The 72089-nt window shown below is 44.1% G+C and overlaps 3 protein-coding genes and 1 long non-coding RNA gene across 5 annotated transcripts; 3 read left to right on the plus strand and 1 right to left on the minus strand.

Moving 5' to 3' along the window:
- The first annotated feature begins 17654 nt into the window (after positions 1-17654).
- Positions 17655-21805, plus strand: LOC109733360 (uncharacterized protein At1g03900). 2 transcript variants are annotated; one of them, XM_020292561.4, is made up of 4 exons: positions 17655-17902; positions 17987-18510; positions 20943-21224; positions 21381-21805. In XM_020292561.4, the coding sequence occupies exons 2-4, from the start codon at positions 18019-18021 to the stop codon at positions 21447-21449; spliced, it is 843 nt and encodes a 280-aa protein (XP_020148150.1). In that variant the 5' UTR covers positions 17655-17902; positions 17987-18018; the 3' UTR covers positions 21450-21805. The 2 variants fall into 2 exon arrangements, with proteins under 2 accessions (XP_020148150.1, XP_020148151.1); XM_020292562.4 differs by having other exon boundaries at positions 17674-17902; positions 17984-18510.
- A 26-nt stretch (positions 21806-21831) lies between these two features.
- Positions 21832-27138, plus strand: LOC109733359 (uncharacterized). Its single transcript, XM_020292560.4, has 13 exons — positions 21832-22842; positions 23214-23388; positions 23476-23559; positions 23648-23889; positions 23994-24219; positions 24663-24742; positions 24826-24910; positions 25016-25147; positions 25279-25392; positions 25479-25526; positions 25637-25721; positions 26490-26543; positions 26617-27138. Exons 1-13 carry the CDS (start codon positions 22640-22642, stop codon positions 26781-26783), a joined length of 1695 nt encoding a protein of 564 aa, XP_020148149.1. The 5' UTR covers positions 21832-22639; the 3' UTR covers positions 26784-27138.
- Positions 27139-28656: 1518 nt separating this feature from the next.
- LOC109733358 (vacuolar protein sorting-associated protein 2 homolog 3) lies at positions 28657-32298 on the minus strand. Its single transcript, XM_020292558.3, has 11 exons — positions 32105-32298; positions 31835-31879; positions 31194-31228; positions 30893-30943; positions 30702-30806; positions 30548-30619; positions 30275-30346; positions 30036-30116; positions 29896-29931; positions 29751-29806; positions 28657-29018 (listed from the first exon to the last, which is right to left on the minus strand). The coding sequence occupies exons 1-11, from the start codon at positions 32136-32138 to the stop codon at positions 28967-28969; spliced, it is 639 nt and encodes a 212-aa protein (XP_020148147.1). The 5' UTR covers positions 32139-32298; the 3' UTR covers positions 28657-28966.
- LOC141042528 (uncharacterized) lies at positions 32295-35904 on the plus strand. Its single transcript, XR_012205679.1, has 2 exons — positions 32295-33443; positions 35655-35904. It is a non-coding gene; the product is annotated as an uncharacterized lncRNA (long non-coding RNA).
- Positions 35905-72089: the final 36185 nt, after the last annotated feature.

Consider the following 72089-nt stretch of genomic DNA (forward strand, 5'->3'; position numbering starts at 1 on the left):
GGTCAAGTCAATCACATCATTCTCCTAATGATGTGATCCCGTTAATCAAATGACAACTCATGTCTATAGCTAGGAAACATAACCATCTTTGATCAACGAGCTAGTCTAGTAGAGGCATACTAGTGACACTCTGTTTGTCTATGTATTCACACATGTATCATGTTTCCGGTTAATACAATTCTAGCATGAATAATAAACATTTATCATGATATAAGGAAATAAATAATAACTTTATTATTGCATCTAGGGCATATTTCCTTCAGTCTCCCACTTGCACTAGAGTCAATAATCTAGTTCACATCGCCTTGTGATTTAACATCAATAGTTCACATCTTTATGTGGTTAACACCCATAGTTCACATCGACATGTGACCAACACCCAAAGGGTTTACTAGATTCAGTAATCTAGTTCACATCGCTATGTGATTAACACCCAAAGAGTAGTAAGGTGTGATCATGTTTTGCTTGTGAGATAATTTTAGTCAACGGGTCTGTCACATTTAGATCCGTAAGTATTTTGCAAATTTCTATGTCTACAATGCTCTGTACGGAGCTACTCTAGCTAATAGCTCCCACTTTCAATATGTATCTAGATTTAGACTTAGAGTCATCCAGATCGGTGTCAAAGCTTGCATCGACGTAACTCTTTACGACGAACTCTTTATCACCTCCATAACCGAGAAATATTTCCTTATTCCACTAAGGATAATTTTGCCCGCTGTCCAGTGATCTACTCCTAGATCACTATTGTATCCTCTTGCCAAACTCCTGGTGAGGTACACAATAGGTCTGGTACACAGCATGGCATACTTTATAGAACCTATGGCCAAGGCATAGGGAATGACTTTCATTCTCTTTCTATCTTCTGCCGTGGTCGGGCTTTGAGTCTGACTCAATTTCAGACCTTGTAACACAGGCAAGAACTCTTTCTTTGACTGTTCCATTTTGAACTACTTCAAAATCTTGTCAAGGTATGTACTCATTGAAAAAACTTATCAAGCGTCTTGATCTATCTCTATAGATCTTGATGCTCAATATGTAAGCAGCTTCACCGAGGTCCTTCTTTGAAAAACTCCTTTCAAATACTCCTTTATGCTTTGCAGAATAATTCTACATTATTTCCGATCAACAATATGTCATTCACATATACTTATCAGAAATTTTGTAGTGCTCCCACTCACTTTCTTGTAAATAGAGGCTTCACCGCAAGTCTGTATAAAACTATATGCTTTGATCAACTTATCAAAGCATATATTCCAACTCCGAGATGCTTGCACCAGTCCATAGATGGATCGCTGGAGCTTGCATATTTTGTTAGCACCTTTAGGATTGACAAAACCTTTTGGTTGCATCATATACAACTCTTCTTTAAGAAATCCATTAAGGAATGTAGTTTCGACATCCGTTTGCCAGATTTCATAAAATGTGGCAATTTGCTAACATGATTCGGACAGACTTAAGCATCGCTACGAGTGAGAAAATCTCATCGTAGTCAACACCTTGAAATTTGTCAAAAACCTTTTTCCGACAAGTCTAGCTTTGTAGATAGTAACACTACTATCAGCGTCCGTCTTCCTCTTGAAGATCCATTTATTTTCTATGGCTTGCCGATCACCGGGCAAGTCAACCAAAGTCCATACTTTGTTCTCATACATGGATCCCATCTCGGATTTCATGGCCTCAAGCCATTTTGCGGAATCTGGGCTCACCATCGCTTCTTCATAGTTCGTAGATTCGTCATGGTCAAGTAACATGATCTCCAGAACAGGATCATCGTACCACTCTGGTGCGGATCTTACTCTGGTTGACCTACGAGGTTCGGTAATAACTTGATCTGAAGTTCCATGATCATCATCAGTAACTTCCTCACTAACTGGTATAGGCGTCACATAAACTGGTTTCTGCGATGAACTACTTTCCAATAAGGGAGCAGGTACAATTACGTCATCAAGTTCTACTTTCCTCCCACTCACTTCTTTCGAGAGAAACTCCTTCTCTAGAAAGGATCCATTCTTAGCAACGAATATCTTGCCTTCAGATCTGTGATAGAAGGTGTACCCAATTGTCTCCTTTGGGTATCCCATGAAGACACATTTCTCCGATTTTGGTTTGAGCTTATCAGGATGAAACTTTTTCTTATAAGCATCGCAACCCCAAACTTTAAGAAACGACAACTTTGGTTTCTTGCCAAACCACAGTTCATACGGTGTCGTCTCAAACGGATTTAGATGGTGCCCTTTTTTACGTGAATGCAGCTGTCTCTAATGCATAACCCCAAAACTATAGTGGTAAATCGGTAAGAAACATCATAGATTGCACTATATCCAATAAAGTACGGTTATGACGTTCGGACACACCATTATGCTGTGGTGTTCCAGGTGGCACGAATTTGTGAAACTATTCCACATTGTTTTAATTGAAGACCAAACTCGTAACTCAAATATTTGTCTCCGCGATCAGATCGTAGAAACCTTATTTTCTTGTCACGATGATTTTCCACTTCACTCTGAAATTCTTTGAACTTTTCAAATGTTTCAGACTTATGTTTCATCAAGTATATACCCATATCTGCTCAAATCATCTATGAAGGTCAGAAAATAATGATACCCGCCGCGAGCCTCAACACTCATCGGATCACATACATCAGTATGTATTATTTCCAATAAGTCAGTTGCTCGCTCCATTGTTCCGGAGAACTGAGTCTTAGTCATCTTGCCCATAAGGCATGGTTCGCAAGCATCAAGTGATTCATAATCAAGTGATTCCGAAAGCCCATCAGCATGGAGTTTCTTCATGCGCTTTACACCAATATGACCTAAACGGCAGTGCCACAAATAAGTTGCACTATCATTATTAACTTTGCATCTTTTGGCTTCAATATTATGAATATGTGTATCACTACGATCGAGATCCAATGAACCATTTTCATTGGGTGTGTAACCATATAAGGTTTTATTCATGTAAACAGAACAACAATTATTCTCTAACTTAAATGAATAACCGTATTGCAATAAACATGATCAAATCATATTCATGCTCAACGCAAACACCAAATAACACTTATTTAGGTTCAACACTAATCCCGAAAGTATAGGGAGTGTGCGATGATGATCATATCAATCTTGGAACCACTTCCAATACACATCGTCACTTCATCCTTAACTAGTTTCTATTCATTATGCAACTCCCGTTTCGAGTTACTTCTCTTAGCAACTAAACCAGTATCAAATACTGAGGGGTTGCTATAAACACTAGTAAAGTACACATCAATAACATGTATATCAAATATACTTTTGTTCACTTTGCCATCCTTCTTATCCGCCAATTATTTGGGGCGGTTCCGCTTCCAGTGACCAGTCCCTTTGCAGTAGAAGCACTTAGTCTCAGGCTTAGGTCCAGACTCGGGCTTCTTCACTTGAGCAGCAACTTGCTTGCCGTTCTACATGAAGTTCCCTTGCTTTCCCTTTGCCCTTTTCTTGAAACTAGTGGTCTTGTTAACCATCAACACTTGATGCTCTTTCTTTATTTCTACCTTCGTCGATTTCAGCATCGCGAAGAGCTCGGGAATTACTTTCGTCATCCCTTGCATACTATAGTTCATCACGAAGTTCTACTAACTTGGTGATGGTGACTAGAGAATTCTGTCAATCACTATTTTATCTGGAAGATTAACTCCCACTTGATTCAAGCGATTGTAGTACCCAGACAATCTGAGCACATGCTCACTGCTTGAGCTATTCTCCTCCATCTTTTAGCTATAGAACTTGTTGGGGACTTCATATCTCTCAACTCGGGTATTTGCCTGAAATATTAACTTCAACTCCTGGAACATCTCATATGGTCCATGACGTTCAAAACGTCTTTGAAGTCCCGATTCTAAGCCGTTAAGCATGGTGCACTAAATGTTGGAAATATGCCCTAGAGGCAATAATAAATGGTTATTATTATGTTTCTTTGTTCATGGTAATTGTCTATTGTTCATGCTATAATTGTGTTATCCGGAAATCGTAATACATGTGTGAATACATAGACCACAACGTGTCCCTAGTAAGCCTCTAGTTGACTAGCTCGTTGATCAACAGATAGTCATGGTTTCCTGACTATGGACATTGGATGTCATTGATAACGGGATCACATCATTAGGAGAATGATGTGATGGACAAGACCCAATCCTAAGCATAGCTCAAAGATCGTGAAGTTCGTTTGCTAGAGCTTTTCCAATGTCAAGTATCTTCTCCTTAGACAATGAGATCGTACAACTCCCGGATACCGTAGGAGTGCTTTGGGTGTGCCAAACGTCACAACGTAACTGGGTGACTATAAAGGTACACTACGGGTATCTCCGAAAGTGTCTGTTGAGTTGGCACGGATCGAGACTGGGATTTGTCACTCCGTATGACGGAGAGGTATCTCTGGGCCCACTCGGTAATGCATCATCATAATGAGCTCAATGTGACTAAGGAGTTAGTCACAGGATCATGCATTGCGGTACGAGTAAAGAGACTTGCCGGTAACGAGATTGAACAAGGTATTGGGATACCGACGATCGAATCTCGGGCAAGTAACATACCGATTGACAAAGGGAATTGTATACGGGATTGATTGAATCCTCGACATCGTGGTTCATCCGATGAGATCATCGTGGAACATGTGGGAGCCAACATGGGTATCTAGATCCAGCTATTGGTTATTGACCGGAGAGGCGTCTCGGTCATGTCTGCATGTCTCGCGAACCCGTAGGGTCTACACACTTAAGGTTCGGTGACGCTAGGGTTGTAGAGATATGAGTATGCGGAAACCCGAAAGTTGTTCGGAGTCCCGGATGAGATCCCGGACGTCACGAGGAGTTCCGGAATGGTCCGGAGGTGAAGAATTATATATAGGAAGTCCAGTTTTGGCCACCGGGAAAGTTTCGGGGGTTATCGGTATTGTACCGGGACCACCGGAAGGGTCCCGGGGGTCCACCGGGTGGGGCCACCTATCCCGGAGGGCCCCATGGGCTGAAGTGGGAAGGGAACCAGCCCTTAGTGGGCTGGGGCGCCCCCCATGGGCCTCCCCCCTGCGCCTAGGGTTGGAAACCCTAGGGTGGGCGGGGCCCACTTGACTTGGGGGGGAAGCCACCCCCCCTTCCCCTTGGCCGCCCCCCCCCATGTAGATGGGTCTTGGCTGGCGCCCCCCCTCCCAGGGGGCTATATAAAGGGGGGAGGGAGGGCAGAATGCTACAGCCTTGGGTGCCTCCCTCCTCCCCTGCTACACCTCTCCCTCTCGCAGAAGCTCGGCGAAGCCCTGCCGAGATCCCGCTACATCCACCACCACGCCGTCGTGCTGCTGGATCTCCATCAAGCTCTCCTTCCCCCTTGCTGGATCAAGAAGGAGGAGACATCGCTGCACCGTACGTGTGTTGAACGCGGAGGTGCCGTCCGTTCGGCACTCGGTCATCGGTGATTTGGATCACGGCGAGTACGACTCCATCAACCTCGTTCATTGGAACGCTTCCGCTCGCGATCTACAAGGGTATGTAGATGCACTCCTTTCCCCTCGTTGCTAGTATACTCCATAGATGGATCTTGGTGATGCATAGAAAATTTTAAAATTCTGCTACGATCCCCAACAGTGGCATCATGAGCCAGGCCTATGCGTAGTTACTATGCACGAGTAGAACACAAAGCAGTTGTGGGCGTAGATGTTGCCAATTCTTCTTGCCGCTACTAGTCTTATCTTGTTTCGGCGGTATTGTGGGATGAAGCGGCCTGGACCGACCTTACACGTACGCTTACGTGAGACAGGTTCCACCGACTGACATGCACTAGTTGCATAAGGTGGCTAGCGGGTGTCTGTCTCTCCTACTTTAGTCGGAACGGATTCGATGAAAAGGGTCCTTATGAAGGGTAAATAGAAATTGGCAAATCACGTTGTGGTTTTACGTAGGTCAGAAACGTTCTTGCTAGAAACCTATACAAGCCACGTAAAAACTTGCAACAACAATTAAAGGACGTCTAACTTGTTTTTGCAGCATGTGCTATGTGATGTGATATGGCTAGAAGATGTGATGAATGATATATGTGATGTATGAGATTGATCATATTCTTGTAATAGGAATCACGACTTGCATGTCGATGAGTATGGCAACCGGCAGGAGCCATGGGAGTTTTCTTTATTATTTTGTATGACCTGCGTGTCATTGAATAACGCCATGTAAATTACTTTACTTTATTGCTAAACGCGTTAGCCATAGAAGTAGAAGTAATCGTTGGCGTGACAACTTCATGAAGACACAATGATGGAGATCATGATGATGGAGATCATGGTGTCATGCCGGTGACGAAGATGATCATGGTGCCCCGAAGATGGAGATCAAAGGAGCAAAATGATATTGACCATATCATGTCACTATTTGATTGCATGTGATGTTTATCATGTTTTCCATCTTATTTGCTTAGAACGACGGTAGTAAGTAAGATGATCCCTTATGATAATTTCAAGAAAGTGTTCCCCCTAACTGTGCACCGTTGCGAAGGTTCGTTGTTTCGAAGCACCACGTGATGATCGGGTGTGTTAGATTCTAACGTTCGCATACAACGGGTGTTGGCGAGCCTAGCATGTACAGACATGGCCTTGGAACACACGCAATACACTTAGGTTGACTTGACGAGCCTAGCATGTACAGACATGGCCTCGGAACACAGAGGACCGAAAGGTCGAGCATGAGTCGTATAGAAGATACAATCAACATGAAGATGTTCACCGATCTTGACTAGTCCGTCTCACGTGATGATCGGACACGGCCTAGTTAACTCGGATCATGTTTCACTTAGATGACTAGAGGGATGTCTATCTGAGTGGGAGTTCATTGAATAATTTGATTATATGAACTTAATTATCATGAACTTAGTCTAAAATCTTTACACTATGTCTTGTAGATCAAATGGCCCACGTTGTCCTCAACTTCAACGCGTTCCTAGAGAAAACCAAGCTAAAAGATGATGGCAGTAACTATATGGATTGGGTCCGGAACCTGAGGATCATCCTCATAGCTGCCAAGAAAGATTATGTCTTAGAAGCACCGCTAGGTGAAGCACCAATCCCAGAGAACCAAGACGTTATGAACGCTTGGCAATCACGTGCTGATGATTACTCCCTCGTTCAGTGCGGCATGCTTTACAGCTTAGAACCGGGTCTTCAAAAGCGTTTTGAGAAACATGGAGCATATGAGATGTTCGAGGAGCTGAAAATGGTTTTCCAAGCTCATGCCCGGGTCGAGAGATGTGAAATCTCCGACAAGTTCTTCAGCTGTAAAATGGAGGAGAATAGTTCTGTTAGTGAGCAAATAATCAGAATGTCTGGGTTGCATAACCGCTTGTCTCAGCTGGGAGTCAATCTCCCGGATGACGCGGTCATTGACAGAATCATCCAGTCGCTTCCACCAAGCTACAAGAGCTTTGTGATAAACTTCAATATGCAGGGGATGGAAAAGACCATTCCTGAGGTATATTCAATGCTGAAATCAGCGGAGGTGGAGATCAGAAAAGAACATCAAGTGTTGATGGTGAATAAAACCACTAAGTTCAAGAAGGGCAAGGGTAAGAAGAACTTCAAGAAGGACGGCAAGGGAGTTGCCGCGCCCGGTAAGCCAGTTGCCGGGAAGAAGTCAAGGAATGGACCCAAGCCTGAGACTGAGTGCTTTTATTGCAAGGGAAGTGGTCACTGGAAGCGGAACTGCCCCAAATACTTAGCGGACAAGAAGGCCGGCAACACCAAAGTTATATGTGATATACATGTAATTGATGTGTACCTTACCAGTACTCGTAGTAGCTCTTGGGTATTTGATACCGGTGCGGTTGCTCATATTTGTAACTCAAAACAGGAACTGTGGAATAAACGGAGACTGGCAAAGGACGAGGTGACGATGCGCGTCGGGAATGGTTCCAAGGTCGATGTGATTGCCGTCGGCACGCTACCTCTGCATCTACCTACGGGATTAGTTTTAAACCTCAATAATTGTTATTTAGTGCCAGCTTTGAGCATGAACATTGTATCTGGATCTCATTTAATTCGAGATGGCTACTCATTTAAATCCGAGAATAATGGTTGTTCTATTTATTTGAGAGATATGTTTTATGGTCATGCCCCGCTGGTCAATGGTTTATTCTTGATGAATCTCGAACGTGATGTTACACATATTCATAGTGTGAATACCAAAAGATGTAAAGTTGATAACGATAGTCCCACATACTTGTGGCACTACCGCCTTGGTCACATTGGTGTCAAGCGCATGAAGAAGCTCCATGTAGATGGACTTTTGGAGTCTCTTGATTACGAATCATTTGACACGTGCGAACCATGCCTCATGGGTAAGATGACCAAGACTCCGTTCTCCGGAACAATGGAGCGAGCAACCAACTTATTGGAAATCATACATACCGATGTGTGCGGTCCAATGAGTGTTGAGGCTCGCGGAGGATATCGTTATGTTCTCACTCTCACTGATGACTTAAGTAGATATGGGTATGTCTACCTAATGAAACACAAGTCTGAAACCTTTGAAAAGTTCAAGGAATTTCAGAGTGAGGTTGAGAATCAACGTGACAGGAAAATAAAATTCTTACGATGAGATCGTGGTGGAGAATATTTAAGTCATGAATTTGGTGCGCACTTAAGGAAATGTGGAATCGTTTCACAACTCACGCCGCTTGGAACACCTCAGCGAAACAGTGTGTCTGAACGTCGTAATCGCACTCTATTGGATATGGTGCGATCTATGATGTCTCTTACCGATTTATCGCTCTCATTTTGGGGCTATGCTTTAGAGACTGCCGCATTCACTTTAAATAGGGCTCCGTCGAAATCCGTTGAGACGACACCGTATGAATTATGGTTTGGGAAGAAACATAAGCTGTCGTTTCTAAAAGTTTGGGGATGCGATGCTTATGTCAAGAAACTTCAACCTGAAAAGCTCGAACCCAAGTCGGAGAAATGCGTCTTCATAGGATACCCTAAGGAAACTATTGGGTATACCTTCTACCTCAGATCCGAAGGCAAGATCTTCGTTGCCAAGAACGGGTCCTTTCTGGAGAAAGAGTTTCTCTCAAAAGAATTAAGTGGGAGGAAAGTGGAACTTGATGAGGTGATAGTCACTCCTTCCGAACATCAAAGTAGTGCAGCGCGGGAAGATGTTCCTGTGGTGCCTACACCGACTGGGGAGGAAGTTAATGATGATGATCATGAAACTTCAGATCAAGTTACTACTGAACTTCGTAGGTCCACAAGGACACGTTCCGCACCAGAGTGGTACGGTAACCCTGTCCTGGAAATCATGTTGTTAGACAACGGTGAACCTGCGAACTATGAAGAAGCGATGGCGGGCCCAGATTCCGACAAATGGCTAGAAGCCATGAAATCCGAGATAGGATCCATGTATGAAAACGAAGTATGGACTTTGACTGACTTGCCCGATGATCGGCGAGCCATAGAAAACAAATGGATCTTTAAGAAGAAGACAGACGCAGATGGTAATGTGACCATCTATAAAGCTCGACTTGTCGCTAAGGGTTATCGACAAGTTCAAGGGGTTGACTACGATGAGACTTTCTCACCACTTTGCTTCCGCTGATGTCGCGTCAATTGCCAGAGGGAGCATAACACTGCAGGCCGCAATGAACATGCCCGCCGCATCTCGGATAATTGCTCCAGTTGCGCCAATTCCAAGTAGCGAAGCTGAAGTCCGTCCGAATCATGTTAGCAATTGCCGCATACTATGATTATGAGATATGGCAGATGGACGTCAAAACGGCATTCCTTAACGGCTTCCTTAAGGAAGAGTTGTATATGATGCAGCCGGAAGGTTTTGTCGATCCTAAGAATGCTAACAAAGTATGCAAGCTCCAGCGCTCAATCTATGGGCTGGTGCAAGCATCTCGGAGTTGGAACATTCGCTTTGATGAGATGATCAAAGCGTTTGGGTTTACACAGACTTATGGAGAAGCCTGTGTTTACAAGAAAGTGAGTGGGAGCTCTGTAGCATTTCTCATATTATATGTGGATGACATACTATTGATGGGAAATGATATAGAATTCTTGGAAAGTATTAAGGCCTATTTGAATAAGTGTTTTTCAATGAAGGACCTTGGAGAAGCTGCTTATATATTAGGCATCAAGATCTATAGAGATAGATCGAGACGCCTCATTGCTCTTTCACAGAGTACGTACCTTGACAAGATATTGAAGAAGTTCAATATGGATCAGTCCAAGAAGGGGTTCTTGCCTGTATTGCAAGGTGTGCAATTGAGCACGGCTCAATGCCCGACCACGGCAGAAGATAGAGAAAAGATGAGTGTCATCCCCTATGCCTCGGCCATAGGGTCTATTATGTATGCCATGTTGTGTACCAGACCTGATGTAAACCTTGCCGTAAGTTTGGTAGGAAGGTACCAAAGTAATCCCGGCATGGAACACTGGACAGCGGTCAAGAATATCCTGAAGTACCTGAAGAGGACTAAGGATATGTTTCTCGTTTATGGAGGTGACGAAGAGCTCGTCGTAAAGGGTTACGTCGACGCTAGCTTCGACACAGATCTGGATGACTCGAAGTCACAAACCGGATACGTGTATATTTTGAATGGAGGAGCAGTAAGCTGGTGCAGTTGCAAGCAAAGCGTCATGGCGGGATCTACATGTGAAGCGGAGTACATGGCAGCCTCGGAGGCAGCACATGAAGCAGTCTGGATGAAGGAGTTCATTACCGACCTAGGGGTGATTCCCAATGCGTCGGGCCCGATGACTCTCTTCTGTGACAACACTGGAGCTATTGCCCTTGCGAAGGAGCCCAGGTTTCACAGGAAGACTAGGCATATCAAGCGTCGCTTCAACTCCATTCGTGAAAGTGTTCAAAATGGAGACATAGATATTTGTAAAGTACATACGGACCTGAATGTAGCAGATCCGTTGACTAAACCTCTCCCTAGAGCAAAACATGATCAACACCAGGACGCAATGGGTGTTCGATTCATCACAATGTAACTAGATTATTGACTCTAGTGCAAGTGGGAGACTGTTGGAAATATGCCCTAGAGGCAATAATAAATGGTTATTATTATATTTCTTTGTTCATGGTAATTGTCTATTGTTCATGCTATAATTGTGTTATCCGGAAATCGTAATACATGTGTGAATACATAGACCACAACGTGTCCCTAGTAAGCCTCTAGTTGACTAGCTCGTTGATCAACAGATAGTCATGGTTTCCTGACTATGGACATTGGATGTCATTGATAACGGGATCACATCATTAGGAGAATGATGTGATGGACAAGACCCAATCCTAAGCATAGCTCAAAGATCGTGTAGTTCGTTTGCTAGAGCTTTTCCAATGTCAAGTATCTTCTCCTTAGACAATGAGATCGTACAACTCCCGGATACCGTAGGAGTGCTTTGGGTGTGCCAAACGTCACAACGTAACTGGGTGACTATAAAGGTACACTACGGGTATCTCCGAAAGTGTCTGTTGAGTTGGCATGGATCGAGACTGGGATTTGTCACTCCGTATGACGGAGAGGTATCTCTGGGCCCACTCGGTAATGCATCATCAGAATGAGCTCAATGTGACTAAGGAGTTAGTCACGGGATCATGCATTGCGGTACGAGTAAAGAGACTTGCCGGTAACGAGATTGAACAAGGTATTGGGATACCGACGATCGAATCTCGGGCAAGTAACATACCGATTGACAAAGGGAATTGTATACGGGATTGATTGAATCCTCGACATCGTGGTTCATCCGATGAGATCATCGTGGAACATGTGGGAGCCAACATGGGTATCCAGATCCCGCTGTTGGTTATTGACCGGAGAGGCGTCTCGGTCATGTCTGCATGTCTCGCGAACCCGTAGGGTCTACACACTTAAGGTTCGGTGACGCTAGGGTTGTAGAGATATGAGTATGCGGAAACCCGAAAGTTGTTCGGAGTCCCAGATGAGATCCCGGACATCACGAGGAGTTCCGGAATGGTCCGGAGGTGAAGAATTATATATAGGAAGTCCAGTTTTGGCCACCGGGAAAGTTTCGGGGGTTATCGGTATTGTACCGGGACCACCGGAAGGGTCCCGGGGGTCCACCGGGTGGGGCCACCTATCCCGGAGGGCCCCATGGGCTGAAGTGGGAAGGGAACCAGCCCTTAGTGGGCTGGGGCGCCCCCCATGGGCCTCCCCCCTGCGCCTAGGGTTGGAAACCCTAGGGTGGGGGGCGCCCCACTTGACTTGGGGGGAAGCCACCCCCCTTCCCCTTGGCCGCCCCCCCCCCCCCCATGTAGATGGGTCTTGGCCGGCGCCCCCCTCCCAGGGGGCCTATATAAAGGGGGGAGGGAGGGCAGAACGCTACAGCCTTGGGTGCCTCCCTCCTCCCCTGCTACACCTCTCCCTCTCGCAGAAAGCTCGGCGAAGCCCTGCCGAGATCCCGCTACATCCACCACCACGCCGTCGTGCTGCTGGATCTCCATCAACCTCTCCTTCCCCCTTGCTGGTCAAGAAGGAGGAGACGTCGCTGCACCGTACGTGTGTTGAACGCGGAGGTGCCGTCCGTTCGGCACTCGGTCATCGGTGATTTGGATCACGGCGAGTACGACTCCATCAACCTCGTTCATTGGAACGCTTCCGCTCGCGATCTACAAGGGTATGTAGATGCACTCCTTTCCCCTCGTTGCTAGTATACTCCATAGATGGATCTTGGTGATGCGTAGAAAATTTTCAAATTCTGCTACGATCCCCAACACTAAACTATCAAGTAGTCATCATATTGAGCTAGCCAAACGTTCATAACGTCTGCATCTGCTCCTGCAATAGGTCTGTCACCTAGCGGTGCATCAAGGACATAAATCTTCTGTGTAGCAATGAGGATAATCCTCAGATCACGGATCCAATCTGCATCATTGCTACTAACATCTTTCAACATAATTTTTCTCTAGGAACATATCAAAATAAACATAGAGAAGTAACAACGCGAGCTATTGATCTACAACATAATTTGCAAAATACTATCAAGACTAAGTTCATGATAAATTTAAGTTCAATTAATCATATTACTTAAGAACTCCCACTTAGATAGACATCCCTCTAGTCCTCTAAGTGATCACGTGATCCATATCAACTAAACCATGTCCGATCATCACGTGAGATGGAGTAGTTTCAACGGTGAACATCACTATGTTGATCATATCTACTATATGATTCACGCTCGACCTTTCGGTCTCCGTGTTCCGAGGCCATATCTGTTATATGCAAGGCTCGTCAAGCTTAACCTGAGTATTCCGCGTGTGCAACTGTTTTGCACCCGTTGTATTTGAACGTAGAGCCTATCACACCCGATCATCACGTGGTGTCTCAGCACGAAGAACTTTCGCAACGGTGCATACTCAGAGAGAACACTTATACTTTGATAATTTAGTGAGGGATCATCTTATAATGCTACCGTCAATCAAAGCAAGATAAGATGCATAAAAGATAAACATCACATGCAATCAATATAAGTGATATGATATGGCCATCATCATCTTGTGCTTGTGATCTCCATCTCCGAAGCACCGTCATGATCACCACCATCACCGGCGCGACACCTTGATCTCCATCATAGCATCGTTGTCGTCTCGCCAATCTTATGCTTCTACGACTATCGCTACCGCTTAGTGATAAAGTAAAGCATTACAGGGCGATTGCATTGCATACAATAAAGTGACAACCATATGGCTCCTGCCAGTTGCCGATAACTCGGTTACAAAACATGATCATCTCATACAATAAAATTTAGCATCATGTCTTGACCATATCACATCACAACATGCCCTACAAAAACAAGTTAGACGTCCTCTACTTTGTTGTTGCAAGTTTTACGTGGCTGCTACGGGCTTAGCAAGAACCGTTCTTACCTACGCATCAAAAACCACAACGATAGTTTGTCAAGTTGGTGTTGTTTTAACCTTCGCAAGGACCGGGCGTAGCCACACTCGGTTCAACTAAAGTTGGAGAAACTGACACCTGCCAGCCACCTCTGTGCAAAGCACGTTGGAAGAACCAGTCTCGCGTAAGCGTACGCGTAATGTCGGTCCGGGCCGCTTCATCCAACAATACCGCCGAACCAAAGTATGACATGCTGGTAAGCAGTATGACTTATATCGCCCACAACTCACTTGTGTTCTACTCGTGCATATGACATCTACGCATAAAACCAGGCTCGGATGCCACTGTTGGGGAACGTAGTAATTTCAAAAAATTTCCTACGCACACGCAAGATCATGGTGATGCATAGCAACGAGAGGAGAGAGTGTTGTCCACGTACCCTCGTAGACCGAAAGCGGAAGCGTTAACACAACGCGGTTGATGTAGTCGTACGTCTTCATGATCCGACCGATCAAGTACCGAACGTATGGCACCTCCGAGTTCAGCACACGTTCAGCTCGATGACGTCCCTCGAACTCCGATCCAGCCGAGTGTTGAGGGAGAGTTTCATCAGCACGACGGCGTGGTGATGATGATGATGTTCTACCGACGCAGGGCTTTGCCTAAGCACCGCTACGATATTATCGAGGTGTAATATGGTGGAGGGGGGCACCGCACACGGCTAAGAGATCAATGATCAATTGTGTTGTGTCCATGGGGTGCCCCCCTGCCCCTGTATATAAAGGATCAAAGGGGGGGAGGTGCGGCCAGCCTTGGGGCGCGCCAGGAGGAGTCCTACTCCCATCGGGAGTAGGACTCCCCCCCTTTTCCTAGTTGGATTAGGACTTGGGAGGGGGGAAAGAGGAGAGGGAGAAGAAGGAAGGGGGGCGCCGCCCCCTTCTCCTTGTCCTATTCGGACTAGGGGGGAGGGGCGCGCGGCCCAGCCCTAGCCGCCTCTCCTCTTTTCCACCTAGGCCCACTAAGGCCCATTATGTTGCCGGGGGGTTCCGGTAACCTCCCGGTACTCCGGTAAAATCCCGATTTCACCCGGAACACTTCCGATATCCAAACATAGGCTTCCAATATATCAATCTTTATGTCTCGATCATTTCGAGACTCCTCGTCATGTCCGTGATCACATCCGGGACTCCGAACTACCTTCGGTACATCAAAACACATAAACTCATAATATAACCGTCATCGAACTTTAAGCGTGCGGACCCTACGGGTTCGAGAACTATGTAGGCATGACCGAGACACGTCTCCGGTCAATAACCAATAGCGGAACCTGGATGCTCATATTGGCTCCCACATATTCTACGAAGATCTTTATCGGTCAGACCGCATAACAACATACGTTGTTCCCTTTGTCATCGGTATGTTACTTGCCCGAGATTCGATCGTCGGTATCTCAATACCTAGTTCAATCTCGTTACCGGCAAGTCTCTTTACTCGTTCTGTAATACATCATCTCGCAACAAACTCATTATTTGCAATGCTTGCAAGGCTTAAGTGATGTGTATTACCGAGAGGGCCCAAAGATACCTCTCCGACAATCGGAGTGACAAATCCTAATCTCGAAATACGCCAACCCAACAAGTACCTTCGGAGACACCTGTAGAGCACCTTTATAATCACCCAGTTATGTTGTGACGTTTGGTAGCACACAAAGTGTTCCTCCGATAAACGGGAGTTGCATAATCTCATAGTCATAGGAACATGTATAAGTCACGAAGAAAGCAATAGCAACATACTAAACGATCAAGTGCTAAGCTAACGGAATGGGTCAAGTCAATCACATCATTCTCCTAATGATGTGATCCCGTTAATCAAATGACAACTCATGTCTATGGCTAGGAAACATAACCATCTTTGATCAACGAGCTAGTCTAGTAGAGGCATACTAGTGACACTCTGTTTGTCTATGTATTCACACATGTATCATGTTTCCGGTTAATACAATTCTAGCATGAATAATAAACATTTATCATGATATAAGGAAATAAATAATAACTTTATTATTGCCTCTAGGGCATATTTCCTTCAGCAGGCCCACGCGCCTGGGGGGTGGGCGCGCCCCCCACCCTCGTGGGCGCCCCGGGACTCTCCTGGCCCAACTCTTTTACTCCGGGGTCTTCTTTTGGTCCATAAAAAATCATCAAAAATTGGCACGTCAATTGGACTCCGTTTGATATTCTTTTTTGTAAAACTCAAAAACAATGAAAAAACAGAAACTGGCACTGGGCTCTAGGTTAATAGGTTAGTCCCAAAAATCATATAGAATAGCATATAAATGCATATAAAACATCTAAGATGGATAATATAATAGCATGAATATTTCATAAATTATAGATACGTTGGAGACGTATCACTTCTCCACTGCCTCTCCGGGTACATCCCCTCGTCGGAGGAGAGCAGCACCACCACGAACGACGGCAACGACAATCCTCCCACTGCGGACGCCTACATGGAGGAGATGGACCGCCGCGTCGCCGACCGCAAGGGCAAGGGCCCGGCCATGAAGTGGTGAATTCCGGCCACCCCGAGCTGCTATGTTCATATTTTTAGTTGTTTTTATAGTGTATTTAGATTGAATTTGAACTCCGTCGACCCTTTTGGATGAATGTCCGATGACCGAAATGCTATGTTCTATGTTTGTATGTCGTCTACGTACTTGCATGTGTTTGTATGAAAAAGGTGTAGGACATTTGAGGTACGTGGTTCTGGGGAGGGCGGAATGGCAACTGCCCGGGCATCGGCAGCGGACGCGGCCAGACGCGCTCGTGGGTGTTTGGGAGGCACAATTTGCCAATCGTGGTTGTGGATGCTCTAAAGAACTACTCATGTAACACCAAACTTAAGATTGATATACGTTATTTGCTAATTGCAGACCTTACTTTTGACCTGCCACCTAAAATGTATTAAGAGATTCTTTGAAAAAAAATTGTGGGCACAAGGTTGAACAACAACTAGCAAGCAAGATCTCAAATAATAGCGATTTTTGGTTCATCTATTCATGGTATCATCACTTTTTTCTTTGATAAACACATAACAAGTGCATATGCTCACATACATGCACACACACTCAACCTGTGAACATATACACACATTCTATCCTATAGATGCGTTTGATAGGCGGATCTAACAACTTTTAAGATTGACGAATGCATCACAGACGTTAAACTCACTTTCTCTCATCCATGAAAATGAAAGCTCTTATTGAAAGGAAATGGAAACTCCGTTTGACCCGTGTCATCAGGGCGAAATTGTAAACGCTCAAAACGTGGGTGCCAGGCCTAGGAGGGATATGAAATTACGGTCGTTGATGTCAAATCTGACAGTCCAATCACACTCGACTGGACTTTTGCAAGATTTTACAAATAATTGGCGTAGAATAAAAAATTATTCATCGGGGATTGCAACAAGGCTCGTGTTACAAAACATCGAGAACAACATAATCTTGTTGCAAAGGCCCAACAACTCACCTAAGGGATCCAACTGCTGTCCGTGGCTCCATCGAACAACAGTTCAGGCGGTTGATCTTTTAGGATTATCATCCGACGGACGCGTAGCCGGATAGTATCATGAACCGATATGAGCCCAGGTATTCCATGGTGCCTAGGAGATATAATATAAAGTTAGGGTAGTTTTTAAAAAATAATTAAAATTAGGGTAGTTGATGTGAAGTCTGACGGCGCAGGCGCGCTCGACTGAACGTTTGCAAAGGAGACCCCGAAACAGAAAAGTATCCCGATCAGAGGGGCAAATCGTTAAGCGTAACATTCTGATTTCTGCTGCTGCTGCTGCTGCTGCTCCTCCTCCTCGCACCTTCCACCCTTCGATACCACGTCTTCTCCTTCTCTACCTTCTCCCCATCAAGAACCCAATCCAAACCTCAGCTTCGAACGAATCCCAAGCGATTCCCCAAGAGGTTTCATTTTGCGTCAGATCAAGCCCAGAATCCGCCACTACCCGCCGAGGTGAGATGATCCGGATCTTTGGTCGTATGTTAGCACCCTCTCCTAATCTGATCTCGGCGGCCATTGTCTATTCGATTGTAGCAGTGAAGTAGAGCGGCGAGCGGCGAGGAGGGACCATGGCGTCGTTGCCAGAGGAGGAGGAGGCCTTCGAGCACACGCTGCTGGTGGTGCGCGAGGTGTCGGTGTTCAAGATCCCGCCGCGCACCACCAGCGGCGGCTACAAGTGCGGCGAGTGGCTGCAGACGGACAAGATCTGGACGGGCCGCCTCCGCGTGGTGTCGTGCGGCGACCGCTGCGAGATCCGGCTCGAGGACCCGGGCTCCGGGGACCTCTTCGCCGCCTGCTTCGTGCTGCCCGGCCAGAGGGACAGCGCCGTCGAGACCGTGCTCGACTCGTCGCGCTACTTCGTGCTCCGCATCGAGGACGGCAGGGGGAAGCATGCCTTCGTCGGCCTGGGCTTCGGCGAGCGCAATGAGGCCTTCGACTTCAACGTGGCCCTGTCGGATCACGAGAAGTATGTCAAGAGGGAGCAAGATAAGGAGACCGGTGGCGAGGAGGCAGACGACAGCCAGATTGACATCCACCCGGCAGTGAATCGCCGGCTCAAGGTAACAGAAAAATGCCCAGCTTCTCTCTTTGCTATTGCTCAGCTATAGTGTAATCTGATTGATCAAAGGCTACATTTTTCACTGCCAAATTAGTTGCTCCTTATCTGAAATATGTTCACAATTTTTCATAAATGAATTGAAAATGTGTTCTGATACAAACTGTTTATCCAAGTAGGTGAAGTATCTACTATGCTGCTACAAAATGTCGACTTCTTCCTTCAAAATAATAAGGGCCAGTAGAAAGTTACATAATGACCAAATGAACAATCACAGATATGTTACTAATTGCTTTGTACTTCCTCTGTAAAGAAATATAAGAGCGCTTAGTGATCTAAACGCTCTTATATTTCTTTACGGAGGGAGTATGACATTTGGTGATATAGCTTACTTGCCCACTTCATTATTACTCTATCTCCCACTTAGAGCATCTCCAATGGATGATGTAGATGTAAAAATAACTGATTTTTACTTCACGAAGGCACAAAAACGGTGCCCAATAGATGATGTAGATGCAAATAAAAAAAACTTTTGCTCGAGTTTTCTCCATGATGTAAAATAGGGCACCAAGTGATGCAATTTGCATCACTTGGGCCGCTCGAGCAAAACGTGAGCAAAACGTGCGCAGCCTCAACTGCCACGCGAAACGTTCCCGCCGCGTGCCCGCTCCCCACCGACCACCGCCGCCGGCGATTTCGGTCGGCAAGGCTGCGGCTGCCGCTCGTCCGTCCTCCTCTGAGTTTGCCGCGACCCCGCTTCCCCACCCCCGTTACCCCGGATTGCTGCCGGAGGTGTAGCCGTGCCGATTTGGATCCGCCGCTGCGTAGTGTTTCGGCCGATTCGGCTGTTGGCCGGAGTGCCGACGCCTGTGATGGCTCGCGGAGCTCGTGGTCGTTGTCTGTCGTAGGTCTTCTAGCCGCCGGAGCTACCACGGGCAGGTGCGCAACCGCTGTGACCAAGCCGAGCAGCTGCTGCTTCGGTCGGCATCGCGGGTGCCGCCTCGCCGAAATTACGGGCAGCCCCCTACTGGCACGCGTCAACGAGGCAGAGGAGAGGCTCTATGACTGGCGCGACTACCATCTTCGAATATTGATGATGATTTGTTTGAGATGATTTGTGATTTTAAGATGATTTAGGATTTATTGGAGATGATTTTGATGTTATTTGGTTGAAATATGTATGAAATTGTGGAGCGGTTGTTGTGTGGCTGCCCTGTTTTACATCAGTTATTGGAGCACTAGTACCCTATTTTACATCATCTGTTGGAGTTGGAGGTTTTTGGTGATGTAAAAAACCACTTTTTGGTGATGTAAATTTTACTCGAAGCACAATTTGGTGATGTATTTTACATCATCTATTGAAGATGCTCTTGATTGTCGGTTCACTTTGTGCATATATCCTTGCATTCATGGTCAAGCAAAAGAACAATGATGGGTGTTGGTGGGCCGTCCTGACTATATGCAGGCAGACGTGTCCGCGCGGCCGAAATTGCACTAATCCTAATTACTTTAATAACCGTGCTAGTTTTAATTATGGGTATGCGAACAGTCACGGCATGCGGACGCCGTCTGCGTGCATCCCTAGTCTTGATAGGACCCACTTGCACACCGCTTAGGGTCTTGCTGAGGGATATATTAAGACCGCATGAAGTGAAGGCTGCTATAGATGCAATGAATTTGGTTTTTAACATAACAGGCATGCCATGAAGATGAGAAAACATCGAACCAAACCACCGCAAAATTTAGTAAGGCGTTGTTAGATTGCACATATAGGTGAAAATTACCCGGTTACTGGCTTAGCTGGCCAAAAATGGTGTCAGAAATTTGTATGTAGCGATCTAGGTTCTACTGGATTAGAGTCTACACATGAATTGTTCGTCCCATGTCCATTGTCATTTTTCTCCATGTGTATGTAACTTCTGAAGGGGAGCCTTGGCGCAGTGGTAAAGCTGCTGCCTTGTGACCATGAGGTCACGGGTTCAAGTCCTGGAAACAGCCTCTTACAGAAATGTAGGGAAAGGCTGCGTACAATAGACCCAAAGTGGTCGGACCCTTCCCTGGACCCTGCGCAAGCGGGAGCTACATGCACTGGGCTGCCCCCCTTTTTTTTGTATGTAACTTCTGCTCATCTAGCAGTCCTAGATGGTTGAAGCTTTGATAGAGTTAGGTTTCTGGTTATTATCACATGGTTGATATTTGTGATATGATACACCACTTTTTTGGTCTATTATTTCTTATATGGATGCAAAAATTTGAAGCTGAGACACACTTTATCCAGTATCCTTGTAAGATGCATGCATGTTCTCTAATAGTAGTTTGTCTCTATAAGAGGTTAAGCCATCAGGGTAATGGAACTAATGCTTTTGCCTGATGCATGACCCCTATGGTTGTATATCTGTTCCTGACCTTTTGATGATGGTGTCCCTGCTGTTGTAGGAAGGTGAAACCATTAGGATAAACGTGAAAAACAAGCCATCAACTGGAAGTGGCATGCTTTCCTCTGCTGGCTTATCTGGTGGGGCCACTGAAAAACCTAAAGCAAGCATGCTTCTTGCACCACCGCCAGGTGCAACCGGGAAGCTTCGGTCTCCGCTCCCACCTCCCCCTAATGACTCTGCATCTGCAAGAATGAGTTCTGGACCCAATGCTGGAACCAGGGCCTCAAAAGAACCTACCAAGAAAAGCATCGACCCCTTTTCAGATATTTCTGCTATAGAGGTGAGAATTAAATTTTGTACTTACACTACAATCTCTACGCTTCTTGCAATATATGATTGTAAGTGATACCCGCCCAGCTTCTCATTTTGCTATGTCTTGTGTTGGTGGCTTACACATCTCCTCTCTTCTCGGACTTCCATTATCTGTGGTATGCAGCGAAGCCTACCCTCGTCTACTGAACTGGGACAAACAAAAAGCACCGGTGCCGGATGGGCAGCATTTTGACAACAGAATGCCATCTGCTGTGTCACAGACAAAGAAAATTGTGTGACTGAAAAAGTACACAAAATTTCTACTCACTGGAGCTTGTACCCTATGAAATCACATGGTGAAAAATGACGATCTGCATCCACTTGGTACTTGAAAAATAAACCTTTGGGGAGGTGCTGTTATCTATCAAGGCATCAACCCGCATGGATTCAGGGAGCTTCGAAAGTCTGAATATTTTCCTGAATAGAAGTGTGGGTTTCCTTGTTTGTCATATTTGTGTTTGCCAGATCTCATATACTGATACAAGAATCATACTGACCTCCACTTGTATTTCTGTCCTGAAAGATTCGAGAGTACTGTTTATGCGAAAAGCTTGTTTTATTCTATCATTTGCGAAGATTCGTTTGAGAACTAGAGCACGGTTATGCTTGTTCTCTGCGCTGATCTGATGATGGTTTTATAGCAACAACCACCATACAAACATCTGGAATAGCAACATTGAACAGTTGTCCCAAGAATGATTCTGAATATGAAGTGTATACCCTAACAAAATGAAATTTAAAAACAAAAATTACCATTAGCAGAAGGGAACGAAACAAGCAATATGTGAGCATTTCACCATACATGGACGCCAGCACCGTTGTTTTTTATTTTTTATTTTTAAGTAGACGCCAGCATGATTTTGCCCATATCAAATGAAGAGAAGTAAAGCAAAGCCACAAAACTCATAAAAACGGTATCACAGCTTCAATAATTTGGGTTTGTTAGATTGTCAATGGATTGTTGTAGTCCGTCTCATCCATATTAATTGCCGCAGCTTTTGTACAACTTTATATGGATCAGAGGAAGTACTTTTTTTTTCCTTAGGAAACACACTCAACCAAAGCCACTCATTCAACTGTGTATTTTTAGCATCCCCTGTTTCTAGCCTACAGGCTGGCTTCTGTGCCACCAGCTAAAACATTTGGCGACTATATTTCAACGCGCTCGGGCCTAAATTCAGGCCAAAATTCCCCACCATTTTGGAGCCATGCAAACAAAATTGTGATCCTAACTTCGGGGGCAGTTCATTCACATGTAGATGGATTTTTACCCCAAACAAATTTTGCCTCAGTCAAGACAAGTATTGGATGCAGTTTCTTCCTAGACAAGGGTGCCTCATAGGCTTATGCATTTGATAGTTTCTTGCTCTTATCCCGTTTGCAATGGATTCTGCGAGGAGCTGGTTCAACAAGCTCCAAACGAGGGAGAAATCCGTCGGCAAGAAGAAAGATATGCCTCCAAGTGGCAAGGAAGGGACCGATGAAGCACCTTCCAGCGCTACGAAGCAAAGGGTTGCCGCGGCAAAGCAGTACATCGAGAAGCACTACAAGGAGCAGATGAAACATCTACAGGACAGGAAAGAGAGGTAAGTAATGAGGATCCGTGCCGCATCTTGGCCGATTGTCATAAGTTTTAACTGTCAATAAGGTCTAGTATTTTACCGGCCCATGATGTAATATGTTTGCCCATATGCAAAATGATAATTGTGAGACCTTTCACGTGTCGTTTCCGTACAACCTTGTGATCCCTGATAAAAGAAATGATTGAATTCAGGAATACTTTGTGTGGTAATTGTCCTATATGTATAAGTTGTGGATTAATGTAATCCTACGAACCATTAAAGCATTATATGCTCATAACATGATTTTGTTCGCGATAGGATTTTACATTGCTGGCCATGTTTAATTTCAAGAAATAATGCTTTAACTGGTGATTTTTTTTTGTTTCACAATATAGACGGTATAGTTTTGAAAGGAAGCTAGCAGATGCCAATGTGTCCGAGGAGGAGCAGAACAACATCCTGAAGCAATTTGAGAAGAAGGAGACAGAGTACATGCGTTTGCAGAGGCACAAAATGAGTGCCGAGGATTTTGACCTGCTGACAGTGATAGGGAAAGGAGCATTTGGTGAGGTAAAACTTCCATGCAAATGTAGGCTCACTCTACGTCCTCTTTCCATCTGTTCTTTCTTCCCAATTGCTGCAAAATTTTCCTTCTAGGTTAGGATCTGCAGAGAGAAGACCACAGGGAATGTCTATGCAATGAAGAAACTCAAGAAGTCAGAAATGCTTCGCCGAGGTCAGGTATGACTATCTTGTGATAAGAATTCTGGGTGTGCGTTTACGTCGAATTGTTCGCTCCGTCTCTGATCATACTTTGGATTTCACACAGGTTGAGCATGTCAGAGCCGAAAGGAACCTCCTTGCCGAAGTGGACCACCATTGCATTGTGAAGCTGTATTGTTCTTTCCAAGATAACGAATTTCTGTATCTCATAATGGAGTACCTTCCTGGAGGCGACATGATGACATTGCTGATGAGAAAAGACACGTTGACCGAGGACGAGGCTAGGTTCTATGTTGGCGAAACGGTTCTCGCGATAGAAGCAATCCACAAGCACAACTACATCCACAGGTATGTGTTCGGCTCCTATAAATGGTACTTTTTTTTGCGGGAACCTATAAATTATACTTGGTATTTTGGAGATTTCCTTATGAACTTGGTACTTGATCTTCCAGAGATATCAAGCCTGATAATCTGCTCCTAGATAGATATGGCCACTTGAGACTATCCGATTTTGGGCTATGCAAACCACTTGACTATGCAGCCTTCCCTGACTTGAATGAGAAGGATGTCACGCCTAATAGAACATCATCGGCTCATGGTGATGGAAGACAACAAACTACGCCGAAACGCACACAACAAGAACAGCTGGAGCACTGGCAAAAGAACAGAAGAACTTTGGTGAGTATTACCTACACCTTATTGAACTGATCATTAATCATTAGTAGCTTATCCATAAATAAACTATGAGAGAGCGGGCATTGTTGTTCGTGTTAAGTATATTATATCTCCTCTTCCTATCCACGTCTTTTGGAATAGTTGGTTGATAGGAATATCTTAACATGGTATCAGACCTGAGATCTTGTGTTCAAGTCTCAGTCCCTGCATTTTCCCCAATCATTTATCCACGCCCACGTCGGGTGTGGGGGGAGGTGTTGATCATTCCATATCCACGTCGGATGTGAAGGGGGGGGGGGGGGGGGGGGGGTTGTTAAGTATATTATATCTCCTCTTCCTATAAAATCGGTCTTTTGGGATAGTTGGTTGATAGGAATATCTTAACAGTTCGTTCGGCCGCTTTTGAACTGTTTCCATGTTTCTGACATGCCCTTAAATGATTGCAGGCTTACTCCACTGTTGGTACACCCGACTACATTGCTCCAGAAGTTCTTCTGAAGAAAGGTTATGGGATGGAGTGCGACTGGTAAGCATAATTTTCGGTATATCACATGCCATTGCATCTGTTGAGTTTCACTCAAATACAAAATGGTTTCCCACTTTGTTTAGGTGGTCACTTGGTGCTATCATGTATGAAATGCTAGTGGGGTATCCCCCATTCTACTCGGACGAACCTATGACAACTTGCAGAAAGGTAGTCATGGGTATCCCCCATTCTACTCGGATTTCCAAGTTTTATTGTTCTCTGCTTTCATCTTATGCAATTTTGTTCTCGTTGCGCATATGTGGGCCACGACAGATTGTGAACTGGAGAACTCACCTTAAATTTCCGGAAGAAGCACGGCTAACGCTGGATGCAAAAGATCTAATAAGTAGACTCTTATGCAGCGTTGACCAACGCCTCGGTACAAAAGGTGCAGAGGAAATTAAGGTTGTTATGTGTCCTTTAAGAATGCCTTGAAACATGCCTCCAATCAAATATCTGAGTCCTTTAAAAAGAAAAGAAAAAAATGGTGCCACTACCGAATTTTTCTTCATACTACTTTGCATGTTCAATATTAGGAGCACATCTGGTTTAATGAAGTAGACTGGGAGAAATTGTATGAAACCGAAGCTGCATACTTACCTCAAGTAACGGATGAGTTGGACACTCAGAATTTTGAGAAATTTGAAGAGGTGGGCAGTTGGTTTTCTTCTAAATTATGTTCTTCTTCATCTCCAGAAGTCAGTACAATTTTTTTTTAATTATGTTGTATTTGCAGTCTTCCGATCATTCTCAAGCTTCATCAAAGACAGGCCCTTGGAGGAAGGTAATTTGCATTTATATATAAACTCTTTCGTTAACATTACAAATTTCAACCTATGTATGCAATAATTTGGACCGCCTTTTCCCCCATCTATTCTGTCATTTGCCTTGCAGATGCTTTCATCAAAGGACCTGAATTTCGTGGGCTATACTTACAAGAACTTTGAACTTGTGAATGATGATGAAGTTCTTGAAATGGGTACTGTGTACTTTCGACTTTCTTTAAATAACTATGTTTGCCTCTTCCATTGCCACCATTTGTTCTTGTTATAGCCGATTATATAAGCAGATATACCATGATTCGAACTGTGTGAACATGTTGAAGTTATTCATCTTGTGTCAATTTTCAAAATTCATGAGTTTGTTATGCCACAAGTTATTTTTTAGGTAGAAACAAATCTATTTTGAATCATGAACTGCTGTGCTTGGTCTGACTTGAGCCTTAAACTATGAATCAATCAATATGAACCCAAAACTTTCTAATCCCGTCTAACATGAACCCTAATCTGGCTTTGAAAAGTAGTTTCATTACACCTGTCACAAATGTTAAAAGTGATTTAGGATGTATGGAATTATATGAAATTAGAAACCGCAAACATTCCTCCAAATATTGGAATGTTTACGAGAGAATCCCTTTTTTTTGTGTGTGGAATACAATGATCTTATTAGTTGAATTTGTTTCCTTTGTTCTTCATAGCACTCTCCATCCCCATGAGTAGTTGTATTCGAGAATTTTTTTTACATCTCCATGAGTAGTTTAAGATTTTTTTTCGAAACCTTAGACGACATAACAACCTTTCAAGACTTGACCTTCTTATTTAAATAGTGACTCTGAAAGTCTGAATCTTCAGAGTTTCAGGAAATTCTGAGGAAATTTACGAACAGCCATAAACAGTGCCATGCTATACCGTTACCATTTTCTTGCTCACTAACAATGCCTTGTTTAACCCACTGCGCGCGCACACAGCTGGTCTGAAGAAGAAGGAGAAGGCGAAGAGACCAAGCGTCAAATCCCTCTTCGGTACGCACCATTCTCGTGCTCAGCTGTGATATGTTTCTCTTGACGAAAAACTTATGCTGCTATAATCACGTAGATGAGCCTGACGGAGAGGAGGAGCAGCAAGCGTCCGGCGAAGACGACGATGACGGCGAAGGCAGCGTCCGGAACCGGAAGACGGAGCCCGAGCCCGAGCTGACGAGGAGCCTCAGCTTGCCGTCCCCCTCCGCCGACAAGCCCAGCCTCGCCTTACCAACGGATTAACGACAGCATCGATTCTTTCCCTTTGTGTACTCTGGACCTTTACGCTATGTCATCAAGTCGGTGCTGTTCCCTTGGATTGATCTATGTATGTACGTCGTTATGCGTCCATCTAGCTCGTAGTGTTATTTCAAACCGGATTAGCTGGAGGGGTTGATACTGCACATGCAAAAACGATTGGAAAAGCTACCTAGGGGTCTTCGGAAGAAAGGATAAACATGGTGATTGTTTATAATTGTTTGGAGGATAGCATTCTTTCTGGACTGCAATAGCTAGCGAACATTCGGTGGGAGGAGTGGCATTTGCGAACTTTTTGCTAGCAGTTTCTTTAGATTCGCATGATATTTTCTTAACGTAAGAATTTCTTCGTAGGATTAGCTTTTTCTTTAGAGAAAGGCATTTTTCTCCTAAAACTGCCACCATTTATTCTTGCGTTGCAACTAAAACTGCTAAAAAGATGCGTTCGCTTGCCATCCTCTCCTAGAAAACCTCATAAAAAATACAATTTGTTGTACCGTTTCTTTTATTTTACTCCCTTCGTTCCAAAATTCTTGTCTTAGATTTGTCTAGATACGGGATACATCCGTATCTAGACAAATCTAAGACAAGAAGATGTATCTAATATCCATATTTAGACAAATTTAAGACAAGAATTTTAGAACGGAGGGAGTATTTGTTTATCAATTCCTACCATTCCATGCAATTTAATCTTGGAACTAGCAGGACGAGAAACTTGAAAACCTTCTTCACGTGTTGAGGACAAGTTTATGTTGTGTTTTGTGTGCAGGTATCGGTGACTTTTTTTTCTGCTAGAAAACTTCCGGTCTATTCATCTTTAATCATTATAGTACAGCGAACACCTGAAATAATAAAAATTCTCATCAAGTTCCAAACAGATTTAGATCCTCGCCCGTTGTCTGGCTAGCGGGGCCACCGTTGCTACCTACTGTAGCATCGTAGAGGAGGTATCTCATACCCCGTCTCCCGATCTATTTTTGCCACAAGACCCAAAATTGTTTGGATAGCCTTATGAACAAACATGATGGCGTGTATGTTCGTGTCCGACACAAACCCTCTAATTCAAGGACACCTAGCAGCACCCCAATGTCATGAGCCCACTGCTAGACGTACAAGACATGCGAAGGTGTAACATCTGGAATGGCAAATGTGCTTGATATTTATGAGGGGTCTTTCTACCATTCAACATGCATAGAAATAATTTGGTGAGCCCAGTGCTAGACCTACAAGACATGCGAAGGTGCAATATCTGAAGGTGCAACATCTGGGGTGGCAAATGTGCTTGATATTTACGAGGGATATTTCTACCATTCAACATGCATAGAAATAGAACCAATGTCAATCACAAACAAATAAATATTTCTTGAATAGTATGTCTCCTCCATGAAGGTCCTCCGGCGACTCCAATAGCATGGTCGGATCTCCATCCTGTTCGTCAGGCCGGGACGCCTGGATCTCCATCCGAGTAACGCGGTTGTTCTATGTCCTTCAGTTACTACAACTAGTAATGAATTACAGAGAATCACAAGCCGACATGTAGGTTGTAGTACATTATAATGATAGCGCTTAGGCTCTAGCCGACTTGACAAACCCATGACTGCATCTCATACATGAGCCATACCATTCACCGCAAACATGCAAAACCAAGTGACAAATAGGTCAAAACTGATAAATCTCTGTGTGTGGTCCAGCCCTAGTGGGGGTGGGGGGGCTGGCATAACGCCACCATTAATGTGTAATTTTGGTCCTGGACTGGGTTGTGCCCGTTTGCCATACTTTTGGTCCAGAAACGAAATTTAATGTGTAACCACCTCAAAGAAGAAAATGAAACTAGCTTGTAAAAGAAGCACATTAAACCTTACGAGCAAAGAGATACTATATGAAATATCTCGACTTTTTACACTAAGCATTGTAACTACCCAAACAAATCACTCCATCGAAGCATAAACTCATCAGTTCCAGCCTGCATGGCCACAGTAATAGCCAAGCAATCAAGCTTTTTACAGGACTCCCTTAAGATCAAACTCTGGCGGCGTCATCTGCCCCTCACTTTCTAGTAAACCATCCCCCATCCAATATTCACAAATGCAAAATGTCTTTCAGGTCCCCAACAAGAATTTGAAGCCTAGGCACTCTGCGTGGAGAGAGGGTTGCAAAGGGGAGTCACTTTATGGATTTTTCAGAGCAGCCAGCCTCTGCTCGAGCTCTTCCAATTCCGAACTGTAAACAAGGTAACCAGTGTCATTAACATGGCAACTTATATCAGGTATAGGTGTAGATTCATGGAAGCAAGGGGAGCAGTCGTAAGCCCAATATTGAGTGGAAAAAAGATCAAGAGTACATAAATAGCTGTTGGAGATAAGTGTGCGTCAGCAATGGTCGAAGTAATAAGATCCTACACCAGATCATGTTTAATTCTTTTAAAGAAATGCAGACAAAATATCATGAATACAAAATCAAAGTAAATGTTCTACTTCGAAACTACTTTATCCTTCTTTTTTATTCGGTACACAAAAACATACTCCCTCCGTCCCAAAATAAGTGTCTCAACTTTGTAGTAATTTTAGTACAAAATTGTACTAAGGTTGAGACACTTATTTTGAGACGAAGGGAGTGTGATTCCGACTCTAAGAGTTTACTCTTTTTAAATAGGATTTATTAACTATTCCGATGTGTTGCATAAGGGTAACAGTGGGGAGCTAAGGTAGTCTTGGCCCATCGCAGTTTGAAGTTCAAAAAATATATTACCTCCGTACCAAAAAGCTTGTCTTAGATCTGTCTAGATACGGATGTATCTAACGTGTCTAGATACATCCGTATCTAGACAAATCTAAGACAAGCTTTTTGGGACGGAGGGAGTAGTAACCTGGATTCCTTAACAAGGTATGAAGGGTCCAAGGGGGGTATAAAAATGAAGAAAATAAACGACTAAAGATCCAGGATCCTGCATACCTCTCATCAGCCTGAACCTTCTTTCCAGCAATTCTTCCTTTGGGAGCCGAGGACAACTGCAAAACAGTGTCAGGACAAGAGAAATTTCGAACAAGAGTTAGAATCATAGTAATGAAAAAGGGGTTGCACTGGTAGCTTCAACTACCTGTGAGGCAACGTCAACACCAATCTCGTCGAGCACCTAAAAGAGACATTGAAAAGAATGAATAATCGAAGAAACATGCTAGGAAGAGTCTTTCAAAGAGATGCTACCAATTTGGATTGAGGTTGGACACTGGAAATAACCTGGTTAGCAAGCTCTTCAGTTTCGTCCTCAGCCTGGTCATCGTCTAAGACATTGTCGATTGAGTCTGACATCATCTCGTTCTGCACAAATAACAAGGATAATCAGTGCATACACTTTGTCATAATCTAATACACAGGAACCCATCACATGCTTGTGAGCTTCCCAGGAAAACAATGTAAAATCTTGTCAAATTGAAAGCAATCATTCTATGAAAGTAGGATGGCCATAAGTTGCATACCGTCCTATCCATTTGTGCTGACTGCTTTTGGAATTCTTGCATTACTTTCATTTGCTTGGCGGGATCCATTTGCTGCAGCAAAAATAAAACAAAATTTATAGTAGAACATGTGTTCCGATTCTTACAAAATTGTGTTCTACATCCCAGAACAAAGACACACAGAAGTTACTACTGTAAGATTTAAGTTCAAAGATACTGTGTTAGTATACACTTGGTTTTTAAAATTTTAAACACCTGGAATGTATCATGCCAATAAGTTTGGTAGGCTATTACCTTGTTCATAGCTCCCATCGCTTTACTCGCACTTTGCATGCCAGCAGACACTGAAGTGTTGGCCTGCATCGCCTAAGGACAGAGTACGGCAACAAAACAAGAAAATTAACTCACCACCATGTGTCGAAGAAAGAAAAAAAAGGAAAATATTCACCTGTGTGTGTGTCGCGATGCCACGAATCTGAGCTCGACTACCTTGTAAAGTAGATATTTTTTGTCTTAACCTGATCAGTTGACGGGCCAGAATTTTAGTTGCGGCCTGCCAAATAGAAGGGTATCAGGAGAACCATACTGCATGATTTAGAACAAAATTAGTGCGTCAAACCGAAATATAAGAAATAAAACCTCATTGCCAGTTTTTGCAGTCCTTTTGATTTCAGCAACTAGTCTCTTTTCCTAATTGGAACAAAAAACAAGGTGAAGCTGTGGTTACTGCTTATTCAACTGGTACAAATAAAATAGAGAAACACAGCAAGAAAATATGTGTGCGTCATATGGAGCGTGAAATATGTGAAGAACTACATGGAGCAGGCTTTAACAACTTGTCAAATGACTGAACGTATAAAGTCATTCCATTGGCAGGTATCCTGAGCATTTTTTTTCTCATTAACCACAAAAGACAGGGTATGTGATTAAACATACAGACCTCTTGTTGTAATGTCCCGATGTCCCTCTCAATACCTACAGATGACACATGTCAGGAATTAGATCATCTCGAAACCTGCATAGTTGAACTATTGGGAGAAAGCATGGCTAACATGGTTTTCTATAAAATGTCATAGTTGACATTAACCGAAATTCTCAACATGTCGTTTCTAGGACAGGATGCAGAATAGTATTTCCCTCCATGTTTCATAATTCAGTCAAACCTCAACTCCTCGAGTTTCAACAACTTTTTTAGCAAACATGCAAAAGCTTGGAGCGTATGTGTATTATGATACCGTAGAATGTAAGGAATCACAGATGGTATGTCAAACCGTGCTATACAACAGCCAAGGGCTGTGAGTACATAATATTCAATTTCAATCAAATTTCGAGCATTCAATTTACACAAAATAACAGGGATTGAACCTTAAATCAGAAGATAACCTAGATGGAAACTACAATTGCCTCGAACAGTTGATCAGAAACAATCGAATATAATGAACCAGCCTTTGATTCAACTTGCATTAATTAGGTTCAAACTACAGCTAGCACATGTAACTTGGTATACTCTGACCTAATAACTAGCATTTAAAAATGGCAATCCACTTGAGCGCCAAGTGTGCCGGAGCACAAACTACTCACCTCTTGTCGCGTTCGTCAGCTCCCGCTTGCTGTTCCTGATCGCCTCTGCACAGCAGAAACCGCAATCAGGGATTCAGAGCTCAGGGCACAACGATTGAGCTAGACACAGGCGTACGGAACCCTAGGATCGTCCCCGAAAGCAATCCGATCGATCAGAACTCGAGCTACGCAGCGCCGGCGCGCGAAGCGCAAATTGGAAAGGATCGCGTGAGCCGAGGCCAAATTAGGTGAAATTTTGAACGGTGGGGATGGGGAGGGGTTGAGTCGTACCTCGCGGCGTTGGCTTCTTCGCGAAGGGATTCATCGCTTCCTCGGTGCGCTCGCCGCCGGGAGGAATCGAGGAGGGGCGGTGGGGCGTGGGAGAAGAAGGCCGGCTACCGCGTACGTGAGGGGATGGATTCTTTGTTTGGGTTCTTCCTGGTAGTTGCGCGGAAGGGCTACCACGACTGACCGACTGGTACTTTTTTTTTTCGAATCAACTACTCCCCCCGTTAGTTATTTCACACAACTCAAAATGAACTGTTTTGTACAAATACCCGTGCGTTGCAACGGACGATTAAATTAATAGAACATGGGCCTTGTCATTCCACAACACTTATTACCTTTAATTTTGACGAGCATCAGTACATAGGCATTCTTGAGTATCACTTTTCAGGAAAAGCCTCTCTAACATTGTTTGTCATGATGTATTTCAGCTCCGCACTTTCATCCGATGAAAGAGTGGTGGTGCACGCACACTCTTAGAAAAAGATGTGAATATTTCTTAAAAAAAGATGAGAATAATAAGATTTAATAACGACTAAAGATGATGATAATATTAATATGTAATAGTTCCAACTAAGTTTTCATGAAAGTTTATAAAAACTTAAAAATATTTGAACCTCTGTTAAATCCCGGCCAAGAAGTCTCTATTTACTGAAAATAAAATTGTTTCAGTTTGAGTAACCACAAAGTAGGGAAAAACGATTAAAAGTAGGATATCACTCAAGAGCCAGCCCCGACCCATCTTTCTTTAAGCCCACTAAAGTAGCCGGCACAGCCCCAATGCCAGCCTCTTCTCGCAAAAAATAAATAAAGAATGCCAGCTCTTCCATTGCTCTCTCCTCCTCCTCGATGGTGAACAGCGGGGGCACGCTTCTGCTCACTTTCTCCTCGCACCGTCTCCCCGATCCGCCTGGGAGCCACCTGCACACAGCCGACTCGCTCTCCTTTGCCTCAGCTCGCCGTCCTCCTGCCGTCGCTCAGTGGCGAGACCACCACGACGCCGCTCGCTCTCCTCCCGTCGACCTCCTCCTCTCCTAGATCTCTGCAGAGTGCCTCCTCCTGGACGACCTCGCGTGTGCGGTGCCCGCCGCTTCACATATCAGCGCAGCCACCTTGCTGCCGTCCGGGAGAGCCTCCCGACAGCAGTCGCTGGCCTCCCCATTCTCCCCCGCGCCTGGCTTCCCTCCGCCTCGCCCTGCTTCCGTCACGCCGCCTCCGCGCCAGCAAGTCCCGACACCGGCGAGCCACTGCCCTTTGGGTGAAGCGGTGCTCCCGCGTATGCACCTGTGGCGGGCCGGCTGGTTGATTAGGCGCGCACTGCGGCCTCGGCTTCAATTTTTGACTGGTTAGTCCTCCTTTCCGCTCAGCCCTCTTGTGGCATACGAGTAGAATTCACTTTGATTAATTAATTACATATTAGATCTGGTTTAGCGTTTTAGAACCGCTTTGGTCGCAATTGGTAGATTTAGTGGTAACCTCGCCTCACTCGATGATGGTTCAATTGTCTCTGCTCCAAATCTGCAGACTCTCTGCTCCAAATGTGTGCCGAGCATCTTCTTCAATGACATGTAAGTAACTGTCAGAAAGTAATCCAATTCAAGAAAGCAAGCTTGCACAATGCAATTTGCTGCTTGTTCATAGAACCATAATTCCAATCATAAGTTCAACAAAGTTTTAGTAAGCAAATCAGCTCACCGTCACAGCCACCAATGTGTTCCCCATTAATGAAGACATTGAGAACAGTCCTCTGCCCAGTCCATTCAGCAAGAGCTAACTGAATCTCAGGTCCATCGCCTTGATAAAAGATAACATGGGTTAGTTCAATAAGAGTTTCTCCCAAGACCTGTGCCGATCATCCCAATGCAGAGCCAATACATGATGCAATTAGAAGTTAGAACATGCTTGATGTTTATCATGAGCATCCAGTAATCACTTAGCTACAAGCTGCAGATGAGTAGTAGAGTAGTACGACCAGGAGCAGAGTGTAAAAAAACATGTATTGCTCAGAGCATGTAAACACTAAAAAGAAGAGTAACTAATCTGAGGTTTGGATGATAGCACTTAGATTACATAGTGCGTCATAGTTGGGTGCGTGCGACCTCAATTGCTTCTTCTTTGTTGCCAGAAAACTCAATTGCTTCTTTATTGTCTAACCAATCATCAAAGCTCCCAAGAGATTTGAGATCACACTCACATCATTACTTAGTGAGCTTACTGATTACTTACAAAATCATTGTTCCATAAATGGTGTTGTCATAAATTCTTTTCCAGGCCACAGTAGTATGAAGCTCTTAAACTGAATATGTATAGTATTCCAACAAAACAGTACACAGGGAAATCCAAATGCAGGAAAATAACTTGCATTAAGCTCTTATAAACCCAGCAAGTACACCATTTCAACGGAACAGTACACAGTAACATCCGGATGCAGGAAACTTAAGGTTATTATTCATCTAAATTATTGGGAGCTCGATACCAGTAAGCTGAGTCTGATCAAACTATCTACATCACTGTTAGATATTGCATATTTTGTCTACCACTGTACAATATACATGCATCTGTGCTTGCGGCGGAGGCGAAGACGAGCCATAGAGTTGTAGGAGCGAGCAGCAGAGCGAAGGGAGGCTCAGAAGAAGAACTCTAGCAGGCGGCGCGGTGGAGCAGTAACGGCTACGCTCACCGATGGTGGCGAGGCGTGGAAAACAAAGACCATGATTTCAACTCTTTGTGGACATACCTCAAGCGTAGGATCGGCCGACAAATTTCCGGTGAACTGTGGAGCACTGTTGGAAGCCAGTATGTTTTCTGTCGAAGTCTAACGAGGCGACATTGGACGGTTTTCCGGCGAAGTAGGCGGAGACAACATTGGACATATTTTGTCGGACGTCGTCTTGTTTTCTGGCAAAGTCTGCGAAGGCGATAGTGGGCGGACTACCGGCGAAGGTGGACAGAATTTGTCGGATGACGTCTTGCTTTCCGGCGAAGTCGGCGGAGGAGACATTGGGTGGACTTGAGGAGAATTTGCAATGCAATTTATGTGGAGTGTCGAAATGTCTTGTAACTGGGATTTCGAGACTGATCGGGTCTTCCCGGGAGAAGGAATATCCTTCGTTGACCGTGAGAGCTTATAATGGGCTAAGTTGGGACACCCCTGCAGGGTGTTATCTTTCGAAAGCCGTGCCCGCGGTTATGTGGCAGATGAGAATTTGTTAATATCCGGTGGTAGAGAACTTGACACTTGACCTTAATTAAAATACATCAACCGCGTGTGTAGCTGTGATGGTCTCTTTTCGGCGGAGTCCGGGAAGTGAACACGGCTTTTGGGTTATGTTTGACGTAAGTAGGAGTTCAGGATCACTTCTTGATCATTGCTAGTTCACGACCGTTCCGTTGCTTCTCTTCTCGCTCTCATTTGCGTATGTTAGCCACCATATAAGCTTAGTGCTTGCTGTAGCTCCACCTCATTACCCCATCCATTCCTTTAAGTTTAAATAGTCTTGATCTCGCGGGTGTGAGATTGCTGAGTCCTCGTGACTCACAGATACTTCCAAAATAGTTGCAGGTGCCGATGATACCAGTGCAGGTGACGCAGCTGAGCTCAAGTGGGAGCTCGATGAAGATCTTGCTCTTTGTGTTGTTTCTTTTCATGTTGTTCAGTAGTGGTGCCCAGTTGGGACGATCGGGGATCTAGCAGTTGGGTTGTCTTCTTTTCTTTTGGTTCTGTAGTCGGACCTATGTGTGTACTCTGATTGATGTATGATTTATTTATGTATTGTGTGAAGTGGCGATTGTAAGCCAACTCCTTATCCCATTCTTGTTCATTACATGGGATTGTGTGAAGATGACCCTTCTTGCGACAAAACCACAATGCGGTTATGCCTCTAAGTCGTGCCTCGACACGTGGGAGATATAGCCGTATCGTGGGCGTTACAAGTTGGTAATCAGAGCCATCCCCGACTTAGGAGCCCCCCTGCTTGATCGAATCGCTGGCGTTGTTGAGTCTAGAACAAAAATATTTTGAGTCTTAGGATTATATATATCGGAGAGTAGGATTCTTTTTACTCCTCAGTCCCTTCGTCGCTCTGGTGAGGCCTCCTGACGTAGAAATTTTGACTTTTCTCTCCTCAAATTTCACTAAAAAAAATTTTAGGATCACACGGGCATCTTGGAATCGCTCCGATGGTTTTGTGACGAGAACATTGTTCTTGGTGCCTCCTGACATTTAGGGGTTGTGGCAGTGTCCCGGGGAGTTGAGCTCCGAGGTGTTGTCGTCACAATTTTATCGTTGCAGTTCTGGAATACCTGAGTTTCGCCGACATCGAAATCTCTTTTATGCAGTTGTTGGTGAGATCACCTCGACGCCACCCAGTACTGGGGCGGGAGTTCGGGAGTATTGCCATAACTCGTATAACGGATGCTTTTCGAAGGTTGAGGTAAATGATTTCCGAAGGTTTCTTGGTTATGTGTTGAAGGATGGATACAGCTGGATCTAGGTATTGTTAGTTTGGGTGATATATTTTGTGTCCCCTGTATCCCCAACATCTGATTGCATAACCAGAAAGTTTCGGGAGTTTATGAGTGGGAATTCAAGTAGCTCCTAGGATATCTTTCCGACAGATGCATGATATGAGATTGGGGTTCGACGTCTAGTGATCCGCCTTTCCACGGTTGGTTTTACAGTGGTCTCGTAGTGTCTTAAAGAGTCCTTGGCTATGCCGACTCGGGGACGCTTCGTATGTCATGTGCACTGCCTTGTACATGATGGTGCTGTACGATCGAGCCCGTGTGGGCCCCACCACGAAAACTTCGGACGAGATCTCTATCATATGTTTGTTCCGGCTTATTCTGCAAGCCAAATCCTTTGTTTTTTGTTTTGTTTTGTTTTGTGGTTTTCGAGTTGCTTCAATGACAAGTGTTGATTCCATACCTTATCCTAAGTGGTGTTCTCATATTTATATGTGGATGCTAATCCTTCTTCATCTTCAAGGTTGTCTTTTCAATTCTTTTCAACCGGTGTGCTTCTCTTCAAGCGGATCCGATCGTTTCAACATTCGCGAGATCAATTCTAAGTTTTCTCAACGGTATCCATTCCATCTGCCCCAAGTTGCCTTTGTTTTCCCGCCCTCCCATCCTCTTTCTTCAAGGACTCAGATTTCTTAATCAAGTATCATTTTTATTGATACGAAGTCTCTTTATTCTTTTCTTTCAATGTTCTTATCCGGTGATTTTCTCATGAAGATACTAACGGAGCTTCAAGTTTATTATTCTTCGTTCTTTTTCTTCTCCGGTGGACTTAAGTCAAGCTTTCAGTGTTGATCGTATTCTTTTCCTCGTTTCAAATGTTTTTCTCATGCCGGTGTATCTCTTAATCATTCACCTCTCGCATTGCCATTCCCAATCCGTTCAAGCTTTCTCGAGGTTGTTATCTCTTTCAAGCCATTTAATTCAACCGGCTTAATCTCTCTTTTAAATTGTTCAACGGTGTTTCTCTTGAGTGGGCCCTAACCCACAGGTATTTTCCCAGAATCTTACCTGACTCTTCTAATCTTTCTGGAGTCATTCTCAAATTCATTGCAAAGTGACGTAAGAATGAATTATCATCAGTCAAATGTCTTTCTCCAAGATCTTTCAAATTCTTTTCATTGTTGGTTCAATCTTTCTAATTGTCATTCCGGAGTGCCTCAATAATTCATGGTGGTGTTTCTCATCATCATTCTCAACATTTGAAGACCGAAGAACAATTTCTCCTAAATCTTGGTCCGTTCTCTTGAAGATTCATAGTTCTAGCTTATGCCATCCTCTCATAATTGTTTTCGATTGTGAGAATTCTTTTCTTACCCATCCGAAGCATTTCAGAGTTGTTTTCATTTCTTGATCATCCAAAGGCTATCATTTCAGAAAGAATTATTCATTCAAGCTTCCAGCTCTCGTTCTCCAAATCATACCGGTGCATCACTCAAATATCCTCTAATCAGTTCATGATCGCTTCGTTCTCGTGTATCTAAATTCTGTCAAGTATCTTCATTCATTTTCTAATTCTTTCTGTTGAATTGTGCCTTTGCTACTTTCATTTTCAATTCTCGCGGTAGTTCGTTCAAGATTTCCCTTCCCTCGTTATCATATCAATTCATTCGTTGTTTCCAAATCCTACCGGTGGTTCGATGAAGACCTTCCTAAGTTGAGCAATATCCCTCTTTAATCCTTTCTACGAGAATAAGTAGTATGAAAAATCCATTGCTTGCCATCAATTAATTGGTGAAGGACGAGCATAATGTAATTCTTATTTTTGTTTCATCGAGTAAATTCAACTCCTTATTCCGGAGGTTCATCAAAATTCTTGATTTCATTTGTTCATTTTTCTTTCCGGAGTTCCAAGTTTTTCTCGGTTATATCATATCAAAGCTTCATCTAAATCATTGCAAGGCTTCACCTTGTGTTGTCAACTTCTCTTTCTTTCTATCATCCTTTTGTATACCGGAGTTCTTCATGGAGGCTCTACATGGTGCTTCGTCAAGGATTCCTTTCATTCTTCAATTGTTCTTCAAGATTTCTCTCGGAGTCAAGATCCGTCAAGCTATACTCTAAAATAAACATGGTGCTTAACACATGTCTCTCTTGAGGAGTTCAAGCATTCTTCATCTCGCATTCCAAAGTGCAATTCTTTCTACCTTATCGTTTGAGATGGTGCTATGTCATTCTGGATAATTTCCCTTCGGGTTCATGATTCATAAAGTTTTCAAGAGTGACATATCTAAATCCATCATTTTGTCTTCGTTCAAGAGGTCTTTTCAACCAATCAATCTTTTTGTTGGAGTTGTATTGGGTTATATTTCACCTATAGCCTCCCCTAAGGAATGTAGCTATTTGTGGTGTTTATCAATGATCCAAATTTTCTCCTATCCTTTTGGTGAAGAAGTTTTCATCTCCTTGTTGATCCCAATTCAATCAATCATTGTTTCCGTTAGTGGCAGTTTGTCACCTCATAATGTTGAGATGTTTCCATAAGCCCACTACAAGCTTTTTCTTTTCGCTGTTGGTTTCCAACAACTCCGTTCAATCCTACTTCGTAAGGATGCTCTTTAAAATTCATTTATGGTAGGAGATGTTGGTTTCACTCTTCGTTCTATTCACTCCAACTATCTAACTATCATGCATTGTTTCCGGAGGCTTTGTGATGTTGCTCTCTTCGACCAATCATCTTGTTTTGTCAAGATCATGTGTTTTTTTCCTTTCTTATCCGTTTAGCCGGAGCGTCGTGTTTTCATTCGAGTTCTCTCATCTTATCAAGTTTTGTCTCCTTTTCAACCGGAGTGCTGTCTGAAATCTTTCCTACCCCTTGTGACATTCTTTCATTAGTTCCGGAGGAAATGTGTTGTTAATTTCATCGAGTATCCTCTCATCTTGTCAAGATCATGTTCAATTCCTTCCATTTACAGTCGGAGTGCTGTCCAAATTATATCATTCTTATTCCTTCTTTATCTTGTTTTAACCGGAGTGTTGTGTATATCATTCCTCTTCTAACCGGAGTCTCATCCTGCTTTCATTTTGCTAAGTTCATATTCTATGCTTTCCATTTTCCAACCGGGGTGTTGTCGTAATGGATCCTTATCGTTCCTTGTACATCTCTTTTCAACCGGAGTGCTTGCATGTACTTCTTGTCCATTGTAACCCGTAATGTTCATTGTTCCTTTTTTCTAACGGTTTGTTTTCAACTTTGTTCATCTTCGTTGTTTTCTCTCTTTTAATTCGTTCAACGGTTCGTGGTTTCACTCGTTTGTCAAAGAAGCAACTCAGTTTACCTCTCCTCTTCCTTTTCTGCTTCTCTCCGGTGCCATCCTAGATCTCGGGACGAGATCCTTTTGTAGTGGTGGAGTGTTGTAACGCTCCAAGACCGACGCTTCAGAAGACTTCCATATTTTTCGTGATCACCGTGTGTTTCTTTTGGTGCTTGCTCTTTTATTTTTGCATTGCATCATGTCATCATGCCATCATGTCATTTAATTTTTAAAAAACTCAACTAAGTAAATTGCATGGATCTTCGATCCATTTAAATCGAGGGAAATGCACATGGTGATTTCTCTTTATAACATATATCCTCCCAATATTGTTAGGGAGCTATATTAAAATATTCCACTAATTGGAGTTCATCATAACACACTTGCAAATATCCCAATGCCTTTGTTATCTTAATTCTTGGTCTCCAACCTTGCCATTTATTCTTTCATCATATTCCGGAGCTCCACCAAAAATCCGAACATTTTTGGACCTTACCAACCCTCACTTCCTATTCAAATCATTTGAATTTAAATCAAATGAGTTTGAATTTAAATCTTTCAATCATGGCCTTTTCTATTTTCTCAAAACAAGCACATTGTTGTGAGTCCGGAAAAATTATCCGCGTGTCCAACTTCTTCCCCAACACCTCCTTTCTTCTTCTTTTCTTCTTTGTTATTTTCTGTTTTAGAAAATAAGAGAGTAGGGTGAAAGAGAGAACCAGGCCGACCCATCCCCACAGGCCCAGGCGTTGGCCTCCAACAGCCCAGTCATCCCCATCTTAACCCTAGCCTCCTCCCGATCCCCTCGCTCTCTCCCTCAATGCCCCATCCAGCGCCGCCAGGAGCCCCGATCCCCATCTCCCTCCGCTCGATCTCCTCCTCACCCTCTCTATCTCCTAGCGCGCGCCCCCTTCGCCTGCCTGCTCCCTCTTGCTTCTTCGACCTCGCCTCGCCCCGCGACCCCGCCGCCGCTCCGGCCGGCGAGCCCATGCTCCGACGCCGCCGTCCTCGTGCTGCAACGCTGCCGGCAAGCCCTGCCTCTGTCTCCTCCTTCCCCGCGCGTGAGATGCTCTCCTCCGCCAGCCACCTCCCGCTCACCTCCTTCTTCTCTTCCTCGCGCGCCCGCGACCATGGCTGCCTTGTCATCAAGCTCGCCTTCGTCTCCCTGGTGGCCGACTGCGTCGACCTCCTCTGCAAGGACAAGCCACTGCTGCTGCCACCACCACCACCTTGCTTCGTCGCTCGCCTCCCCCACGACCTCGCGTTGCCCCGCTGCCCGAGCCGTCCTCTCCGCCTTCCTCCTGCGCGGCACACACATGCCCCGCGCCTCACCTCCATGGCCTTCTGCCCGAGCCACCACGACCACGTGCGCCTCCTTCATGGTTGCTGTGCTGTCGGTTTTTCATGCCTCGTCCTGCTGCTGTGGGTGCCTCGCGAGCCGCCGATGTCCTCGCGAGCTGCTCTGTCCGATAGGGCTCCCTTCCAAGACGAGCTGGCTGCCCCGTTGGCCCTGCTGCCTTTGTCGTGGCCAAGTCAAGCCAGACGCCCGGAGTACATCTTTGGTTGCACACCAAGTCGGCCATGCCTTGCTGCCTCCTGTACACTGTTGGTCAACAGTTGATGCACGCCAAGTACTTCGACTACAGCCGATGCCCCGAGGACACAGAGTACGACTACACACGGCGATGCGTCAAGTTCCACTACCGTCGACCCCATGGACCGCCAAGTTCTTCTACCAATGACTCGATCGTCTTCAAACGTGTACAACTAACGTCGCCAGCCCGCGAGTGCCACTACTTCCCACGACGACCCGTGAACAACTACTTACACTTCGAACCCGTCCGCCCCGAGACGTACGCTTCAAAGGTATAATGACGAGACGACCGCCCGTGTACGAATGCATGTTGTCTGAGATGAACCGTATGTTTGCACCGTGCCCGTTTGCTTCATGCACGTTCCTCCTCGGTTGCCATGCCGTCGACCTGTGGGAACCCGGTAACCGGGATCACCCCACCATCTTTTGCATGTTCCGCACATCCGCACACTTGCTCTTTTGCACCGGTATCTCCGTGAGCTATCAGAACCGATATGTTGCCGTGGCATCATTTTCGGATTCGTTGCCGTGGCACCCTTTTCCTTCCGCCACGGTGACAAATGCCTCGTATCATGCTCATGTCAACATTTTCATAAAAAAATTGCTTAAAACTTGCATTGTCATCCGCATCATGATAACAACATTCAAATGTTTAAAATTGTTGTTTGCTTTAAATTGCTAATTGACATGAGGATTTTTTGGAATTATTGTTTGTTGTTCCGGCCTCATTTAAATTGCCTAGATAGTTAGTTTACTTATGCTTCACCTCTTGCCATGATAATCAACATTTAATATTGTTGGGTACATAAACGGGAGGGAACCAAATAATTAAATATGGTGTTTCGTCAATATGCAACTCGTTGCATATTGAGCTCCATTTAATTTGTAGTGTTGTTTGTTGCACTTTGCCATGCCATGCTCATTAAATCGGACATGCATCATACTTGACTGTGCATCATGCCATGTGTATGTGGTGGTTGTTTACTATGTTGTTTGTTTCTTTCCGGGTTGCTTCTCTCGTTAGCTTCGGTTTCTTTCCGGAGTTGGGAGGATTCGTTCGACTCCGTCTGTTTGTCTTCTTCATGGACTCGTTCTTCTTCCTAGCGGGATTTCAGGCAAGATGGCCATACCCTCGAAATCACTTCTATCTTTGCTTGCTAGTTGTTCGCTCTATTGCTATGCCGCGTTACCTACCACTTGCTATATCTTGCCTCCCAAATTGCCATGAAACCACCTCTAACCTTTGTCACCCTTCCTAGCAAACCGTTGTTTGGCTATGTTACCGCTTTTGCTTAATCCCTCTTATAGCGTTGCTAGTTGCAGGTGAAGATGAAGATTGCTCCATGTTGGATTATGTTTATGTTGGGATATCACAATATCTCTTATTTAATTAATGCATCTATATACTTGGTAAAGGGTGGAAGGCTCGGCCTTATGCCTGGTGTTTTGTTTCACTCTTGCCGCCCTAGTTTTCGTCATACCGGTGTTATGTTCCTTGATTTTGCGTCCCTTACGCGGTTGGGTGATTTATGGGACCCCCTTGACAGTTCGCTTTGAATAAAACTCTTCCAGCAAGGCCCAACCTTGGTTTTACATTTGCCTCACCTAGCCTTTTTCCCTTGGGAGTTGCGCATCCCGAGGGTCATCTTTATTTTAACCCCCCGGGCCAGTGCTTCTCCAAGTGCTGGTCCAAACCGAGCGATGTCCGGCGCCCCCTGGGCAATCAGGGTCTATGCCAACCCGACGTCTGTCTCATCCGGTGTGCCCTGAGAACGAGATATGTGCAGCTCCTATCGGGATTTGTCGGCACATCCGGGCGGCTTTGCTGGTTTTGTTTTACCATTATCGAAATGTCTTGTAACCGGGATTCCGAGACTGATCGGGTCTTCCCGGGAGAAGGAATATCCTTCGTTGACCGTGAGAGCTTATAATGGGCTAAGTTGGGACACCCCTGCAGGGTATTATCTTTCGAAAGCCGTGCCCGCGGTTATGTGGCAGATGGGAATTTATTAATATCCGGTGGTAGAGAACTTGACACTTGACCTTAATTAAAATACATCAACCGCGTGTGTAGCCGTGATGGTCTCTTTTCGGCGGAGTCCGGGAAGTGAACACAGCTTTTGGGTTATGTTTGACGTAAGTAGGAGTTCAGGATCACTTCTTGATCATTGCTAGTTCACGACCGTTCCGTTGCTTCTCTTCTTGCTCTCATTTGTGTATGTTAGCCACCATATAAGCTTAGTGCTTGCTGCAGCTCCACCTCATTACCCCATCCTTTCCTTTAAGCTTAAATAGTCTTGATCTCGCGGGTGTGAGATTGCTGAGTCCTCATGACTCACAGATACTTCCAAAACAGTTGCAGGTGCCGATGATACCAGTGCAGGTGACGCAGTTGAGCTCAAGTGGGAGCTCGATGAAGATCTTGCTCGTTGTGTTGTTTTTTTTCATGTTGTTCAGTAGTGGTGCCCAGTTGGGACGATCGGGGATCTAGCAGTTGGGTTGTCTTCTTTTCTTTTGGTTCCGTAGTCGGACCTATGTGTGTACTCTGATTGATGTATGATTTATTTATGTATTGTGTGAAGTGGCGATTGTAAGCCAACTCCTTATCCCATTCTTGTTCATTACATGGGATTGTGTGAAGATGACCCTTCTTGCGACAAAACCACAATGCGATTATGCCTCTAAGTCGTGCCTCAACACGTGGGAGATATAGCCGCATCGTGGGCGTTACAAGTCTACTTGCGAAATCTTGTCCGTATTGGAGTTGGACAGGAGTAAAAAAAAAATATGGCTGATTGGCTGGAGACATACGTGTGAATGGACGAGCAAGGTCCTAAGCTCGATCCCACCGTAGGCCATTTTTTTAATGTAATATAGGAAGCACATTAAAGGCCCACATTAATACTTTTGGCCCAGGTCTGTATATGTACCAAGCAGGCTGAGGCCCAGGCGCCGGACGCAAATTTAGATCGATCAACGTTTAATAGTACCACCTCGTACGTGATGGTCGGACCACGAGTACGTGACCGAAACTAACGGAAAAAAACTAATCACGAGACGAAACCAAAAATATCACCTCCCTTTAATAGTAGGTAATAATAGATAATAGATAATAGATATAGGTAAGTACCGAACGCACCGTATTCTGGCGTTTTGGCCCGAACGCCTCCTGAGCCGTTTGATTTCTAGCACAAATCTTATAGCGTGGATATTAGCCACGTCACATTCTTTTTCGTTCGGTAGAACAACGACTTGTCCCGAACGCCTGTCGCTATCTTATCCTCTCCCAGTCCCTTCTCCACCGCTCACTCGCATCCCACACACTCGCCTTGCGGAGAACTGTCTTGCGCCGGTGACGAGGCATGCGACGTCGGAAAGGAGCCAGGGGCGACGGAGGCGAGGAGGTGGAAGAACGCCATCTAGCAGCTCCACCGGACCCAACATCGGGGGTGTCCCGCGGCGGAGACGAGGCAGGCTGCGCTGTCCTCGAGGTGTTGCGGCTTGCGGCCACGGGGGAGGAGGCTGAGGAGGCCCCCTAGTTGTGCTCCGACGGATCCCAGATGGAGAGCCCGAGCGCTAGCATGGGGAGGAACCACCGGTTGCAGCGGTGGCGACGGAGAGGAGGCGCGGACGAAGGAGCTGTGATGGAGGTGGTCGGGCTTAGGTGTGGCGGGGGCAGGCGGAGAGGAGGCCCGGCGAAGGATCTGTGATGGAGATGGCCGCGCTTAGGTGCGGCGGGGGCGACGGAGAGGAGGCGCGGCGAAGGAGCTGCGCTGGCCGCCGGAGATCTATGCTGCGTGGTGGCACTGCTTCCGTCGGCACTGGCCGCGCACTTCCTGGTGGTCACCACGGAGCTCCACCTTGGCGTTCACGAGTTTGAACTACGCAAGGACGGGGCGGCTCGCTGGACTAGCCATGCCATGTCTACTACCAATGGTGCCCGAGCCGGCTGTCAACGAAGAGATGGTGTCCTGAGGTATGCCATGTTTCTCGGTTGTTTTCATACGAATTGTGCATAACTCTTGACCATGGAGATTACAAGTTCGCGCATCTACCGAGCGTGTGAGAAGCTCATCTGGTTCTGGTAGAGTGTGGAGTTAGGGCTTTCGATCAATTTCATGTCAAAATGTTGGCAACACGTTATATATTTCAATGGCAAATATCAGATGGCAAGATTTAGAAATTGATTGCCTTGCATTTTTGAAATATAACCAATTTGAATCAAAATCCATGGAAAATTTGCATAGTTGGGCAGTGAAATGTAATGTTAACAATTCTGGGATTTTGTACATTATGCTATATTACAACAAATAAAAGAACAAAAAATGTGCCACCACTTCAGATTTGTTTTGTATGTATAGGTGGGGAGGAAAACATCCATAGCTGATGTATCGTTCATTGACAAAAATGATAGTAAAATGGTTTATAGTCGTGGCAATTGCTATAGATTATTTAGTATTGGTATGATGGCAAGTTAAAAATTTGTTCTTATAACATTTTTTCAAGTTTTGCCACTCTACTGACTGAAAATCATTTGTTTTGTGTGATCTGAACAAAACAGAGATACATACTAGTCTTCCAGGACATAATGGTATTTTTTGTGTCCCTAGATTTTGTTGTAGTGGTGATAGGCTATGAGTTTTGAGAAGAAAATAAATGATTTGTGGCTGGATTGATCAGGCTATGTGCGCTGAATCTGTAGTGAGGAAAGGGATTTTTAGAGTTTGTGGTCATCTTGTTGAACAACATCAGCGATAATTAAACTGAAAAGGGATATGGAGTAACCAAAGCTTGCTTTTCATTTAGAGAGAATGATTCAGGACTAAACATGTACTGTACGATATATTTGTTCTTAAATTTGCCGTCTCACTGTAGATTTTTTTTTTAATTTTTCCTGAAAGATGGGAAATATAGTTATCAAATGATGGTAAATTCAGTTCTCGGATCATGGAAAAATCATTGCTTTCTTGCCATGGCAACTTTCGATTTTGGATCATGGCGCAAATTTACTGTTTTCTACCATGGCAACTAATCTTATACTTTTTGCCATGTAAACATCAAAAAATTAGTTGATTGATCCTGACAAAATTTAGTTTACGCATCATAGCAAACTTGCTTCCTGTAAGATGGCAAACATAGTTATCGAATCATGGCAAATTTAGTTCTCGAATCATGGCGAATTCATTGCTTCCTTGCCATGGCAACTTTTGATTTTTTAAATTTTCGCGGCAATTCTTTAAATTGTCGAAAACAACACAAAATGGCGAATATTGCCATGGCAAGTTTTACTAATTATTTCACCTTCATTAACATGGCAAAATTACCTACATCCTCATGGCAATTTTAACACTTTATTGCCATGGCAAGTTTTACTATTTATTTTCCATGGCAAATTTACCTTTATTAACATGGCAAATTCACCTAAGTCCCCATGGCAATATTTAACTTTTATTGCCATGGCAAGTTTTACCTAAATCGCCATGGAAATATTGAACTTTTATTGCCATGGCAAGTTTTACTATTTATTTGCCATGGATAATATACCTTGGTTCAGGATGTTGTGTAGTTGATATTTGCAAAGTTCATGGCAATTTTATCTCTGTCCTTGTTCATAAACAATAGCAAATGTATACTGTATAAGGCTCTATATGACAAAATTCATGTGATTTGCGGTGGCACCTTTTTATTTGAAAATATGGTAAATTTACCATGGCAAGATATGATTTTCAGAAACATGGCAAAGTTTATAGATATTCAAAAACATGGCAAACTTGCCATGTCAACTTAATATGCTCAAAAACATGGCAAACTTGCCATGGCAAATTAAGATGTTCAAAAAACAAGGCAAATTAATATGTACAAAAACATGGCAGTTTTTAGGCCTACAAATATTGTAATTTGTTTAAAATTCTTGAAGGCAATTGTGTTTTTGGGCTGGGCTGGTTCGCTGGAGGGGAGGGAGGGAGGTCATTCGGGAAGGAGAGCTCTTTCGATCAAACAAACACGTTTGTCGCGAGGGAGCTGATTTACCGAACAAAAGGTTCGGTTTGGGATGCCCCTAGACCGAATGGTCGGTGGTTATCGCGGTCCAATTTTTTCTATACATGCACAATGGCAATTTTTATACAAATCTTTTTTGTTCTATCTTATATGGCCATTTTTTCTTTCTTTTTTTGTGTTTTTCATAATATCATGGCAAATTTTTCACACTCATTTGCCATGAAGGGTGCATGAACATCATCGCAAATCATTTCTGTAATATACTTTTTTTTCATGATCATATGGTAGTTTTGTTCATTAAAGGATGGCAACTTTTTGTTTCTGGATTTTTTTCAGGCAGTATTTTTCTTCATCAAGTGCATTTTTAGGCCTTTTCGTGTGTTCTCTTTTTTTTGGGACAAAAGCAGTTTTGGGCCTTCAATATTGTAATTCTTTGTTTTTTTAATTCTTGAAGGCAATGATGTTTCTGGGCTTGTCCCATTTTGGGCTGGTTCGCTGGAGGGGAGGAGCCAGATCGCTAGCGACAAGTTTGTGCGATGCGGGATCGTTCGGGCTGGAGGGGTACTTCTACCGAACGAGTTTGTTCGTTCCAGCACCCTTCCAGTACGAACGATTTGTTCGGGATGGGGTGCCTCCAGGCCGAACGTACGCGCGTTATCGGCGTCTTTTTTTTTTCTTTCTCTTTTTTATTTAAAGAAAAGGCAAGCAGTTTCTGCCCTATGCATTTCAAAACGAGGTAATATCATCCGGAGTCACACAATTTGCATCGCATGTTAGTTTGGTGCTAGAACTTTCAAAAATACGTTTTTATGGTCACCTAACTTGACTCAAGCGTGCAAATACGGTCACAGTATGCATATGCAGTCGTATCCATGTATATGACCCCACCTATCAGTGAGTGATAGCACTAGGCGCGACATAGCTTTACAAAAAAAACACCCTCATATTTTTTTAGTTGAACAAAAAGTCAACCACCGGGACACATATTTGCACAAAATATTCACATTTTTTATTTACAGAAAAACCCTGACCACAGTGCTGCCGGAAAATTGACAACAAAAACAGGGTCGGTGCCTCGGTGGGACTCGAACCAACAACCAAGACTTCTAATACGGGACGATCTAGCATTTTTCTTTGAGAATCGGACGATCTAGCTACTACAAGAGCCAGGCCAGTACGCACGTTAAATAACTTATATCTAATGTGAAACAAAAAAAAACTTATATTTAAATGTGGAGCTTTAATGGGCTGCGCATACTGCGGCCCACTTTGCACGCGCTATTTTTTTAGATACCTGTAGATGATAAGTAATAAAATTATATTCAAATATTTATGTGCTATACATACAGATGATGATTAGTAAATAAAAACATTTAAATATAAACCTGTGTATTATATATGAAATATTTAGTAAAACGTAAGTAATAAATATATTTAAGATATTTGTAAAACCATAAGTAATAAAATTATGTTCAAATGTTTGCGTGTTAAAAATACTATACATACAAACCATGATTATTTAGTAAAAAACATTTAAATATAAATCTGTATTATATAAAATAAGTATGCTTAATGCATCTAAAAAAATATGAACTTGCGGGTTATATTTAAATTATATAAAATGACGAATACAAACATTTACTTGTGTATAAATTTTACTCAACACTTATATGGAAAAATATATAAATTAAATATTAGCCATGATTGAATGTCCATATTAATAGTTTAAATTTTAAATTATAAATATTTTTAATTATACAAACATTGAACTATACAAATGTGTGTACCATTATTTAAATGTTTAAATAATTAAAATAATATTTCTGAATTATATTTTGAAAACGAAATATGTAATACACACATTTATATAACACACTGATTTATATAATACTCAGGTTTCTAAAATATTCAGTAAATAATTTTATCTTAAAAAATAAGTGCGAAAATATGTTTTTGAGGGATCATCCATTTATATATAAAAACATGTGCAAAAGTATGTTCTTTGAGTCCAAACATGCTTTATTTATTATGCGGAAATATTTATGTGCAAAAGTATGTAATAAACACATTTATATAACACACAGTTTTACAAATATCTTTAAAAAATAGCACGTGCAAAATAGGCGGCGATATACGCAGCCCATTTAAGCTCCACATGTGTAACACAATCGTTATCAATATTAGATATACATACTTGAACCGCTGAAAAAAAGATATAAAGACTTGAAGGTTGGAGCGGCTAGAGCGTTCCCTGTTAGAATTGGTCGCTTTGCATAAATGGGTCGCAAGTAGACTTTTCCGTAAATTTTAAAAAATGTTGGTGTTTTTTTAATAAAAATACATCATTTTTTTTGCGTTCAAACTTGAGAGCTTTATTCAACTGAAGAAAACCTGCCATCATCAGCCATTAGGCTAGTGAGCAGGAAGGAAGGTCTAGTGTCAGTCCAACTCTCGGTTACCATCAGTGAGCATGCATGCTTAGCACAAAGATGGGCCGGTACATTGGCTGACCTGCTTACATATTGAATACAAAAGGAAGTAAAATTTGCCGCTAGCTCTTCAATTTCTACAAGTAAAGGTGCCACAACAGAGCGATTATTGTGGCGAGATGTCCAGAGGTTCACTACCTCCAGGCAGTCGGTCTCCATGATCACGTGTGAAAACCCACGCAAACTTGCAAAAATAACACCATCCCTCAGTGCTAGTGCTTCACCAATGAACGGATCTGTAACCCCATGATGAGGTTTACTCCAAGAACCCAGCAAGCGATTGTCAGAACGAGCAACTCCTCCTGCACCACACCTTACCAAGACCAAACTCATTGCTGCATCTTTATTAATCTTAATCACTCCCTGATCCGGAGGAATCCAACCGTATCCTGGTAGTATAACATCTGCAGCTTGGGGTATATCCAAAACGGCCAGATCATCCTTGATCCGCCTAATAGTCATTACTGGGTCCAGCTTCTCTCCGTCATGTGTAATTCTGTTTCTTGAATACCAGATCGCCCACATAACGGAAATCATCTGAGATCTTTGCATATCCGTGAACTGTGGGTCAGACAAGATGTCTCGCGCCCATGTATCGGGATGAAGCTGAGGCCGGCGCACACCCAGCCAAGCATAAGCTTCCTCCCAGAACATTTTTGCATGGGAGCAATGCACTAGAGCGTGCATCAAATCCTCATCCATTGCCAAACACACTTTGCATCTTCCAATTTCTTGTATATGTCTACGCCTCAGAGTGCATTCATCTGGTAATATTTCCCGCACAACTCGCCACCAGAATACACGCACTTTTGGCAAAACCTTAAGCTTCCATAATCGCTTCCACATCTGTCCATCAGTCTGTGAGGTACTTGTAGCCGTCCCTTCCTCTAGAGCTACACGCTCTTTGCAAGTCACGAGAGCACGGTACGCAGATTTGCCAGAGTAGTTGCCATTCCTTTCATGGGCCCAAGCAAGGAAATCATCGCCTCCTCCGTGACGCAGCGGCATATTAAGTATAGATTCTGCTTCCGGGGGGATGAACACGTCCCGAATCAAGTCTCTCTTCCAAGACCAATTCTCTTCATCTATAAGGTCACTCACCCATGCTAGAGTAGTCCCACCAGGTATAACAGTTGGCCCGAGAGATGACAGCCCCGGGACCCATCGGTCTTCCCATATGGAGATGGTAGTACCAGTCCCCACACGTTTCACTAAGCCTTCCTCAAGAGCTTCACGGCCTGCCACAATGGCTCTCCACACAGCTGAAGATGAGCGCGGAACAGCGGCATCCATGAACTCTCCATCAGGGAAATAACGTCCCTTCATAACACGACCACATAGGGAATCTGGATTGGAGATGAAACGCCATCCATGTTTTCCAAGTAGAGCCAAGTTAAACAGTTGCAAATCTCGAAAGCCCATGCCACCATTAACTTTTGGAGATGCGAGACTGTCCCATGATATCCAGTGCAAGGATCGTCTATCAAGGGAACCACTCCACCAGAATTTCGCCATGCAAGACGTCGGCTGTTTGCAAACCTTCTTCGTCAATTTGAAACAGCTCATGCTGAAGGTTGGAATAGCCTGAATAATTGATTTTATAAGGATCTCTCTCCCTGCACAAGCTAACAACCGTTCAGCCCATCCATGCATTTTGCTTCTTGATTTTTCACCAATATGCTCAAACGTATCACTGGTGATCCTCCCGACTGCAGTAGGAAGGCCCAAATATCTATCACTGAACGTTTCCACCAGAATACTTAGAACTTGCTTAATTGCCTCTCGCCTGTTAGTAGGCATATTGGGAGAGAAAAATATGGCACTTTTGTCACGGCTGACTGCCTGCCCCGAACATGAGGCATAGATCCGTAAGATTCTATTGAGTCTATCTGCGCTATCCATAGTTGCACTGATGAATACTAAGCAATCATCTGCAAACAGTAAATGGTTAACCCAAGGAGCTCTGAAGGACACCCATATACCTCTGTCAATATGATCACCTCCATAGAACTTCAGTAGAGAAGTAAGCCCTTCAACACAAAGAAGGAACAAAAAGGGTGACACTGGATCCCCCTGTCGGAAACCCCTTGAAGGTGTGAAAAAAGGCAGCAGCTCGCCATTAACTCTAACTGTGTATCTCACTGATGAAACACATTTCATAACCAGCCGCACAAAATTTGCACTGAAGCCAAGTTTCAACATGATTGCTTCTAGATAATGCCATTCCACACGGTCATAAGCCTTCATCATGTCTAACTTAACTGCACACGAATAGTTTTTCCCTTTCTTTCGTCTCCTCATCGTATGTACACTCTCAAATGCAACAAGCACATTATCTGTGATCAGACGACCAGGAACAAACGCACGTTGCTCCTCACCCCCAACTATATCCATCAATACTTTGAGACGATTAGTAATCATCTTCGCAGCAATTTTATAGGGAACTGAGCACAAGGATATAGGACGGTACTGTGTAATGGGCTGGGGGTGCCGTACCTTCGGTATGAGGGTAATTGATGTATCATTAAAGCCTGGTGGAAGTTCCCCTCCGTTAACAAAATCAAGTATCGCCGGCACCAGATCATCTTGTATGAGTTCCCAATGCCTCTGAAAAAACCCCGCAGTGAATCCATCAACACCCGGAGCTTTGGATGGCGACATCTGAAAGAGTGATGTCCGTACCTCATCTGCCTCAAACGGTTTATCCAGGGAGGTGTTCATCTCCATCGTAACCCGTTCAGGAACAAACTGTAGCAGTTCATCCATTACATGAAACCTTGCGAGGTATACAACGCTTGGTAGAATGATTGTACCTCACTTTTGTCCTCATCTTCAGAAGTACAGACTGAACCGTCCGCTCGCTAAAGGTTGGAAATTCTGTTCATACGCTTACGCTGAGCTGCTTGGGCCTGGTAATATTTTGTGTTGCGATCGCCCTCACGCAGCCATGGCACCCTCGACCTCTGTCGTAACCACACTTCCCCCTGCCGGAGAGCCTCCCGCAATTTAACAACGATAGATTTCTCCTCCTCGGAGGGTCCCTTGCCAACAGACTGCCTCCGAACCATCTCAAGTTTTTTTCTGTAATTTCCTTACAGTTCTCGCTAGGCAACCAAACTCCCTTGCTCCCCAAGAACCCAGCTCCCTCTGCATACACTGCAAAGTAGCTGATATCGATGCAAGACCATGCTCGGTATGGTTCCGTCGCCACATTTCTGCTACAACATTGTCATACTCCGCATGAGACTGCCATACATCCTCATAACGAAATTGCTTTGGTCCCCTTATATTCAAAGAATCACGAGTTTCAACAAGTACAAAGCAATGGTCTGACTCTATAGAACTAATATGACGTACACGAGAAAGCTCGTATCTTTGCAGATATACAGCATTTGCTACACCTCGATCAAGACGGGCTTTAACATTAGCTCCACCCGCCTGCCCATTATCCCATGTGAAGGGTACGCCTGAGAAGCCCATGTCCTGCAGAGCGCACTCTTCCAGAGCCTCTCGAAACGCCCGCATCTGCCACTCCGGTCTAGCTGCTCGACTGAAGTGCTCAGTGCCATACAACGTCTCGTTAAAATCTCCAACACACATCCATGCCTGATGTTGAATAGCGTGCAGTGTGCATAGACATCTCCAGCTTTGATGCCTATCCTCACTTCTTGGAGCTCCATAGAACCCCGTAAATCTCCATTCCGGAGCACTATTATCAGCTTTCCGGACCATAGCATCGATATGACCAGAACTGAAGTTTTTGAGATCAACTATCATGTCTTTGGACCAAAACAGTCCAATTCCACCACTAAGCCCATTACTATCCACCGCAAAACATCCCGCAAGCCCAAGTGTTTGCTGTAATCTTTCCACTCTCTTCGCCCTAATCTTTGTCTCCATAACAAAAACTAGGGAAGGCCCTTCTTGCTTCACAATTTTGCGAAGCTCTCGAACTGCCTCGGGGTTCCCAAGCCCCCGGCAGTTCCAGCTTAAACAATTCATTGGCTCCGGCAGGGCTGACTATCAGCCGCTGCCGAGTCTTCCGAAGTTAGGGGCGTAGGTTTCTTCTTCTTTGGATCAGGCTCAACTGCAGAATCCTCCCCAACCTTTGGCCCTACGTTATTGGCCTTTCCACCTGAATTGAAACCCACTATATCCATTTGCGCAACTGTGCCAGTACCATGATCTTTTGCACCATCCGCCAATGCCTCTAGATCCACCCTCCTGTAGGCCTTATTCTGCTGTGGGCCTCCCTTTTTTTATTTGTATTCTCTCTATACTTTACTGGGGAAGTAACCTCAGCTGAACCCATAGCTTTCTTCTTTGGCGCATTTGCATCAGTCCTGCAGTTATTTGAGCTCTGCTGCTCTTTTGATGCACTATCCCCTGAGGCAGCAGGTTTCTTGTCCTCCGGTGCTCTCAGACTTGTATTAAACGGCAAATCTCCATTCTCATCTCGAGTACCAGGCGTAGGACAGACAATATCCACGTGGCCAAGTCTACCACAGGAAAAACAAAAATTGGGGACTTGCTCATACTGCACATCATACCAGTCCCTACCCTGTCTCTTTGCAGAGTCAATTAAGATCCATTGCCGCAAGGGTTTAGATACATCAATTGTAACATGGGTTCTCAGAAACCCCCCCCCCCACGGGATCAAACTGTACTGACTTCACCTGTTTATCAATCTGTTTTGCCACCGCCAAACCCCTGACTTCATTTTGCATGTTGAAGGGAAGGTTCAAAACCCTAGCCCACATCTGGAGTTTGTCAAAACTGAGCTCCGACGACCGCATACTATCCTCATACTCAGTAAAATTGTTCACTCGCAGGTGGGTCTATACATATGGATACACTTGTATACGCGTGCTATGACCATATTTGCACGTTTGAGTCAAGTTAGATGACTACAATACCGTATTTTCAAAGTTCTAGCACCAAACTGAACATACGACGCAAGTTCTATGACTTTGGGTGATATTACCTCTTTCAAAATAGGTATGAAACCTGAGTGACCGAGGTCAACTACATGAAGGCAACGTTAGCGCTGCACGAAAGGTGCAACTGGCCATTACCAAACCATGCTAAGTTAGAAACAGAGGAGTAGGAGTACTTGTGAAGGTACATGAGAACCTATCTAAAACTCTCCACCCAGCGAAGCATGACAGGTGATGCCATAGATGAATCGTCTTTGAGACCTCACAGAGTATGAGAGCATTAGGCCATCGTTTGTTATCAAATACTCGGGCATTTCTAGGGCTCCATAATATAACTGCGCATGCAGCAAAAAGCATATGCCATAGCTTGTCAATTTTGCACGAAGCTTGTGGTGATGAGACAAAATCAAAGAGGCTATTTGCCTTCACAGCCAAGTCTAGCACCCCGATTTTCTCCAAAGGACATCTGTAGCCTTGCATCTCAGCACCAGATGGGTAATGGATTACGTGGCAGGTCAAACATCACATCCGTCATGTGATGCAATAGCTTTTCACTTATTTTTAACCATGTTATCTCGAGTATTCAACCTTCCATGGAAGGCCAGGCAGAGAAAACTCTGTGTCGCATGAGAATGATGTTGTCCCATTGAAAGAAGCATGTGGCCAATTCATACCTCTGAAAGTTAGCAAGTCGTAAAAGTACGCCATTGTTGCTTCACCCTTATAAACAGAGGAAAGCCTCTTATCGTTGTGTGCTAGGTCCGTCTTATGTTACATAGTTTCTTCAGCAGGGTAGCCAGTTGTTGTATAGCGGTCATAGAGAGGTTAGGATGCAATTGAATGTTCCATTGTCCAGCATACTGAGAGGCCACCGTGCACAACTTTTTCCCGACAAAAGTGAAAAGCGCAGGAAAGGAGTCCCTTAGCCGGCCATTACCTGACCAATTATCGAACCAGAAAGAAATCTTGGAGCCGTCCCCTAGCAAACACTTTGTCGCGTTTATGACCAGAGGCATCCAGCTTTTCAGACATCTCCACATGGCTATGTCACCATTGTTGGCCACTATTGGGGTGGTGTTTTCACAATATTGTCGCCCAAACCAAGTAAAGCATGGCACTTCACTATATTACTGAAGGAAATATGCCCTAGAGACAATAATAAAGTTGTTATTTATATTTCCTTATATCATGATAAATATTTATTATTCATGCTAGAATTGTATTAACCGGAAACTTAGTACATGTGTGAATACATAGACAAACAGAGTGTCCCTAGTATGCCTCTACTAGACTAGCTCATTAATCAAAGATGGTTAAGTTTTCTAGCCATAGACATGTGTTGTCATTTGATGAATGGGATCACATCATTAGAGAATGATGTGATGGAGAAGACCCATCTGTTAGCTTAGCACTATGATCGTTTAGTTTATTGCTATTGCTTCCTTCATGACTTATACATGTTCCTATGACTATGAGATTATGCAACTCCCGAATACCGGAGGAACACTTAGTGTGCTATCAAACGTCACAACGTAACTGGGTGATTATAAAGATGCTCTACAGGTGTCTCCGGTGGTGTTTGTTGAGTTGGCATAGATCGAGATTAGGATTTGTCACTCCGATTGTCGGAGAGGTATCTCTGGGCCCTCTCGGTAATGCACATCACTATAAGCCTTGCAAGCAATGTGACTAATGAGTTAGTTGCTGGATGATGCATTACAGAACTAGTAAAGAGACTTGCCGGTAACGAGATTGAACTAGGTATGATGATACCGACGATCGAATCTCGGGCAAGTAACATACCGATGACAAAGGGAACAACGTATGTTGTTATGCGGTTTGACCGATAAAGATCTTCGTAGAATATGTAGGAGCCAATATGAGCATCTAGGTTCTGCTATTGGTTATTGACCGGAGATGTGTCTCGGTCATGTCTACATAGTTCTCGAACCCGTAAGGTCCGCACACTTAACGTTCGATGATGATTTGTATTATGAGTTTATGTGATTTGATGACCGAATGTTGTTTGGAGTCCCGGATGAGATCACGGACATGACGAGGAGTCTCGAAATGGTCAAGACATAAAGATTGATATATTGGACCATGTTATTCGGACACCGGAAGTGTTCCGGGTAGTATCGGATAAAACTGGAGTGCCGGAGGGGTTACCGGAACCCCCGGGGAAGCAGTGGGCCTTAGTTGACCTTAGGGGAGAGAGAGGGCAGCAGCCAGGAGGTGGCGCCCCCCCAAGGGGAGTCCGGATAGGACTAGCGGAGGGGGCGCGGTCCCTCTCCCTCTCATTCCTTCTTCTCCTACTTGGACTAGGAAAGGGGGGGGGGCGATTCCTACTTGGAGTAGGACCCCCCCTTGAGCGCGCCCCTTGTGGCCGGCTGACCTCCTCCTCCCCTCCTTTATATACGGGGGAGGGGGCACCACATAGACACACAAGTTAATCTTTAGCCGTGTGTGGTGCCCCCCTCCACAGTTTTCCACCTCGGCCATATTGTCGTAGTGCTTAGGCGAAGCCCTGCGTCGGTAACTTCATCATCACCGTCACCACGCTGTCATGCTGACGAAACTCTCCCTCGGCCTCAACTGGATCAAGAGTTCGAGGGACGTCACCGACCTGAACGTGTGCAGATCGCGGAGGTGCCATGCGTTCGGTACTTGGATCGGTTGGATCGCGAAGATGTTCGACTACATCAACCGCGTTACTAAACGATTCTGCTTTCGGTTTACGAGGGTACGTGGACACACTCTCCCCACTCGTTGCTATGCTTCTCTTAGATAGACCTTGCGTGATCGTAGGAATTTTTTTGAAATACTACGTTCCTCAACAGTGGCATCCGAGCCAGGTCTATGCGTAGATGTTATATGCACGAGTAGAACACAAAGAGTTGTGGGCGATAATTGTCATACTGCTTACCAGCATGTCATACTTTGATTCGGCGATATTGTTGGATGAAGCGGCCCAGACCGACATTACATGACCGCGTTCATGAGACTGGTTCTACCGTCGTGCTTTGCACACAGGTGGCTAGTGGGTGTCTGTTTCTCCAACTTTAGTTGAATCGAGTGTGACTACGCCCGGTCCTTGTTGAAGGTTAAAACATCACACTTGACGAAAAATCGTTGTGGTTTTGATGCGTAGGTAAGAACGGTTCTTGCTAAGCCCATAGCAGCCACGTAAAACTTGCAACAACAAAGTAGAGGACGTCTAACTTGTTTTTGCAGGGCTTGTTGTGATGTGATATGGTCAGGACGTGATGATATATAATTTGTTGTATGAGATGATCATGTTTTGTAATAGTTATCGGCAACTGGCAGGAGCCATATGGTTGTCGTTTTATTGTATGAAATGCAATTGCCATGTAATTGCTTTACTTTATCACTAAGTGGTAGCGATAGTCGTAGAAGTAATAGTTGGCGAGACGACAACGATGCTTCCATGGAGATCAAAGGTGTCAAGCCGGTGACGATGGTGATCATGATGGTGCTTTGGAGATGCAGATCAAAGGCAGAAGATGATGATGGCCATATCATATCACTTATTTGATTGCATGTGATGTTTATCTTTTATGCATCTTATTTTGCTTAGTACGGCGGTAGCATTATAAGATGATCTCTCACTAAATTTCAAGATGCAAGTGTTCTCCCTGAGTATGCATCATTGCTACAGTTCGTCGTGCCGAGACACCACGTGATGATCGGGTGTGATAAGCTCTACGTTCACATACGGGTGCAAGCCAGTTTTGCACACGCAGAATACTCGGGTTAAACTTGATGAGCCTAGCATATGCAGATATGGCCTCGGAACACTGAGACCGAAAGGTTGAGCGTGAATCATATAGTAGATATGATCAACATAGTGATGTTCACCATTGAAAACTACTCCATCTCACGTGATGATTGGACATGGTTTAGTTGATATAGATCACGTGATCACTTAGATGATTAGAGGGATGTCTATCTAAGTGGGAGTTCTTAAGTAATATGATTAATTGAACTTTAATTTATCATGAACCTAGTACCTGATAGTTTTTGCATGTCTATGTTATTGTAGATAAATGGCCCGTGCTACTGTTCCGTTGAATTTTAATGCGTTCCTAAAGAAAGCTAAGTTGAAAGATGATGGTAGCAACTGTTGGGGATCGTAGCAGAAATTTAAAATTTCCTACGTATCACCAAGATCAATCTATGGAGTCATCTAGCAACGAGAGAGAGGGGAGTGCATCTACATACCCTTGTAGATCGCGCGCGGAAGCGTTCAAGAGAACGGGGTTGATGGAGTCGTACTCGTCGTGATCCAAATCACCGATGATCCTAGCGCCGAACGGACGGCACCTCCGCGTTCAACACACGTACGGAGCGGGGACGTCTCCTCCTTCTTGATCCAGCAAGGGGGGAGGAGAAGTTGATGGAGATCCAGCAGCACGACGGCGTGGTGGTGGAAGTAGCGGGATCCCGGCAGAGCTTCGCCAAGCGCAAGCGGGGAGGAAGAGGTGTCACGGGAGGGAGGGAGGCGCCAGGGCTTGGGGTGCTGCTCCCATGTGCCTCCCCACTATATATAGGGGTGGAGGGGGCTGGTTTCTTGCCCTCCAAGTCCATTGGGGCGTTGGCAAAGGTGGGGGAAAGAAATCCCATCATTTCCCTTCCCCACCGATTGTTATCCCCCTTTTTTAGGGATCTTGATCTTATTCCTTCTAAGGTGGGATCTTGGTGCGCCTTGACCAGGGGTGTGCGGCCTTGCCCCCACTACCCACGTTCATGTGGGTCCCCCCATGCAGGTGGGCCCCACTTCGGAACCTTCTAGAACCTTCCCGGTACAATACCAAAAAATCCCGAACATTTTCCGGTGGCCAAAATAGGACTTCCCATATATAAATATTTACCTCCGGACCATTTCGGAACTCCTCGTGACGTCCGGGATCTCATCCGGGACTCCGAACAACTCTCGGTTAACCGCATACTAATATCTCTACAACCCTAGCGTCACCGAACCTTAAGTGTGTAGACCCTACGGGTTCGGGAGACATGCAGACATGACCGAGACGACTCTCCGGTCAATAACCAACAACGGGATCTGGATACCCATGTTGGCTCCCACATGTTCCACGATGATCTCATCGGATGAACCAAGATGTCGAGGATTGAATCAATCCCGTATACAATTCCCTTTGTCAATCGGTACGTTACTTGCCCGAGATTCGATCGTCGGTATCCCAATACCTTGTTCAATCTCGTTACCGGCAAGTCACTTTACTCGTACCGTAATGCATGATCCCGTGACCAAACACTTGGTCACATTGAGCTCATTATGATGATGCATTACCGAGTGGGCCCAGAGATACCTCTCCGTCATACGGAGTGACAAATCCCAGTCTCGATTCGTGCCAACCCAACAGACACTTTCGGATATACCTGTAGTGCACCTTTATAGCCACCCTGTTACGTTGTGACGTTTGGTACACCCAAAGCATTCCTACGGTATCCGGGAGTTGCACAATCTCATGGTCTAAGGAAATGATACTTGACATTAGAAAAGCTCTAGCAAACGAACTACACGATCTTGTGCTATGCTTAGGATTGGGTCTTGTCCATCACATCATTCTCCTAATGATGTGATCCCGTTATCAATGACATCCAATGTCCATGGTCAGGAAACCATAACCATCTATTGATCAACGAGCTAGTCAACTAGAGGCTTACTAGGGACATGTTGTGGTCTATGTATTCACACATGTATTACGGTTTCCAGTTAATACAATTATAGCATGAACAATAGACAATTATCATGAACAAGGAAATACAATAATAACCATTTTATTATTGCCTCTAGGGCATATTTCCAACAGCAACTACACGGACTGGGTCCGTAACTTGAGGATTATCCTCATTGCTGCACAGAACAATTACGTCCTGGAAGCACCGTTAGGTGCAAGACCCGCTGTAGGAGCAACACCAGACGTTGTGAACTCCTGGCAGAGCGAAGCTGATGACTACTCGATAGTTCAGTGTGCCATGCTTTATGGCTTAGAACCGGGACTTCAACGACATTTTGAACGTCATGGAGCATATGAGATGTTCCAGGAGTTGAAGTTCATATTTCAAGCAAATGCCCGGATTGAGAGATATCAAGTCTCCAATAAGTTCTACAGCTGCAAAATGGACGAGAATAGTTCTGCCAGTGAGCATATACTCAGAATGTCTGGGTACCACAATCACTTGACTCAGCTGGGAGTTAATCTTCCGGTTGATAGTGTCATTGACAGAGTTCTTCAATCACTGCCACCAAGCTACAAAAGCTTCGTGATGAACTATAATATGCAAGGGATGGATAAGACAATTCCCGAGCTCTTCGCGATGCTAAAGGCTGCGGAGGTAGAAATCAAGAAGGAGCATCAAGTGTTGATGGTTAACAAGACCACTAGTTTCAAGAAAAAGGGCAAAGGGAAGAAGGGGAACTTCAAGAAGAACGACAAGCAAGTTGCTGCTCAAGCGAAGAAGCCCAAGTCTAGACCTAACCCTGAGACTGAGTGCTTCTACTGCAAAGGGACTGGTCACTGGAAGCGGAACTGCCCCAAGTATTTGGCGGATAAGAAGGATGACAAAGTGAAAGGTATGTTTGATATACATGTTATTGATGTGTACCTTACTAATGCTCGTAGTAGCGCCTGGGTATTTGATACTGGTTCTGTTGCTCACATTTGCAACTCGAAACAGGGGTTACGGATTAAGCGAAGATTGGCTAAGGACGAGGTGACGATGCGCGTGGGAAATGGTTCCAAATTCGATGTGATCACAGTCAGCACGCTACTTCTACATCTACCTTCGGGATTAGTTTTAGACCTGAATAATTGTTATTTGGTGCCAGCGTTAAGCATGAACATTATATCTGGATCTTGTTTGATGCGAGACGACTATTCATTTAAATCAGAGAATAATGGTTATTCTATTTATATGAGTAATATCTTTTATGGTCAGGCACCCTTGATGAGTGGTCTATTTTTGTTGAATCTCGATAGTAGTGATACACATATCCATAGTATTGAAGCCAAAAGATATAAGTTTAATAATGATAGTGCAACTTATGTGTGGCACTGCCGTTTAGATCATATTGGTGTAAAGCGCATGAAGAAACTCCATGTTGATGGGCTTTTGGAATCAGTTGATTATGAATCACTTGATGCTTGCGAACCATGCCTCATGGGCAAGACGACTAAGACTCCGTTCTCCGGAACAATGGAGCGAGCAACAGACTTATTGGAAATAATACATACTGATGTATGCGGTCCGATGAGTGTTGATGCTCGCAGCGGGTATCTTTTTTTCTGACCTTCACAGATGATTTAAGCAGGTATGGGTATATCTACTTGATGAAACATAAATCTGAAACATTTGAAAAGTTCAAAGAATTTCAGAGTGAAGTGGAAAATCATCATAACAAGAAAATAAAGTTTCTACGATCTGGTCTTCATTTGAAACAATGCGGAATAGTTTCGCAACTAACGCCACCCGGAACACCACAGCGTAATGGTGTGTCCGAACGTCGTAATCGTACTTTATTAGATATGGTGCGATCTATGATTTCTCTTACTGATTTACCACTGTCATTTTGGGGTTATGCTTTGGACATGACTGCATTCACGTTAAATAGGGCACCATCTAAATCCGTTGATACGACACCATATGAACTGTGGTTTGGCAAGAAACCCAAGTTGTCGTTTCTTAAAGTTTGGGGCTGCGATGCTTATGTGAAAAAGCTTCAACCTGATAAGCTCAAACCCAAATCGGAGAAATGTGTCTTCATAGGATACCCAAAGGAGACTGTTGGTTACACCCTCTATCACAGATCCGAAGGCAAGATATTCGTTGCTAAGAATGGATCCTTTCTAGAGAAAGAGTTTCTCTCGAAAGAAGTGAGTGGGAGGAAAGTAACTTGATGAGGTAATTGTACCTGCTCCCTTATTGGAAAGTAGTTCATCACAGAAATCAGTTCCAGCGATTCCTACACCAATTAGTGAGGAAGCTAGTGATGATGATCATGAAACTTCTGATCAAGTTACTACCGAACCTCGTAGGTCAACCAGAGTAAGATCCGCACCAGAGTGGCACGGTATTCCTGTTCTGGAAGTCATGTTACTTGACCATGACGAACCTACGAACTATAAGGAAGCGATGATGAGCCCAGATTCCGCGAAATGGCTTGAGGCCATGAAATCTGAGATGGGATCCATGTATGAGAACAAAGTTTGGACTTTGGTTGACTTGCCCGATGATCGGCAAGCCATAGAGAATAAATTGATCTTCAAGAAGAAGACTGACGCTGGCGGTAATGTTACTGTCTACAAAGCTCGACTTGTTGCGAAAGGTTTTTGACAAGTTCAAGGAGTTGACTACGATGAGACCTTCTCACCCGTAGCGATGCTTAAGTCCGTCCGAATCATGTTAGCAATTGCCGCATTTTATGATTATGAAATTTGGCAAATGGATGTCAAAACTGCATTCCTTAATGGATATATTAAAGAGGAGTTGTATATGATGCAACCAGAAGGTTTTGTCGATCCAAAAGGTGCTCACAAAGTGTGCAAGCTCCAGCGATCCATTCATGGACTGGTGCAAGCATGTCGGAGTTGGAATATATGCTTTGATAGTGTGATCAAAGCATATGGTTTTATACAGACTTTTGGAGAAGCCTGTATTTACAAGAAAGTGAGTGGGAGCTCTATAGCATTTCTGATATTATATGTGGATGACATATTGTTGATCGGAAATGATACTGAATTTCTAGATAGCATAAAAGTATACTTGAATAAGAATTTTTCAATGAAAGACCTTGGTGAAGCTGCTTATATATTGGGCATCAAGATCTATAGAGATAGATCAAGACGCTTAATTGGACTTTCACAAAGCACATACCTTGATAAAGTTTTGAAGAATTTCAAAATGGATCAAGCAAAGAAAGGGTTCTTGCCTGTGTTACAAGGTGTGAAGTTGAGTCAGACTCAATGGCCGACCACTGCAGAAGATAGAGAGAAAATGAAAGTCATTCCCTATGCTTCAGCCATAGGTTCTATCATGTATGCAATGTTGTGTACCAGACCTGATGTGTGCCTTGCCATTAGTTTAGCAGGGAGGTACCAAAGTAATCCAGGAGTGGATCACTGGACAGCGGTCAAGAACATCCTGAAATACCTGAAAAGGACTAAGGATATGTTTCTTGTTCATGGAGGTGACAGAGAGCTCGTCGTAAATGGTTACGTTGATGCAAGCTTTGACACTGATCCGGATGACTCTAAGTCACAAATCGGATACATGTGTGAAGCGTAGTACATAGCTGCTTCGGAAGCAGCAAATGAAGGAGTCTGGATGAAGGAGTTCATATCCGATCTAAGTGTCATACCTAGTGCATCGGGTCCAATGAAAATATTTTGTGACAATACTGGTGCAATTGCCTTGGCAAAGGAATCCAGATTTCACAAGAGAACCAAGCACATCAAGAGACGCTTCAATTCCATCCGCGATCAAGTCAAGGAGGGAGACATAGAGATTTGCAAGATACATACGGATCTGAATGTTGCAGACCCGTTGGCTAAGCCTCTCTCACGAGCAAAACATGATCACCACCAAGACTCCATGGGTGTTAGAATCATTACTGTGTAATCTAGATTATTGACTCTAGTGCAAGTGGGAGACTGAAGGAAATAAACCCTAGAGGCAATAATAAAGTTGTTATTTATATTTCTTATATCATGATAAATGTTTATTGTTCATGCTAGAATTGTATTAATCGGAAACTTAGTACATGTGTGAATGCATAGACAAACAGTGTGTCACTAGTATGCCTCTACTAGACTAGCTCGTTAATCAAAGATGGTTAAGTTTCCTAGCCATAGACATGTGTTGTCATTTGATGAACAGGATCACATCATTAGAGAATGATGTGATGGACAAGACCCATCCGTTAGCTTAGCACTATGATCGTTTAGTTTATTGCTATTGCTTCCTTCATGACTTATACATGTTCCTATGACTATGAGATTATGCAACTCCTGAATATCGGAGGAACACTTAGTGTGCTATCAACGTCACAATGTAACTGGGTGATTATAAAGATGCTCTACAGGTGTCTCCGATGGTGTTTGTTGAGTTGACATAGATCGAGTTTAGGATTTGTCACTCCGATTGTCGGAGAGGTATCTCTGGGCCCTCTCGGTAATGCACATCACTATAAGCCTTGCAAGCAATGTGACTAATGAGTTAGTTGTGGGAAGATGCATTACGGAACGAGTAAAGAGACTTGCCGGTAACGAGATTGAACTAGGTATGATGATACCGACGATCGAATCTCGGGCAAGTAACATACCGATGACAAAGGGAACAACGTATGTTGTTATGCGGTTTGACCGATAAAGATCTTCGTAGAATATGTAGGAGCCAATATGAACATCGAAGTTCCGCTATTGGTTATTGACCGGAGACGTGTCTCGGTCATGTCTACATAGTTCTCGAACCCGTAGGGTCCGCACGCTTAACGTTCGGTGACAATTTGTATTATGAGTTTATGTGATTTGATGACTGAATGTTGTTCGGAGTCCCGGATGAGATCGCAGACATGACGAGGAGTCTCAAAATGGTCGAGACATAAAGATTGATATATTGGACCATGTTATTCGGACACCGGAAGTGTTCCGGGTAGTATCGAATAAAACCGGAGTGCCGGAGGGGTTACCGGAACCCCCTCGGGAAGTAATGGGCCTTAGTGGGCCTTAGGGGAGAGAGAGGGCAGCAGCCAGGAGGTGGCGCCCCCCCCAAGGGGAGTCCGAATAGGACTAGGGGAGGGGGCATGGCCCCTCTTTCCCTCTCCCTCTCCCTCTCCTTCCTTCTTCTCCTACTTGGACTAGGAAAGGGGGGGACCAATTCCTACTTGGAGTAGGATTCCCCCCCCCCTTGGGCGTGCCCCTTGTGGACGGCCGGCCTCCTCCTCCCCTCCTTTATATATAGGGGAGCGGGGCACCCCATAGACACACAAGTTAATCTTTAGCCGTGTGCAGTGCCCCCCTCCAAAGTTTTCCACCTCGGTCATATTGTCGTAGTGCTTAGGCGAAGCCATGCGTCGGTAACTTCATCATCACTATCACCACGCCGTCATGCTGACAAAACCCTCCCTCGGCCTCAACTGGATCAAGAGTTCAAGGGACATCACCGAGCTGAACGTGTGCAGATCGCGGAGGTGCCGTGCGTTCGGTACTTGGATCGGTTGGATCGCGAAGACGCTCGACTACATCAACCGCATTACTAAACACTTCCGCTTTCGGTCTACGAGGGTACGTGGACACACTCTCCCGCTCGTTGCTATGCTTCTCCTAGATAGATTTTGCGTGATCGTAGGAATTTTTTTGAAATACTACGTTCCCAACACTTACAACACTCTTGTGGTGAAGCGACAGATCATGGCCAAATTATGTGCAAGAAGATCTCTGATTCCAAGCCTCCCACTGTCCTGGGGAGGGTTACAATATCCCGGACCACCAAGCATTGTCCCACAAGGGCAGATTTCTTTCCTTGCCACAAAAAGGCCCCTGGGATTTGCTCAAGTTTTTCCAGCGACTCCTATGGCTAGAGAAAACAAGCCATATAATAATTTGGTATAGCTGCCATCACGGAGTTTATCATAGTCAGCCTTCCTCCCCAAGACAAAAAGGTTGCCAGCCAGCCAGAGAGTCTATTGTCCACTTGATGTATGACTGCCATCAACATTGCATAGTGATCTTGTTCATTGAGAGCGGCAGGCGCAAGTAGTTACAAGGAAAGGCTGAGGCCGGACACTCTAGCAGCTCATAAATCTGTTGGCTAAGAGATTGATCCATGCCGATGGGCACAAAAGTGCTTTTATTGAAGTTGATCTGTAGACTAGTAAAGTCGGAAAAAAGATTAAGCAGCCTCTTGACAATTGTAGCTTGTTGCACGGTCCCTTTTATGAGCATCGAAGTGTCGTCGGCGTACTATAGCACTGGGAAAAAGGAATCAATTCCCAATGGGTGTAGAAAATTGCCTCTCTTGAACTCTTCACAACACATCTGTTGTAGCACATCTACCACTAGAATAAATAGGTAGGGCGATAATGTATCTCCTTGCCGGAGGCCACACTTCAAGAAGATTGGCTCACCCAGTTATCCATTCAAAGCAACCCTCGATGAGCTTGTAGAGAGCAGTTTCTTGATCCAAAGGATCCATTTCTGCCCAAAACCCCCGGTAGCCAGAACTGCAAACAGGCCATCCCAGCTAACACTATCAAAGGCTTTCTTGAAGTCTAGCTTCCGGACAATCATTGGCTTCTTCTTCTTTTTGGCATATTGGACAAGCTCCGCAGCAAGGGCAAAGTTCTCGGGAATGCATCTACTGCGAGAAAACCATATTGGAGTGGATGCACCAGTCTCGGTATCCATAGTTGCAGCCTAGTAGTTAAGACCTTTGTGGCTAGCTTGGGGAGGCTATGCACCCAAGATATAGGCCAGAAGTCTTGTATATCCATTGAGATGTCTTTTTTAGGCAGCAACACTACTGATGCAGAGTTGACGCCTGAGAGATTAACATTGTTGGCATGAAAGTCATTGAAAAACTTCAGCGGATTAGATTTCAGAGTTTCCTAAAAGTATTTGTAGAACTCGTTCGTGAAACCATCTAGCCCAGGGCTATGGTTGTTTGGGGAACGATTGATTGCCAACACAACCTCGGCCCATGAAAACTGCTCCTCTAGCAAACTTAGGTCAACTAGATCATAAAGTGTCGAGATATCGACTCCCGGTATAGAAGGAGAGGTCTGTCCGAATAGGGTTTTGAAGTATTCACTTGCTATCGTGAGCTTGTACTCATCATAAAAAAATTCAACACCGTCTTTGACAAGAACTTTGGCGGTACAGAAGGACTGGTCCTTTTTTCTTAACAACTGAAACTTTATTCATTTGAAACAACAGTTAAATCGTTTACGAGGCTCCTCAAACCAATCACTAGTCAAAGAAAATCTAGCCAATCTAGAAAGCTCATGAGAAACCTTATTAGCTTCTCTATTATAATGTTTGAATCTAGAAATAGAAAAATTACAAGCAATATAACAAAATAGTCGTAAATTGCCGCAATCGCTTCGGTAGATCAAGCTCCAATCTTCATGGCATCAATGACCTCCAAGTTATCAGAATTAATAAAAATTTGATTGCAACCCGCCATTTGCGCAATGGATAAATCAAACTTGAGTGACAAAGTTTCAGCCGTCAAGACGTCCACACAGTAGTCAATTTTGTTCCCCAATCAATAAATCTACCTTTGTCGTCCCTCAGGACCGCCCCCGCTGGGCCCCAAGCAAATCTTGATCAAAAGATGCATCAACATTAAGTTTTACAAAAATTCACAAGTGGGCGAGTCCAACCCCCCCTTTTTGTGGTGGCCTTTTGGGAGGAAGCAATAACATAGTTAGCCATGAGAGCACAGTACAACCATAGATGCTCACTGACGTCAGCTTTCAGACGAATCAAAGCAACGCTCTCTGTGTTGTCGATTGACTTGCAGGAATCTTGGCGCAGGGAGCGTTGCCACGTCACGGCTAGCAACCGTTCACCTGGACGGACAACCGCACGGATGGGCCCCTTAACTAGGTCGTTCCTCCTCCCAGTCGTTGATGACCCACAAGTATAGGGGATCTATCGTAGTCCTTTCGATAAGTAAGAGTGTCGAACCCAACGAGGAGCAGAAGGAAATGACAAGCGGTTTTCAGCAAGGTATTCTCTGCAAGTACTGAAATAAGAGGTAACCGATAGTTTTGTGATAGGATAATTTATAACGAGCAACAAGTAACAAAAGTAAATAAAATGCAGCAAGGTGGCCCAATCCTTTTTGTAGCAAAGGACAAGCCTGGACAAACTCTTATATAGAGAAAAGCACTCCCGAGGACACATGGGAATTATCGTCAAGCTAGTTTTCATCACGTTCATATGATTCGCGTTCGGTACTTTGATAATTTGATATGTGGGTGGACCGGTGCTTGGGTGCTGTTCTTACTTGGACAAGCATCCCACTTATGATTAACCTCTATTGCAAGCATCCGCAACTACAACAAAAGTATTAAGGTAAACCTAACCATAGCATGAAACATATGGATCCAAATCAGCCCCTTACGAAGCAACGCATAAACTAGGGTTTAAGCTTCTGTCACTCTAGCAACCCATCATCTACTTATTACTTCCCAATGCCTTCCTCTAGGCCCAAATAATGGTGAAGTGTTATGTAGTCGACGTTCACATAACACCACTAGAGGATAGACAACATACATCTCATCAAAATATCGAACGAATACCAAATTCACATGACTACTAATAGCAAGACTTCTCCCATGTCCTCAGGAACAAACGTAACTACTCACAAAGCATATGCATGTTCATAATCAGAGGGGTATTAATATGCATATAGGATATGAACATATGATCTTCCACCAAATAAACCAACTAGCATCAACTACAAGGAGTAATCAACACTACTAGCAACCTACTAGTACCAATCCCGGACTTAGAGACAAGAATTGGGTACAAGAGATGAACTACGGTTTTGAGAGGAGATGGTGCTAGTGAAGATGTTGATGGAGATTGCCCTCTCCCGATGAGAGGAGCGTTGGTGATGACGATGGCGATGATTTCCCCCTCCCGGAGGGAAGTGTCCCCGGCAGAACAGCTCTGCCGGAGCCCTAGATTGGTTCCGCCAAGGTTCCGCCTCGTGGCGGCGGAGTCTCGTCCCGAAAGGTTGCTTATGATTTTTCCCTTGACGAAAGACTTCATATAGCAGAAGATGGCCACCGGAGAGCCAACAGGGGGCCCACGAGGCAGGGGGCGTGCCCCCACCCTCGTGGCCAGGTGGGGCCCCCTTTGACGTACTTCTTCCTCTCAATATTTTTTATTATTTCCAAAAATAACTTTCGTGGAGTTTCAGGACTTTTGGAGTTGTGCAGAATAGGTCTCTAATATTTGCTCCTTTTCCAGCCCAGAATTCCAGCTGCCGGCATTCTCCCTCCTCATGTAAACCTTGTAAAATAAGAGAGAATAGGCATAAGTATTGTGACATAACGTGTAATAACAGCCCATAATGCAATAAGTATCGATATAAAAGCATGATGCAAAATGGACGTATCAACTCCCCCAAGCTTAGACCTCGCTTGTCCTCAAGCGGAAGCCGATAACGATAAATATGTCCACATGTTTAGAGGTAGAGGTGTCGATAAAATAAAATACGGACATGAGGGCATCATGATTATTCTGATAACAGCAACATAAATGGATATTGTCATATGATTTCTTATGCTCAAGTAATAATCTATTCACAATGCCAAGTATGAATCAGAAACTTTATTGAGAACCAACAAACTATAATCTCAGTCATTGAAGCAATTGCAATTTATCATAACATCAGAAAGAGTCTATGTGAGAGCTTTCTAGCAAGTCCACATACTCAACTATCATTTAGTCTTTCATAATTTCTAACACTCACGTAATACTTGTGGTTACGGAGTTTTAATCGGACACAGAGAAAGATAGGGGCTTATAGTTTTGCCTCCCAACCTTTTACCTCAAGGGTAATGTCAACAATAATAACTCATGCTGACTTAAATCCGATTAGATATATCTATCAGGATCTTTCCAACACCCTGTGCTTGCCAAAGGATAAAATGTAAAAAGGAAAGGTGAAGATCACCATGACTCTTGCATAAGGTAGAAGATAATAATAAAAGATAGGCCCTTCGCAGAGGGAAGCAGAGGTTGCCATGCGCTTTTATGGTTGGATGCACAAAATCTTAATGCGAAAGAACGTCACTTTATATTGCCACTTGTGATATGAACCTTTATTATGCAGCCCGTTGCTTTTATTTCTTCCACATCACAAGATCATATAAAGCTTATTTCCTCCACACCAATCAATCATACATATTTAGAGAGCAATTTTTATTGCTTGCACCGATGACAACTTACTTGAAGGATCTTACTCAATCCATAGGTAGATATGGTGGACTCTCATGGCAAAACTGGTTTAAGGGTTTTGAAGCACAAGTAGTATCTCTACTTGGTGCTAAGAATTTGGCTAGCATGAGGGGGAAAGGCAAGCTCAACATGTTGGATGATCCATGACAATATACTTTATCTCAGATATAAGAAAACATAATCCATTACGTTGTCTTCCTTGTCCAACATCAACTCTTTAGCATGTCATATTTTAATGAGTGCTCCCAATCATAAAAGATGTCCAAGATAGTATATTTATATGTGAAACCTCTCTTTCCTTATTACTTCCTATTAATTGCAACGATGACCAAAGCTATGCTTGTCAACTCTCAACAATTTTTAATCATCATACTCTTTCTATGTGAAGTCATTACTCTCGATAAGATCAATATGATCTCTTTGTTTCTTTTTATTCTTTCTTTTATTCACTCAAGATCATAGCAAGATAATCAAGCCCTTTACTCAACACTAATCTTTATTATATAGCTCACGGACTCGATTACATAGAGAGATCATAAAGCAAAACTCAAAACTAGATCATGCCATAAACTTTATTCTACTAGATCAAGATACTACTAATATGATCGAACTAAGAAAAACGGTAAAGATAGGAGTGTGGTTGTGATACGATACCGGGGCATCTCCCCCAAGCTTGGCAGTTGCCAAGGGGAGTTCCCATACCCATGTGATTATGTCTCCTTTGCTGGTGAGGAAGGTGGAGGTGATGATGGTTAGTCGCACATCGAACATAAGAGGTCCTGTAGCTTGCGGATAATGCCCTTGAGTGCAACGATATGCTCCTTCAACAAAATATTTTCACGTGTGAGATACTTGTTCTGTATACGAGCTAACTTAATCATCTTGAAAGCTTCAATCTCAGTTGGGGTAAGAAGATTATGATCAAGTTGAAGGATGTCTTCTGCTGCCGGAGTTTGATCCCTTGTGGCCTTCTTGATCCCTTCATCCTTGTTGATCTCCATGGGTTCTTCCCTCTTTAGCTCTATCTTCATTAGCCAAGCATCGTTGTCACCATTGTTGGAGGAGGGGGACGACATGATGCCTGCCTTGATAACCCTGACAGAAAACAGCTCGAAACAAGAACAGAGGATAATTGCGTGATACGGGAGTCAAAACCTTCGGGAGATTATATAATGAA

The sequence above is a fragment of the Aegilops tauschii genome, chromosome 1 (assembly GCF_002575655.3).
Source record: "Aegilops tauschii subsp. strangulata cultivar AL8/78 chromosome 1, Aet v6.0, whole genome shotgun sequence".
NCBI classification, from domain to species: domain Eukaryota; kingdom Viridiplantae; phylum Streptophyta; class Magnoliopsida; order Poales; family Poaceae; genus Aegilops; species Aegilops tauschii.

Coding starts and splice junctions, on each gene's coding strand:
- LOC109733360 (XM_020292561.4), top strand. CDS start 18,019: ATGGCGTCGTTGCCAGAGGAGGAGGAGGCCTTCGAGCACACGCTGCTG. Junction 18,511..20,942: donor CAGTGAATCGCCGGCTCAAG/GTAACAGAAAAA, acceptor CTGCTGTTGTAG/GAAGGTGAAACCATTAGGAT. Junction 21,225..21,380: donor CAGATATTTCTGCTATAGAG/GTGAGAATTAAA, acceptor TGTGGTATGCAG/CGAAGCCTACCCTCGTCTAC.
- LOC109733359 (XM_020292560.4), top strand. CDS start 22,640: ATGGATTCTGCGAGGAGCTGGTTCAACAAGCTCCAAACGAGGGAGAAA. Junction 23,389..23,475: donor GGAAAGGAGCATTTGGTGAG/GTAAAACTTCCA, acceptor TTTTCCTTCTAG/GTTAGGATCTGCAGAGAGAA. Junction 24,911..25,015: donor CTATGACAACTTGCAGAAAG/GTAGTCATGGGT, acceptor GGGCCACGACAG/ATTGTGAACTGGAGAACTCA.
- LOC109733358 (XM_020292558.3), bottom strand. CDS start 32,138: ATGAATCCCTTCGCGAAGAAGCCAACGCCGCGAG. Junction 31,880..32,104: donor GAAGAAGCCAACGCCGCGAG/GTACGACTCAAC, acceptor TCTGCTGTGCAG/AGGCGATCAGGAACAGCAAG. Junction 30,944..31,193: donor TCGGGACATTACAACAAGAG/GTCTGTATGTTT, acceptor TGTTCCAATTAG/GAAAAGAGACTAGTTGCTGA.